Source organism: Silene latifolia, chromosome Y (assembly GCF_048544455.1).
Source record: "Silene latifolia isolate original U9 population chromosome Y, ASM4854445v1, whole genome shotgun sequence".
NCBI classification, from domain to species: Eukaryota; Viridiplantae; Streptophyta; class Magnoliopsida; order Caryophyllales; family Caryophyllaceae; genus Silene; species Silene latifolia.
In genome coordinates this window covers 305,179,860-305,251,948 of record NC_133538.1, presented here as the reverse complement: position 1 = coordinate 305,251,948, position 72,089 = coordinate 305,179,860, and the positions used below count along the sequence as shown (strand labels likewise).

General features: G+C 39.3%; 3 protein-coding genes across 4 annotated transcripts; 2 read left to right on the top strand and 1 right to left on the bottom strand.

Annotated features, from left to right (window-relative positions):
- Positions 1-41,503: 41,503 nt before the first annotated feature.
- On the top strand, positions 41,504-54,605 carry LOC141630132 (uncharacterized). The gene is made up of 10 exons (XM_074443003.1): positions 41,504-42,223; positions 42,619-42,879; positions 42,982-43,069; positions 43,158-43,288; positions 43,375-43,459; positions 43,601-43,724; positions 43,803-43,978; positions 44,049-44,172; positions 44,296-44,488; positions 54,428-54,605. The coding sequence occupies exons 2-10, from the start codon at positions 42,810-42,812 to the stop codon at positions 54,466-54,468; spliced, it is 1,032 nt and encodes a 343-aa protein (XP_074299104.1). The 5' UTR covers positions 41,504-42,223; positions 42,619-42,809; the 3' UTR covers positions 54,469-54,605.
- On the bottom strand, positions 41,632-55,689 carry LOC141630133 (uncharacterized). Of its 2 annotated transcripts, none has more exons than XM_074443004.1 (6): positions 55,372-55,689; positions 55,097-55,248; positions 54,901-55,022; positions 45,710-54,792; positions 43,578-45,530; positions 41,632-41,985 (listed from the first exon to the last, which is right to left on the bottom strand). In XM_074443004.1, the coding sequence occupies exons 2-4, from the start codon at positions 55,201-55,203 to the stop codon at positions 54,692-54,694; spliced, it is 330 nt and encodes a 109-aa protein (XP_074299105.1). In that variant the 5' UTR covers positions 55,204-55,248; positions 55,372-55,689; the 3' UTR covers positions 41,632-41,985; positions 43,578-45,530; positions 45,710-54,691. The 2 variants fall into 2 exon arrangements, with proteins under 2 accessions (XP_074299105.1, XP_074299106.1); XM_074443005.1 differs by having other exon boundaries at positions 43,578-43,647; positions 46,533-54,792.
- Positions 47,955-53,819, top strand: LOC141634282 (uncharacterized). Its single transcript, XM_074446508.1, has 11 exons — positions 47,955-48,174; positions 48,314-48,469; positions 48,609-48,782; positions 48,907-49,348; positions 49,429-49,934; positions 50,070-50,306; positions 50,759-51,124; positions 51,219-51,500; positions 51,726-51,926; positions 52,037-52,797; positions 52,917-53,819. Exons 1-11 carry the CDS (start codon positions 47,955-47,957, stop codon positions 53,817-53,819), a joined length of 4,248 nt encoding a protein of 1,415 aa, XP_074302609.1.
- Positions 55,690-72,089: the final 16,400 nt, after the last annotated feature.

Here is a 72,089-nt window from a genome sequence, read left to right as displayed (position 1 = left end):
GAGACGGCGGCAGAATGCTTAAAACATCGCAAAACGGCATGCAAACGAAATGGTTACGAAACCTTACTGAAGACATGTCGTGGGCTGATTGAGGAGGATTGGAGGAAGAAGCGGTGAAAAACCAGGAAGCGTGTCCGGGAATTTTCTCTCGGACTCGTAAATACTAAATAGCTTGCGCAAAGCGTGGATCTTGGCGCCGATACGGGTGAGGTCGCAGGGGCCTGCACGAAGATGATGAAGTAAGCTAGTAAGCGGCGAGATAAAACAAATCGGGTAGCGGGAAAGCTACTTACTCGAAGTCGAACCCATTTCTCGAAAATATAATCGGCGGAGGGTCGGATGGAGTCCTTCCTCACATAGAAGAAGTCCTCGAACCATTTCTCATCGCGAGATTTTGACACATGTTTGAAGGAGCCTCTCCACGGCCCGGAAGGAGAATTGACCCCCGCCCGGGGACCCGATGTTGTACATATAGGCCGGATCGCCCAGTGACAACTTTGCCGAGTATTCGACCCGGCGGCCAGAGAGTAGAGAAGAACTCTCCAAATGGCGGCAGATATTTGTGCCATGGCGAAATTGTTGGTAAAAATGAAATCTTGGACGAGTTTAGGGAAAGGAAAACGAAGGCCATATCTAAACGGGTACAAATAGAAGCAAACCCACCCTGGACGGAGGGCGTCAGCTTTCTGTCCCGGTTCAGGGACGATGATCTCAACCCCATCGCCAAGACCAAGCAAGTTCTTTATCGTCGGAATGTCGGCCAGAGTTAGGGCGGAATCACAATCGTATGGGTGTTTGAAAAGTCCCCGATAAGGGAAAGTAGGGTCGAGATTACGGTCGGAGGGCGTCGAGGTTGACGAAGACTGTCGAGTTTTGCCCATAATGGAGAGAGAAAATGAAGATTAAAAGGAAGGAAGGAGATAGATTACCTGGTGATGAAGACGGGAAAGGGAACAGTGAAGCCGATGAAGATTAAAGGGAAGAAGATTGAGGGTTTGAGAGAAGAGAGTTTTTTGAAATGATTTGGAGTGATTAATGAGAGTGGAAGAGAGACGTTGGGGTTATAAAGAGGAGAGAGGGAGTTGGGTGCGGAGAAAGAGGAGAAAGGCGGCTTGCATGGGAAGGAGTAAAAAGGCGGCGTAGGGTTTTAAACATTTAGCTACGTAAATTCCTTGTTCGATACTAGAAAGCGTACTTCACAAGAAATTTGGGGCAAACTGTTTGGGCTAAAAATAGCGTAATAAAGAAAGCCCACTTAGTAAAATAAAGATTATAAAGAAGAGGGGAGGAGGAAGGGATCCCGCGGTCAGGAAAAGGGGAGATGGGCTTGAGAAGGATGAAGAGCCCACCGTGGGAGGTGCCCGCGTTAAAGAAAAGGGTGTCAGGGAGAAGTCAGGGAGAAGTTAGGGAGAAGCCAGGGAGAAGTTAGGGAGATAGGGGAAAATTGGTAAGGGAATTCGGATTTGGAAAGAAGTCCTTATGGAAGTAATATTCCCTTTCCATATTCAAGGTAGGACATATCTAGGGTTCTCACCCTATAAATAGCAAAGGAAGGAAATCAAGAAGGGCATTCATTCACTCATCCATATATTCATTCAAGATTATATTCAAGACAACCACATCACGGCATACCATTCACAAATATACTCCATACGAGATCTTGTAGGCCTGATACCTAACGCCAGCAAGATTAGCGTAAACGTTATCATTGTAATCATCCCCTATTCATATAGTGCAATACTTCACAGGGTACCGTCCCTCCCGCGGTTGTTCCCACATTGGGTTTTCCGCGTCACCAAAATCTTACGTGTCAATTTACATTGCGCACTTTGTTTCCCGTTTACTTATTGACATATAAATCATCATACATTCAACCAACGAATATAGACTACATTGACCCTAAATCGACTTAGGTAAAAAAGACCTAAACAGATCGTCGGATTGTCTTATTCGTCATATCGTTGTGATCGTCGCGTCAAGGGTAAGTTCCTTGTATAATTTTTATAGGGTTTTGTTGAGTTTGATTAAAACCCTAATTGGGTAATGTTGGGGATTTTGGGTGTTTTGTGTTGTGTTGGTAGTAATGGTATGAATGCATCTTATAGGAGGAGGATTCTTAGAGGAGAAGTTTTGATTAGCTGCTTGACGGTCTCATGTGATTGCTATTCCAGGTAGGCTTTCCCGACTCAGTATTGATTACATGGTTTTGTTTTTGTTGTTGATTGGGTTTGTTGTATATCATATTGGAATTGATTTTGGAATTGGTGATGGTTGGTAGTATAATGTGATTATTGTATATCGTCTGTGGTTTGCGAGGTGCGTCCTTGGCTGAGTGGAGTCACTTGCGTGAGTGGCTTCACGCCCTTGATTCGCCTTCTGTGGAACCCGCCACAGAAGGGATGTGCACATTTAGGAACTTGGGTTTATCGCTCGGATGAGATGAGCGGGGCTTAGGTGGGAACGCCTGCGGTCCCCTACTGGCGGTGTGGAATACTTTTTGCGATGAGTATTCTGGCAGGACTACAGACTTTAGTGTGTAGTCAGGTGTGTGGTGATGTGATGGAGTGTGGTTGAATGGATTGGATTGTAATGTTGTTTTATCGCAGCTGTTTGTTTTGTTTAATCAGTACTGACCCCGTTTAAATGATTCAAAAACTGTGGTGATCCATTCGGGGATGGTGAGCTGTTATTGAGTAGGTATAAGTTGAAGCACATGGGATAGCTGGGTTGAGTCATCATGAGCTGTTTTAGAAGTCTTCCGCTGTGTCGAACATTCTTTTAATTTGATTAGTTGGTTTGACAGTTTTGAGAACATTTGTATTGTACTTTATCAGTTTTGGTATTGGTTTGTATCACTTTATTAAGTATGTTTCTTTATGGTCTATTTGATATACATTGCCTCGGGTAACCGAGATGGTAGCATTCTCATGCTTTAAGTGGTCCTGGTAAGGCACTTTGAGTATGGGGGAGTTACAAAGTGGTATCAGGGTGACGATTTTGGAACCTGTAACTAATTAACCCAATGAACTTAGGGAGTCAAAATAAAATGAACCCGGGTAGGAGTTGTTAGGAGCTAATGCAAAGACTTGGGAGACGTCCTAAAGTCGCGATCTCGCCCTAAAACTTTGAACTGGTCACTATAGGGTATATGTCGGGATCGTTATGTGTTTATCTTGTATGTTGTACATCTATATATTAATGTGTTGTGTGAATTGGTGGATGAATGTATGTGGAGGATAGGAGATGCGTGGTGTAAGGTGATGATGATATGAGTATATATGTCGTTGATTGAATAACGTAATTGCATGATAGTTGATCTATAACGTGGCTTGTTAGAAACATGTGAAGTAAGTTGTTGTTTATCGTATATATACATAGTATGCATGATTGTCATTTTGTATGTAAGTAAGTTGGTTGGAGGTGTTGAGTTGAGCATGCGGGTAGTATACAAGTAAGTATGATTCGATCGAGTGAGAGGCACTCGATCGAGTAGGTGAGTGGCTCGATCGAGTGGGTGTAACTCGATCGAGTGGGTTGTTTTATGTTTCTGGGCAGTAATCTATTTTTGGGCACTCGATCGAGTAGGTGGTGGTACTCGATCGAGTAGGGTCAGCTCGATCGAGTAAGTTAGTGGCTCAATCGAGTACGTTTTTTGATGCTTTCTGGTCAGGTTCTGAAGTCGAGGCACTCGATCAAGTAAGTGGGTAACTCGATCAAGTGGTCTCAACTCGATCGAGTGGGTAGTGAGGGTCGATCGAGTTGGTTCAGTGCAGGTCGCTTTTGTGTTTTGAGATATGGGATGTGTGTTTATGATTACTTTTTTTATATAGAGTTTCAAGATGTCGCCAAAGAGAAACGCGTTGTATGCCAGGGCTGAGAACATGAGCATAGATGAGATAGTTAAGATGTTAGAGCACCAAGATGCTCTTACGGATGCTCTAAAGAAGTTTGAAAAAGATAAAGAGGCGGGGTTTGATTTCGCCAAGATGAGTATTACCATAGCAAGGTTTAATCCGAAAGAGTACATGGGCACGGGGGCGCCAATTCTGCTAGATAATTGGCATAGGGCGATGGAAAACATACTTAATGTGGTTCATTGCCCAGAGGACATCCGAGTGGAACAAGCTGCGTTCTACTTGAGGGAGGCGGCAGGAGAGTGGTGGGATAAGGTTAGGGTGAGTGCTCTCGATATATATGTGAGACAGGGGTTATCTGCTATACCTTGGGTTGAGTTTAAGAAAGCTATGAGGCGAGAGTTCGTGCCGGAGCATGTGCCTAGTAAACTGAGAGAGGAGTTTGATGACTTCAAGGTGACTGTTGATATGACGGTGGCTGAGTATTATCACAAGTTCAACGAGAAGTCTAGGTATGCAGAGGATATTGGACTAAACCAGGAGAATTTGGCGTTGAGATTTGAGAAAGGTTTGACACCTAATATTATGGAGAAGTTGTCGGTAGGAGTCCTTACTGATGTTAAGGAGGTGAATGAGCGTGCCGGGAGAGCTGAGAGGTTAGTTGAGATGGCTAAGGAGAGCCGGGAGAGAGCTTCTGAGAAGAGGAAGGCTGAGAGTGAGGGTGGTGGTCAGTCTAGTTACAAGAGGGGAGGCCATAACCAGGTGAGAGCCTACTCTTCAGGGTCGGGGTTTAGTGGTGTAGCTTCTTACGGGCGTGGCCGTGGTGGTGGTAGTAGCAGCTGGGGTTTATCTTGCTTTAACTGTGGCGGTGTGGGCCACAAGAGACATGAGTGTACCAGTGCAGCGGGCCGGGGTTTTCAGAGGCAGTCACAGGGGAGTTTCTCTCAGGGTCCGTCTCAGAGTTATGCTAGTAACAGGCCGGCTCGGTCGTGGAATAATCAGGGTGGTCAGAGTAACAATAATGGTGGGGCTAACCGCAATGGCGGTAATTCATATCAGAGACCAGCGATGAACAACAACCAGGGGTCGGCTGCTAAACCGTCTACTTCTGCTAGTACTGTCCAGGGAGGTGGATAGAAGACCAGTGGTAAGCTGTTCATGATGGAGAAGAAAGCAGTTGAGGATGATGCTCACGTTATCACGGGTACTTTTCTTGTTAATGGAGTATTTACCTTTATTTTGTTTGATTCGGGGGCGTCACAGTCGTTTGTATCATCGAGTCATGCTAAGCTTTTGGGTTTGAGAGAGGATGAGTCTGTAAAAGAGGAAGTTTTTATACCGTCAGGTAAGTATGTATCTTGTGGGAGGCTGTATAAAGGTGTGTCTATGATAGTTGGACAGGTTAACCTACCAGTGGACTTGTTAGAGTTTCCCTTAGATGGTTTTGAGATGATAATTGGCATGGACTGTGTTATGCATGGAAATCCGCAGACCTTCCTGATCAGTATCTCATCTAAACCTGACTATCAGGCTGTCAGGATGTCAGGCTATCAGGGCACACGAAAATAGGCGCCAGGCCATAGAGAGGACAACGGTCAAAATATCAGGACGATATTAGACCATAAACGCGTATTATAAAAGGATTATATACGCAGCATTGAATGAGAAGATCTCGCAGTAAATGCAGTAATTAAAGGAGGAATATTTAGCCATTATTAAAGGCAATAATGGAGAATAATCCGCAGCCAATACCATATCAAGCAGCCGTTCAAGATTGGAGCTTATATAAGGAACACTTTGAAGACATTGGACTCATCTCGTTCTTAGACAAGAAGAAGCATACACTTACATACGTAACACATAGAGAAATATAAGCATTGTTATTATCATACAATTATTCTCCCAAATTACATAGTGAAATCCTCTCATGGCTTGGTGCCCGTGGTTTTTTCCCATTCAAGGGTTTTCCACGTACAAAATTCTTTGTCTCATTATTGTTATTGTTATTATATTTACAGCTTTACATTTGACCCTGACGACCTGACTAATAGACCATTTAGAGCTAGTTAACCTTGCATAACTCTACTCTGACCTGATTTTGCCTTGTGCAAAATCCACACAAAACAATTGGCGCCCACCGTGGGGCATCTAGCTCTTTAAATCCTTTTTTCTTATCCTACAAAAATTCAAAAATCCTACAAAAATGGCCCAACCCACCGTTGAAGAACAATTGAATGCAGCTCTCCAACAAATCGCTGAGTTGGAAAGCCTGAAAGAAAAAGTTGCCCAAACTGAGGCAGAAATCCTGCAATTAAAAGAATCTGAGTCAGCTCTAAAGCAAAAATTAGAAAAAACTCAAGGGGGAGGCTCTAGATTCCAACCAGGAACCCCATTTGCATCAATCATTAAAAATATTGATTTTTTCCAGTTTTGGGAGCCCAAGTATTCCTAAATCCATTAATGTTGATGGTGATGATGAACCAAAATATGGTAAAGACAAACCTGATGAATCTGCAGCAGCCATCATGATGGCAGCGGTTCAGGAGATCAAGAAACTCAACGAAAAATTCGATAAGATACCTGGAGTACCTGCCAGCATGGAAGAAGCTGCCCCTGACAGCTATGCTGATTCGCCTTTCATAGACGACATAGCAAAAGTAGACCTACCAAAAAATTTCACAATTCAATCCATGAGGGTCTATGATGGGACCATGGATCCACAAAATCATGTGGCTCTTTACAAGCAAAAATTGCTGGCTGCATCTATTCCCAGCGAGTTTAGACAAGTTTGCATGTGCAAGGGATTTGAAACGACCTTGACTGGCCCTGCTCTACAATGGTACATCAACCTGCCAACTGGGAGCATCCATTTCTTTGCCAACCTTATCAACAGTTTCAACCAGCAGTTCACAAGTAGCAGGGAGTTGGAGAAACGATCCAGTGACCTTTACCGAGTTACACAGAAGCCTGATGAAACTCTCAGGACATTTCTTGTAAGATTAAACAAAGAGAAAGTATCCATACCCAGGTGTGACGTTGGAAAAGCAGTGGAGGCATTCAGACAGGGGTTACTACAATATAGTGACTTATACAGCGAGCTCACTAAGTATCCCTGCCACACCTTCGAAGATGTTCAGGCCAAGACTCTTGCTTTCATCAGTCTAGAAGAAGATAAAAGCTATAAACTTGGATCACCCAGTAGACCAAAGAATCATGAAAGGAGCAGTAGGAAGAGCAACTAAGGAAACAACTATAGATCTACTCCATATTCTAGGCCAGATCAGTCAAAGTTAACCTGGCTCATGAGTATCAAGGTAAGATTAAAGTTTATCCACCTATTTCCGAACATAACTTCAGTGTTGATATTGCAGGATTAATCCAGAGACTTGACAACATGGGATCAGCTGTCAGATGGCCCAAGAAGTCAGAAAATCCAAATCCTAGAAGAGACAATTCTAAATGGTGCGAATTTCACATGGATATTGGACACACCACGAATGATTGTTTTACCCTGAGGAAGGAAGTGGCCTACCTGATAAAATCTGGATACTTGAAGGACCTGATCAAGACAAAAGGCAGGAACGCAAACCAGGATAAAGAGAATCAGGAGCATAAGCAGGATCGTAGTCTCCCTCCACCACCACCAATCTATGAAGTAAAATTCATATCCGACGGATCAGAAATTTGTGGCCTGACAAGTTCAGCGGCAAAGAAGATAGCCAGGACACCAAGGACCATATCACCCTGTAAGACGGATCATATCTCAACAATCACTTTCAATGATTGTGACCTGGTGGGCATCCCTGATGTTCATCATGATGGCCTGGTAATTTCTATGTAGATTGGAACATCAACAGTAAGAAGGATCCTGGTAGACGGAGGCAGCTCAGTGAACCTGATCATGCTTGACGTACTGAAAACCATGAAGATCAACGAGGACCAAATCATCAAGAAATCCAGCGTCCTAGTGGGATTCAGTGGCGAAACCAGGAGCATCCTAAGAAAAATCCACCTCCCAACCTACGTGGAAGGAGTCTCATCTTATGAGAAATTTGGAGTCCTTGACTACCTGTCATCCTACAACGCTATCTTGGGCAGGCCCTGGATTCATAATGTTAAGGCCGTACCGTCAACCTTTCACCAGTGTATCAAGATACCAACAGACTGGGGCATAGCCACAAACAAAGGGGATCACAAGATAGCCCAGGAATGCTACACAGCAGCCTTGAAGCCTTCCAAGGCAGGTAAGTCCCTGGCATAACAATTACAGTACCCTGTCAGGAATACCTATGTGGCATCGCCCAAAATGGAAACAGATCAGGTAATCCTAGACCCTGAGCACCCTAACAGGTATGTTTTAATAGGATCTGACGCACCAAATAGTGTCAGGTCTAAACTGGTCAAGTTCCTTAAAAATAAATCATCTTGGTTGCTTGGTCACATTTTGATATGACTGGAATTAGCGCTGATATAATTACACATAAACTCAATGTTGACCCATCTTTTAAGCATGTACAGCAGAAAAGGCGGAAATTTGCAGCTGAAAGAAATACCATTATTAACGAAGAAGTAGAAAAACTCTTGGATATGGGGATGATCAGGGAAGTAATGTACCCTGAGTGGTTGGCTAACGTTGTTGTTGTGCGTAAAAATAATGGAAAGTGGAGAGTCCGTGTAGACTACACCGACCCGAACAAAGCCTGTCCTAAAGGTCCATTCCCCATGCCTCATATTGATTCCATGGTAGACGCCACAGCAGGCCACGAGATGCTGACATTCATGGATGCTTCCAGTGGATTCAATCAAATAAAGATGCACCCTGCTGAACAGGAGAGGATTGCATTCATTACAGACCGAGACATATACTATTACACTGCCATGCCTTTCGGCCTGAAGAATGCAGGAGCAATGTACCAGCGCCTGGTCAACATGATGTTTAAAGACCAAATAGGTGACATCATGGAAGTATACATAGACGACATGGTGGTGAAATCCAAAAATGCAGAAGATCATGTGAAACATCTAGAAATAGCATTTGAGATATTGGAAAAATACAACATGAAGCTAAACCCTGCAAAATGCCACTTTGGAGTCTCTGCAGGCAAATTCCTTGGATATATGGTCACAAAAAGAGGCATCGAAGCCACCGAACAGATAAAGGCTATCCTGGAACTACAACACCCAAGTCCACAAGGATATCCAGAAAATGACAGGTCGGGTAGCTGCCCTGAACCATTTCATATCGAGATCCTCTGAGAGATGCAAAACATTCTATAACCTCCTCAGGAAGAACAAACAGTTTCAATGGACGGATGAACATGAGACAGCTTTTCAGGATCTAAAATCCTACTTATCATCTCCACCCTTACTGGCTAAGCCAGAGAAGGGAGAGCCTTTGTAAGTATACCTATCTGTCACTGACACAGCAGTCAGCGCACTCCAAGTGAAAGAACAGGACGATCAGCAACATCCAGTCTACTATGTAAGTAAAAGCCTGCTAGATGCTGAGTTGAGGTATGGACTACTTGAAAAATATGTCTTAGCTTTAATTATGTCATGTACTAAATTGCGACCTTAATTTGAAAGTCACCCCATTATAGTCAGGACCAATTTACCCATAAAATATGTCCTACGTAAGCCTGGACTTTCAGGCAGGATGGCCAAATGGTCAGTACAGATTAGCACATACGACATCTCCTTTGAACCCGAGGGCGCCGATCAAATCGCAGGCCCTAGCGGTTTGTGGGGTGACTTTAGCCCTAACCTGGAACCAGACCTGATAAAAGAGGTCAACCAACTAGAAAATAAAACCCCAGACCAAGAATGGACCCTATTCATAGATGGGGCATCCAACGCCAGGGGGACAGGGTTAGGACTAGTACTTAAATCGCCCCAGGGAGATACGATAGAACAGGTTGTAAGCTGTGAGTTCAAAGCTACGAACAACGAAGCAGAATATGAAGCCCTGATAGCAGGCTTAAAGGTATGTCTAGACCTCGGTGTTCAAAACCTAAAGGTAAAAACTGATTCACTCCTAATTGTTAATCAAATAAAGGGAATATATACGGCTAAGGATGCAAAAATGATTTCGTATTTAGAATATGCAAAAAACCTTACCGCTAAATTTGCTTTATTTGACATAGATCAAATATCAAGAGACCTGAACACCCAGGTTGATGCTCTGGCCAGCCTAGGTTCGAATTTTACCCCCACTGTTTTCGATAAAATACCAATTGTGCACTTATTAGAGCCAGTCATCAGCTGACCTAAACAAGTCAGTCCTGTCAATTAGGACAATAACTCTTGGACTAAACCCTATTATGATTGGTTTCTCCGAGGAATACTGCCTCAGGGCAGACATGAGGCAAGGGCTTTTAAAATTAGAGCTTCAACTTATGCTATCATCAATAACACTTTGTTCAAGAGATCGCAGGCTGGACCCTACCTGAGATGCTTGGAGCCTAACAAAGCAAAACTAGTACTTCAAGAAATACATGATGGACACTGTGGCAACCGCAAAGGAGAAAAGAGCCTGGCAAGCAAATTTCTCAGGACAGGCTACTACTGGCCTACAGTGAGGGCTGACTGCCTGGAATACTCTTCAAAATGCGAAGCCTGCCAAATTCATCCACCAATCGTACATCAGCCATCTGAACTCCTCCATTCAATCTCCGCACCCTAGCCACTCATAAAGTGGGGCATGGATATTGTGGGAAAACTGCCCGTAGGTCCAGGACAAAAAGTTTTCATGTTGGCTGACACGTCTGTCGCGTACCTGTCAAAAATAAAACCTAACGGTCTCAACTAAAATGTAGTAGAGGCAGTCGAGTATCGAATCCTCAGGGAGGTAATGCAACTACAGCTATCTATTTCTAATCCTATGGTAACAATTGGGTTTGATTGAATTTTTGATTCTAAACTACGGAGTTGAAAGGAAAGAGAAATAAAGCAGAGAGCAGTAAAGCGAATTAAAACTATCAATAAGAGGGGTACATGTCGGGAATTCGGTTCACTACGGCAGTTCAATAACTTAGCAGTGAATGACTCAGACGAACTAATGCGAGACGGATATCAGAAGGTCCTTTCGGTCCACTCCCCACCCTAAAATACCACTAACTTAACTTTCGTCCTCATTAGGGTAGTCTACTGTTTATAGCAGGCCTATTTAGTCCAATCTTTCGATCCAGGATTAATTGTAGCCAGATTAATGGGTGACATAGAAGCGTGCACTCAACTAGGTTGAGAATTACAGTTATATTGCTATAGTGACAGGGTCTCTTAGTCAATTCGTCTAATTCATTCACTACGTCGTCATTATTCTACCGCAGATTCCCTAATCCCAACATGAAGGGGTTTAGCTACTCATACTCTTAATAAGACTAACAGCAAACAATTTCCCAGCAGATGACATAGCAAAATAATAATAAAATACAATAACAGAAACTAGGGCAAGAAGGAACGATAACATAAACAAGAATTAAAAGCAACAAGAAGGTTAATTATTATTAAGAGAAGGAAGGAGATTACAATCTAAGCGATTCCGGCGTAAAGAACAACCGAGTCGAGTAAAATAATCCCAAAATGCAAGCAACAAGAAGGAGAAGAAGTAAACGTAGGAAAAAGTAGCAAGAGTTCTAATGTGAATGATAGTAAAAGAGATAGTAAAAAGGAATGACTAATAACCTAGTAAAACATAGGTTAAATAGCCAAAACCCCTAAGTGTTTATGCGGAAATAAAACATGGACTGATTAAGCCCACAATGTCGAAAACCTCTCGATCAAGTAGGCAAAACCACTCGATCGACCAATGTCTCAAAGAAGTCCCTCGATCGACCATCGTGGTACTCGATCGAGGGCTTGGTCGAATCGCGGCTTACTCGATCGAGGAAGGAACCTCTCGATCGAGCCTCAGGGAGCCTAGGAACCACTCGATCGACCACCAAACAGCTCGATCAAGTACTTGTATCTTCAATTCAGCTCACGTCCTCACCCAAGTGTCTCGTAATGCGTGCCACGACGCTTCCAAGTGCAGTACTCTACTCTGGGACAATCCCGTCTCCTCTAAATGCATGCAAAAAGGGCAAAAAGGAACATGGTTCCACTACTTTCGCGATCATTCCTACAAAAAGGACAAAATACACCAAAGTAGCCAATTCGGGGCAAAATACTATAAAAACAGTATAGAAATGCATAGAAATACGTGCTGAAATAGGCTAAAAAGACTATGCATTAGGCACGTATCATTGGCTATGACTGATTACTTCTCCAAATGGATTGAGGCTGACTCTTTTTAGGCAAGTAGAAAAAAAGGAAGTAATATCCTTCATCAGGACAAACATCATTTGCAGATACGAAATCCCATCAGAAATAGTATGTGATAATGGAACTCAATTTGTGGGGAAAAGGACCAAAGCATTTTGCCAAGAATGGAATATCAACCTGGTAACATCGACCCCTGGATATCCAAAAGCTAATGGTCAGGCTGAATCAAGCAATAAGGTAGTCATAAGCTGCCTAAAAAAGAAGCTGAAAAGAAGACTAGGCAGATGGGCTGAAGAACTTCCATTAGTACTATGGGCAGACAGGACAACTCCAAAAACTGCAACAGGCCAAACACCTTACTCCCTGGTGTATGGGTCGTGAAGTCATGTCATTCCCGCAGAAATACAAAGCAACATCAAGGTACAGCCTGAACAATGTTGAAGCAAACAAATACCTAATGCAAGATAACCTGGCCCTAACAGAAGAATTAAGAGATGCTGCCAAAACTAGGATGGCATCATATCAACAAGCAGTCGCCAGGACTTACAATAAAAATGTCAGGATCAGAGTCTTTAAAGAAGGAGACCTTGTCCTACGCAAGGTATTTCCAAATAAAAAAAGAAACATCAGCAGGCAAACTGGCTCCCACATGGGAAGGCACTTACTTAATCAATTCAATTGTTGGACAAGGAGCATACAGGCTCCAAACGCTAGAAGGGGAAATGATCATGAGATCCTGGAATGTAACTCATTTAAAATTATTCCATATGTAAAGATCATATCAGGGTACAATTAGGTATAAATTCAATCACTACTCAACCTGACGTGCTACGTGATGAACTACATGTTTTACATGCCTTGTCTGTAATTTATATCTGTTCAACTAACCTATTCATTTACTTCTTGAATCCTGAACAATTATACATGATAAAAGATTATATGCATAAATATTCAGGATTGAGGGCTACTCTACTATATATTTCTCAAACAAAAATTCTCGCACTTGATCGTGCCCTCGGCGAGTTGGTAACCGCCACCAGATACTGATAAAATGTCGGACCAATCGAGCATGAAATAATTGCCGACCGACTAGGTTTATCGCCACGGATTACAACCTACCGGACGCAAGAAGACAGTGTAAGGGTGTTCTCTCCCAAACACTTAGTCTAAAATGCCCTCTTGACAGGCCGAATACCAAGCCCTCCAGCTAGGCAAGGGACATAAGCCCTCCTGACAGGCCGGTTTTCCCACCCCTTCAACCATTATAGCAAAAACTATACTTGGTTGAATTACTCATGAATAACAAAATAAAACGAAAATGATGTGCAGGTTATTCAAAATAAAATGTTTGACAGGCCCAACAGGATGAAACTCACAAACCAAGCAAAGTCAAAAGCAAAATCAGCCAAAAGAAGGCCACCATGCCTATATTAATAAAAACCCATACCCCCGGGGCAAAGGCGCCAAAATATTCATAAAGGCCAGGGATAGTCTCCCTGACCCAAGACAGGAAAAGAAAATAAAATATTGTTTGTCCAGGGACATCCCCCCTGGATGGGCCAAAATACCAACTGAAAAAATAAATTACTGCTTCTCCTTAGAAACAAGACCGATCAACATCCTGCTCCCTACTCTTAGCCGGATCAAAGATCAACATCCTGCTCCCCTGGAGAGTCGACCTCCTGTTCATTTTCCATATTATGCAGGTCAGGATACTTTGAAGCAACAAAAGCCATCTCAGCTTCAGGGTTCCACTTCGCCCTGGCCTCAACAGGCTCTGACATAGCAGCAACCCTTCCCTTGATATAGAAGTAGAAGGAAGCATCATCTATCTTGAACTCCAAGTCATCCCTCTCTTGGGTGAGCTCCTCATTTCTGTCCAAGGCCTCCTGCAACAGCCACTTGCTCGAAACTGCCTCAGTCTTAGCAGCATCTCTCTCAGCCTGCACCCTCACTAAGTCAGCAGCTTTAGCAGCCAGGCCACCTCGTGCAAAATCCAGCTCAGACTTCAGCCTATCATAATCTGATCTCATCAGATCAATCCTGGCTACCAAAGAAGTAGCCTGATAGGCATTATGGAGACAGGCCGCAGCACCCTGACCAAAAACAGAGAGAAAAGTATAAGTAATATACACCCAATAATAAAAATTGCTCAAACAAAACACACATAAAAATTGTTCCAGCCTACCTCCCTTACAGCAACCAAAGCACCTGCCAGGAGGCTGACTAAATGATCCACCGAAACAACTGCCTGAGTAGCAGTCTCAACAGGATCAAGGGTGAGCTTGACATCTGATTTAGAAGCAGCGTAATCCCTGATCTTCACCCTAGCAGCCTTCATATTGTTCACCCTGCCTCTCACTTCCCTGACCGGGGCAGAAATGTCAACATCTTCAATTTTCCTTTTTTGGGCTGCTGAACTTGTTTCAGCAGGGGCAGCAGGTAAAATAGTGACCTTAGCAGCATCAACTGTTCAGTCAAATCAATAACAGGCTCAGCATCCCCACTTTCCTGGGAACCTTCCTCCTTGATCTTAGCCAGCCTGGCTGAGAGGTCAGCCATACCAAACCTGGCAAGGCGAGTAGGTGACCTGGTGGCTACAACATGAAATACTATATTAGCAATATAAACCGAACATTATCAGGAAGCCAAAGCAAAAAGAAGAGAAAGACTAAGATAGACTTACTGCCTGAGGTAGTGGCACTAACAGCCCCAGAAGGTTTAGTCGGCCTGGCAGAACCGTCAGCCTTCAAGCAGCGAGGAAGGTGACCAACCCCACAACAGAGAGTCCAAGACCTCTCCAAAGGAGGAATAGCAAGGAAAGCAGAAATATTGGGAGTGGGATACTCAGTTTCAGCAACCCAATCATCAACTGCACACATAAGAGGTATGACTTATTATAAATTTCATTTTATTTTTCACTAACAAGTAAAACATGCAGGGCAAAGAGAGAAACCAAAAGACTCACCAGCAACGCAAGCCTCATGATTTAAATACGCCAAGTCAGGACCCACAAAATTGGTCCTGACAAACATGTACCCAGCAGTCCAGCCTTTATCATGGCCGCTGTCCAGGTTGCTCAAAAGAGGAGTAGTAGAAGCCCTGACCTTAAAACTTATACGGCCAGGACTATTTTTTTTTAACGGCATAACAAGCCTTCAAATCGTCAAGAGAAAAAGAAATATTGTGTTTTTGTACAGAGATTCTTAATGGAACACGCAACCTTCCACACCATAGGCATCAACTGATAAGATGGAACACCGAATCTCCTTAATAACCTCAACCATAAGAGGAGAAAAATGAAGCTTACAACCTGCCCTAAAAGCCCAATCATAGATATAGAACCAACCAGGACAAGCCCAGTCGGCCCTGATAGGAGAATTCTCGTGGGATCCGGACTTGAAGATCGCAGGATGATCCCCTTATCCTTCAAAATCTTCTGAAACTCAGGCTTCAAATGATTTGCAACAGACTGATCCTCATTTAAAGCCTTCGTAGGCTTGAATTGAAAATCACCATGGAATATTGAGATCATCTCCAATGGAGAATCACTCGGATTACTGATCGTGGAAGGTGGAGCAGCAGAAGAAGTAGGCAGATTTTCAGAAGAAGTTTCCTCAGGATTCTGAGTAGGAGGGGTTGCAGGAACCGCTGCCCTGGTAGATTTCTTTTTTGCAGCCATTATTTGAAAGATTATGAAGAATTGATCAAAGATTGAAGAAGTTGGGAATTAAGAGAACTGAAGAGAAAGATTATTAAGAGAGAAATAAGAAAAATTGCTTTGGTGAGTTCAACTTAATGAAGCATGCAGGTATTTTTAGTGGAGAGGATTAGGGTTTCAACCGCAAAGGAAGTGGATAATCATTAAGGAAGTTGCAGTAAATATTACACACGTCATAAACTGCAGTAAAATAGCCGTTACAGGAAACTGACTAAGCATAACTTAACCGTTGGGTAATCTTCCTAAAAATAAAGTTATCTCCTCATTTTTTCGTCCTGGCACACTGAAAATAAGGAGATAAGGGGCAATTGTTAGGCTTGGAAATCCGCAGACCTTCCTAATCAGTATCTCATCTAAACCTGACTGCCAGGCTGTCAGGATGTCAGGCTATCAGGGCACACGAAGATAGGCGCCAGGCCATGAAGAGGACAACGGTCAAAATATCAGGACGATATTAGACCATAAACGCATATTATAAAAGGATTATATACGCATCATTGAATGAGAAGATCTCGAAGTAAATGCAGTCAATACCATATCAAGCAGCCGTTCAAGATTGGAGCTTATATAAGGAACACTTTGAAGACATTGGACTCATCTCGTTCTTACACAAGAAGAAGCATACACTTACATACGCAATACATAGAGAAATATAAGCATTGTTATTGTCATTTAATTATTCTCCCAAATTACGTAGTGAAATCCTCTCTTGGCTTGGTGCCCGTGGTTTTTTCCCATTCAAGGGTTTTCCACGTACAAAATTCTTTGTCTCATTATTGTTATTGTTATTATTTTTACAGCTTTACATTTGACCCTGACGACTTGACTAATAGACCATTTAGAGCTAGTTAACCTTGCATAACTCTACCCTGACCTGATTTCGCCTTGCGCAAAATCCACACAAAACAGACTGGTAGGGTAAGTACAAGGCTAAAATAGACTGTCATCAAAAGAGAGACTATTTTAGTGGTCCTAAGGGAGTTAGTATGTCTTATCGTGGGTTTGTTGTCAAACCCAAAGTTAAGTTGATTGCAGCAATGACCTTGAAGTCTTATCTGAGGAAGGGGTGTTTGTTGATCTTATGCCATGTGAGAGACCATAGCATGGTGAGTCCAACAGTTGAGCAGATACCAGTGGTGGGAGAGTTTCCAGATGTCTTTCCAGATGAGATACCGGGTTTACCACCAAAGAGGGAGATAGATTTCAGTGTTGAGTTGAAACCAGGGACGGTACCAATCTCTAAGGCCCCGTACCGCATGGGTCCTAAGGAGTTGGAGGAGCTGAAGAAACAGCTGGATGATTTGATTGAGAGGGGATACATTACACCTAGTGTATAACCGTGGGGAGCACCAGTCTTGTTTGTGAAAAAGAAAGATGGGAGTTTGGGGTTGTATATCGACTAAAGAGAGCTGAACAGGGTTACCGTGAAGAACAGGTATCCTTTACCAAGGATAGATGATTTGTTTGTTCAGTTGACCGGGGCAATAGTCTTTTCTAAGATTGATTTGAGGTCGGGTTACCATCAGGTGAAGATTCAGGATGAGGACATACCGAAGACAGCTTTTTCATCGAGGTATGGTCACTATGAGTATGTTGTGATGTCGTTTGGGTAGTCAAATGCACCTGCAATGTTTATGGATTTGATGAACCGGGTCTTCAGTCAGTTTTTGGATCAGTTTGTTGTGGTCTTTATCGATGATATCTTAGTCTATTCTAAGACTAAGGAGGAGCATGAGGAGTATTTGAGGTAAATGTTGCAGACTTTGTGAGACAATCAGTTGTATGCAAAGTTGTCTAAGTGTGAGTTTTGGTTAGAGGAAATTGCTTTTCTGGGGCAAGTGATTTCAAAGAAGGGGGTAGCTGTGGATCCGGCCAAGATAGAGGCAGTTAATCGGTGGTAAGAACCGATGAATGTGGCAGAGATCAGGAATTTCTTGGGTATGGCAGGGTACTACCATCGGTTTGTGAAAGACATTTACAAGATAGCCAGACCTATAACAGTGTTGATGAGGAAAGAGAACAGGTTTTGTTGGGATGAAAGTTGTGGGACAGCGTTCCAAACATTAAAGGAGCGTTTGACCATAGCTCCAATCTTAGCATTACCTAAAGGGTGTGATAACTTTGAGGTATATACAAATGCCTTAAAGAATGGTTTGGGATATGTGTTGATGTATAACGGGAAAGTGATTGCCTATGCTTCTAGGCAATTGAAACCTTATGTGGAGAACTATCCGACACATGATCTGGAGTTGGGTTCAGTTGTGTTTGCTCTCAAGATTTGGAGGAACTATCTTTATGGGGCGACCTTTAAGGTGTTTTCAGATCACAAGAGTCTCAAGTACATCTTCACTCAAAAGGAGTTGAACATGAGACAGAGGTGGTGGATGGAGTTGAATGGGGATTATGACATGGATATTATATACCATGAAGGGAAGGCTAATGTGGTTGCAGATGCATTGAGCAGGAAGAGTGTGCATTCTCTTTACACAGCTATTTCTTTGTTGAGGTTGAGAGATGAGATGGGGAAGATGGGGATTCATATGATCCAAAAAGGGGATGCTAGAGGAGACTTGATAGTGGAGCCAGATCTTTACGATGATATTCGCAGGAAGCAGGTTTTGGATCCTAAGATTGAGGAGTGGAGAGCAGAAGCAGAGAGAGGGACAGTGTCTCGATTCTAAATTCATACAGATAGTAGTGTGAGATTTGATGGGAGGTGGTGTGTTCCTAGTGATGAGGAGCTGAAAAGGTGATCATGACAGAGGCTCATTGCACACCATATTCGGTACATCCAGGTGGTGACAAATTATATGAAGATTTAAAGAAGACTTTCTCGTGGCCTGGGATGATGAAGGAAACAGCTGAGTTTGTGGCTCGATGTTTGAGATGTCAGAGGGTTAAGGGAGAGCACCGACAACCACAAGGTAAGATTCAGTCTCTTTAGGTACCTGAGTGGAAATGAGAGTCTATCTCTATGTATTTCACAGTGGGTTTGCCGAGGAGTCAGCAGGGTAACAACATGATATGGGTGTTAGTTTGACCGTCTGACCAAGTCAGCTCACTTTGTTCCGATGAAAGATACTTGGACCAAGATACAGTTAGCTTTGGCTTATAGGAAGAATGTGGTTCGTTTGCATGGGGTGCCTAAGGATATAGTGTCCGATAGAGATGCGAGGTTCATATCACGGTTTTGGAAAGAGTTGCAGGAGATGATGGGAACTACTTTGAAGATGAGTAGTGCATTTCATCCAGCGACAGATGGCCAGACAGAAAGGACCATCAAGACTTTAAAGGATATGTTGCGAGCTTATGTTATGGATTTTGGTGGTAGCTGGGAGGAGAGGTTAGATCTGACTGAGTTTTCTTATAATAACAGCTATCACACGAGTATTGGTATGGCACCATTTGAGGCTTTGTATAGGAGGAGTAGGAGTCCGATTTGCTAGGATGATAGAGTTGAGGTAGTGGTTTTAGGACCACTGATGGTACAGGAGATGGTAGAACAGGTTAAGCTCATCAGACAAAAGATGAAAGCAGCCCAGGATCAACAAAAGAGTTATGTAGAGTTACATCATCGCGACATAGAGTTTCAGGTTGGGGACAAGGTTCTTTTGAAAATGTCTCCTATGCGTGGGGTCATAATATTTGGTAAGAAAGGGAAGCTGAGCCAGAAGTTTATCGGACCATATTAGATTTTGGATCATGTGGGTGAGGTTGCTTACAGGTTAGCGTTGCCAGTTGCTTTGGATAGGGTACATAATGTATTTCATGTATCTCAGTTACAGAGGTATGTGAGTGATCCTTCACATGTGTTAGAGGTCCATAACATAGAGCTGGATGAGTCCTTGTCCTACCTTGAGGTGCCAAAACAGATTCTTAATCGCAAGGTTAGGAAAACTATACATGGGGAGACAGTGTTGCTTAAGGTTCTTTGGTCTAACCATGAGGTTGAGGAGGCTACTTGGGAGGCAGAGAAGGCTATGAGAGAGCGGTATCCGTCTCTTTTTGATCAGGTATGTGTGGTTACGGAGACGTAACCATGTTTCTTTTAGGGGGTAGGAGATGATAGCATAAGGTTTTTGTATGTTTTATGTTCGTTTTAGTACAGTTAGTAGTTGTCTTGAATCGGTTTGAGTGCTGTTTTGGATTTGTGTTTTGAGTTTTGTTTTGAGTTGTGGCTATGTTGTTGTGTCGGAGTAGAGATAGTGTGTCTTGTTTTTGTCTATGAGTTGAACTTCGGGGACGAAGTTGTTTTTAAGGAGGGAAGACTGTAATACTACGGTTTTCTATGTCTGTGGGTACTCTATCAAGTGGGACTTACTCTGTCGAGTAAGTAGCTTTTTACGCAAAACAGTAGCTGACCTGATGGGTACTCGATCGAGTAAGTGTGACACTCGATCGGGTAAGGGGCACTCAATCGAGTAAGTCACTTACTCGATCGAGTAAGTGTGTCTTACAGGATTGTTTAGCCGGATTTTGTTAATAACGTGAGATTAATATAAAAGGCTTCCGTCATTATTTCTTAAACACTTTTACCATTCTAAAAATCTTCAAGAGAAGAACAAGAGTTACGTTGATCGTATCTCTCGCGTTGTTAGCAAATCACAAGGCTATGATCATCAGATTGTCTTATTCGTCATATCGTTGTGATCGTCGCATCAAGGGTAAGTTCCTTTTATAATTTTTATAGCATTTTATTGAGTTTGATTAAAAACCTAATTCGGTAATGTTAGGGAGTTTGGGTGTTTTGTGTGGTGTTGGTAGTTTGTTATGAATGCTTGTTATAGGAGGAGGATTCGTAGAGGAGAAGTTTTGATTAGCTGCTTGACGGTCTCGTGTGATTGCTATTCCAGGTAGGGTTTCCCTACTCAGTATTGATTATATGGTTTTGTTGTTGTTGTTGATTGTGTTGTTGTATATCATATTGGAATTGGTTTTAGAATTGGTGATGGTTGGTAGTATAATGTGATTATTGTATATCGTCTGTGGTTTGCGAGGTGCGTCCTCGGCTGAGTGGAGTCACTTGAGGGAGTGGCTTCACGCCCTTGATTCGCCTTCTATGGAACCCGCCACAGAAGGGATGTGCACATTTAGGAACTTAGGTTTATCGCTAGGATAAGATGAGCGGGGCTTAGGTGGGAACGGCTGCGGTCCCCCACTGGCGGTGTGGAATACTTGTTGGGATGAGTATTCTGGCAGGACTACACACTTTAATGTGTAGTCAGATGTGTGGTGATGTGACGGAGTGTGGTTGATTGGATTGGATTGTAATGTTGTTTTATTGCAGCTGTTTGTTTTGTTTAAATGTTTTAAAAATTTTGGTGATCCATTCGGGGATGGTGAGCAATTATTGAGCTACTATGAGTTGAAGCTCATGGGGTAGGTGGGTTGAGTCATCACGATCTGTTTTAGAAGTCTTCCGCTGTGTCGAACATTATTTTATTTTGATTAGTTGGTTTGACAGTTTTGAGAACATTTGTATTGTACTTTATCAGTTTTGGTATTGGTTTATATCACAAAAACTTAATTATTAAAGTACATTTCTTTATGGTCTATTTGATATACATTGCCTCGGGTAACCGAGATGGTAGCATTCTCATGCTTTAAGTGGTCCTGGTAAGGCACTTGGAGTATGGGGGTGTTACACATTTAGTAAAATAGTCGATAGATACTAAAATGTAACAATGACCTCCTGTCCCAGCTGGAGTGATTTTCCTGATGATGTCTATTCCCCAAGCAGAAAATGGCCAAGGAGATGTCATGGTATATAGCATTGAGGGAGGAACATGTTGCACATTCCCGACGTTCTGGAAATTATGGCAATGCCTGACGTATTTGATGCAATCTGACTCCATTGTCATCCAGTAATCCCCTAGACGCGTAATTTTATTTGCCATCATAGGTCCACTTATATGAGGACCGCATTCTCCATCGTGAACTTCTTCCATTACTTTCTGTGCCTGTGAATGATCAAGGCAACGCAAGATGACACCAAGTTGGGTTCTTTTTTATAACTCTCCTTGCATGAGGAGGTATTAAGAGATAAGTAGGCGTATGGCGCGTTGTCCCCTCTTATCCATGTCTGGTGGATATGTACCATTAAGCTTGAAATTTAGAATGGCCTGGAACCAAGGTTCCCCTGGGTTTTCCTCTTCATTTGTAAGAAAGTGTACATAGGCTGGCTCTGACCGTCGTTCGATTCACATAGGCATTTTAACCATGTTGTCGGGCATGTTAATCAAGGATGCGAGTTTTGCAAGAGCGTCCGCAAACTGATTTTATTCGCGAGGCAGGTATAAATAAGTAACCTGATCGAAGAATTGAGCAATCTAATCTATCCTATCCTGATAGGGTGCTAGACTTTTACTTCCTATTTTCCAGGATCCAGTGATGATGAGTCCCCGTGGACTCGAAGGTTCTTGATGCCTAAACTTAATGCCACTTATAGACCAATGAGGCAAGCTTCATACTCTGCTGCATTGTTTGTCACCTCGAAGTTGAGTTTGATAGAAAGTGGTGTATGCTCGCCTTCAGGAGAAATGAGCAACACTCCTATTCCAAATCCTTGCAAATTGGATGCCCCATCAAAGTAAAGATCCCAAGAATCCGTATTGGTTTATAAAATATCCTCATCTGGAAATGACCACATGTATATTGCTTGCGTATCGTTGATAGGATTATCTGCGAAGAATTCAGCCACGGCACGTCCCTTTATGACTTTCAAAGGTACGTATTTGAGATCGAACTCTGAGAGCATTAAGGTCCATCTTGCCAAGCGTCCATTGAGGATGGGTTTCTCGAAGAGGTATTTGACGGGATCCATTTTAGAATACACTTTGACCGAGTGGCTAAGCATGTAATGTCATAGCTTCTTTGTTGCCCACACAAGAGCGAGGTATGTCTTCTTGAGGGGCGTATACTTACTTTCGTACTCCAAGAATTTCTTACTAAGGTAGTAGATATCTCTTTTTTCTTTTCCAACAGTCTGTGCGAGCATAGCTCCCATGGCTGTTTCGGTAACTGTGAGATATAAACCAAGAGGTTGGTCTTGTTGTGGAGGCATTAGCACTGGTGGCTTGGCCAATATCTCCTTTATCCTGTCAAATGTCTTTTGACAGTCATCGTCCCACACAGTATGGTCCATTTTCTTGAGCTTTTTGAAGATAGGTTCGCAGATCATAATGAGTTTCGATATGGATCGACTTATGTACTGCACTTTGCCCAAGAATCCTCTAACCTCTTTTTCTGTTTGGGGTTGTGGCATCTCGATTAAGGCCTTGATCTTGGATGGATCAATTTCTATCCCCCTCTGGCTGACAACGTATCCCAGAAGCTTGTCTGACGTTACTCCGAATGCACATTTCTGAGGATTGAGCCTCATGTTGTATTTGCGCAATCTGAGGAAGAATTTGCGAAGGTTAGCGATGTGCCCTTTTCTATCCTTAGATTTGACGATCATATCGTTCACGTGCACCTCCACCTCTTTATGCAGCAAAGTAGTCGTAATGCATTGGTACGTAGCCCCAGCATTGATTAGCCCGAATGGCATAACAGTATAGCAGTATGTTCCCCACTGAGTGACGAAGGCTTTCTTGTGCATATCTTCTTTGGCTATTTTGATTTGGTTATACCCTGCATACCCGTCCATGAAGGATAACAACGCGTGATCTGCTGTATTATCTACCAATATATCGATGTGTGGTAGAGGGAAGTCGTCTTTAGGACTCGCTTTGTTCAATTCTCTGAAATCAACACAAACCCGGATTCACCCATCCTTTTTGGGTACGGGGACTATATTAGCCACCCAGTCTGAATACTCGGAAATTTTGATGAATCCGGCTTTGAATTGCTTATCGACTTCTTCTTTAATCTTAAGAGCCCACTCTGTCCTCATCCGACGAAGCTTCTGTTTTACAGGTTTGAAACCCGGCTTAATTGGAATGCGATTTTCTGTAATATCCCTGTCGATCCCTGGCATGTCCTTGCAAGACCAAGCAAAGACGTCTTTGAACTCGTATAGGATGTCGATGAAACTGGCCCTTTCAGTTGTGTCTAGGGTCGTCCCTATCCTAAGTTCTTGGGGTTCTAATTCCGTTCCTACGTTGATAGGTTCGGTGTTTTCTATAACTGGTGCCCCTTCCCCCTCTTCTAGTATTTCTTTAATTATATAAGGAGGTAATTCGATCGCGTCTGGGTCAGGATTATTTGGGCTAAAATATGTATAATAAGTGAAGCCCACTTAATAAGTTGTTAGGGAAATGGGTCATGAAAGGAAGCATAGTGAAAGAAGAGTCCGCAGATGGAAGAAGGTCAGATGGGCTAGGACGCGTATAAAGAGAGGCGAGGCCCACTAGGAGAGGCGTCCGTGTTTAGGAAAAGGCTCAGGGAGAAGCCATGGAGAAGTTAGGGAGATCAGGGAGAATGGAGGGAGACAACGTGTTATGGAAAGAGTTATTATGGAAGTTATATTCCTTTCCATAATCATGGTAGGATACTAGGATATATCTAGGACTCTTACCCTATAAATAGCGAAGGAAACAATCGAAGAAGGACATTCAAGATCTCACACACAATACATCACGCTAGCAAGATTTATATTACGTATCAATTGTATTCATCCTCCCATTCAAAGCTAGTGCAATATTTGGCAGGGTACCGTCCCTCCCGCAGTTGTTCCCACATTGGGTTTTCCGCGTCACCAAATCTTACGTGTCAATTTACATTCCGTACTTTATTTCCTTATTTAAACATCAAATACAAACGATCAATCAAGCAACCAACGAGTAAGACCGCATTGACCTAATACAGTTAACTTGGTAAAAATCACCAAAACAGTTTGGCGCCCACCGTGGGGCCTTGTGGTCGTCAATCGTTGATAATCTAAGTACACCATGGATAAGCGAGTATAATAAGCCGTGTCCGGGAGTAGTCAACCGTCGTTGCCACCAAACTCTACTCAAAACTCGACATCAACAGTATCAACTCAGGCTCCTGGGCACACCTCAAGAATCATACCCACGGCAAAAACTTCTTTGCCTCCCAAAACCCCTGCTGCCGCAACCCAGGCCAGATCATATAAAGGAACGACAAGCTCAGGCCTCACCCCACCTCCCATTCCAACGCAAATCATGCTCGCCGGCGTAGAGAACCTTTAGAAGGCCATGGAAAACATGAGAGAAGACCAGAGGAAAGCTGAAGCTGAAACAAGGAAAAGAGACAGAGAGCTCTGGGCACAGATAGACATTCTGAAGCAGCAATCTGTCACATCAGCAAGCAAGGTAGGTGAAGGAAGAGCTCCAGTAGTGGATCTAACACAGGGGGTATCAGGTAGCAGGAATCCGCTTCGACAAATACCAGCTGAACTAGTAACAAGGTTGGATCTAGCTACAGTATCATCAGATGAAAGGATAACCCCGCGAGGGTTGGGATACCTCACACCAGATAGCTGGCAGCCAGTCAGCCATGTGGAAGCACGGTCAGGTGGCCTTCCTATGGGTAATCACATAGCAGCCAATCAGATACCTGGCATAGGGTCCACGGGCGGCCCGCAGGAGAACTGGCAGCAAGGAACACTCACGACTACAACCCCACTAGCGGCCACGACACATCTGAGCCCTCAAGAGTTCGGACCAGGAAGCAGTACACTGAATCAGCAGGTAGCCGATAGGCGAGCTCCACACTCAGGAAGCATAACTAACCAGCAATACTTGGAGTTGAGGGAGATGTTAAGCAGGGTCCCGGGATTGCCACCTCCACTTGAGAAGGCGGCACCTGACAGTTATGCCGACTCACCATTTGTGGACGCCATATCCATTACAGCCATGCCAACGGATTCACGAATCCAAACATGCCTCTCTTTGATGGCACGGCAGATCCCTTTGACTATATGAGCCAGTACAAGCAGAAGATGATGACAGTGACAGTTATAGGGCAAGCCAAGGAGGCTTGCATGTGCAAGGGGTTTGGATCCACATTGATGGGGCCAGCACTTCGATGGTTCGTAAGCCTGCCCAATAGGCCGATCTCCACATTTGCTGAATGGGTAAACGCATTTACCCAACAATTTGCAAGCAGCCGAAAGCCACAAAAGCATGCAGGAGACCTATACAGAATCGTCCAGGGAGCAGGAGAAACCATTGGAGAATACAACACCTGATTCTACAATGAAAAAGTGGCAGTTCGGGAGTGTGATGTTTCAACAGCAGTAGAAGCTTTCAGGAGAGGCCTCCACCATGACTCCGACCTGTACAAGCAGCTAATTTTGCACCCTTGTCATAGCTTTGAAGCGGTACAAGAAAAGGCAGCTGCCGCAATCAGATTGGAGGAAGACATTCTAGCCAGAGCCAACCTGCCTAATACACCAAGCGTGTCCAGCACCTCAGCTGTAGAGAAGTCAGCCAGAAAGCACTCTACTAGTAAAAGGGATGAAAGATACAGGCCATATGGAAAGGGAGTTAACAGGATCGAAGAAAATCAGCAACTCCCTACTCTGGCAGAGTACGGATTCACCACGAGCATCGGAGGAATCCTGAAAGCACTCAGGGAGATGGGAGATGGGGTAAGGTGGCCCAAGCCACCAGTAGAAGGACAGACATGGCGAAAAGATAACAAGAAGATGTGTGAATTCCATCGTGATATTGGGCATAACACTGAAGATTGCTACACACTACGAAGGGAGATCAAGCGTCTGTACGAACAAGGTCCTGGTAGATACAGGCAGCTCAGTTAACCTGATCATGCTGAAAACCATAGAAAATATGGGGTCTAGTGAGAAGGATTTGCAGAAGAAGATCATACCGCTGGTAGGATTTAGTGGGGAGACAGCTAACTCACTGGGCGAGATAATCATCCCAACCTATGTGGGAGGGGTCAACAAGCAAATCAGGTACCTGGTCATAGACGGACCCTCCACCTATAATGTTATCATGGGAAGACCGTGGCTGCACCAAATGAAAGCAGTCAACTCAACATATCATCAATGCATCAAATTCCCCACTCCATGGGGGGTAAAAACAATACGAGGAGACCAGGAGGAAGCTAGAGGCTGCTACAATAAAGCGCTAAAGTGCACCGCCAGTCCTCCAGCATAGCAATTATAGAAGCAGCCTGTCCAGGACGAATACATCGACCCCCCCAGCTGAAGAGCTAAATCAGATCAACCTGGACAAGCTGCACCCAGAGAGGACCGTGCTAATTGGAGCTGAGACAGCAACTAATCGAATTTCTACAGGCTAACATGGATTGCTTTGCGTGGTCACATGATGACATGATAGGAATAGACCATGCATCATAACACATAAACTCAGTGTGGACCCAAAATATAAACCCATCCAGCAGAGGCGAAGAAAGTTTGCAGCTGAGAGGAATAAGGTGATTAATCAAGAGGTAGACAGCCTTATGGCAGCAAAGAAGATAAGAGAAGTAAAATATCCAGAGTGGCTATCCAACGTGGTGGTGGTGCCTAAGAAGAATGGAAAATGGAGAGTATGCGTGGACTTCACTGATCTCAATAAGGCACGCCCTAAAGATCCCTTCTCGCTACCTCATATTGATGCAATGGTGGATGCGACAGCTGGACATGAAATGCTGACATTCCTGGCCGCATGGAGTGGCTACAATCAAATCAAAATGGATCCTGCAGATCAAGAAAAGACAGCGTTCATGTCTGAAAGAGGGATATATTGTTACAACGTCATGCCATTCGGTCTAAAGAATGCAGGTTCCACATATCAAAGACTGGTCAATCGCATGTTTAAAGAGCAGATAGGGAGAACTATGGAAGTATATATTGATGATATGGTGGTAAAGTCAGAAAAAGCCACAGATCAAATGCGACACCTGGCAGAGACATTCAACACACTGAGGGAGTACAAAATGAAGCTAAATCCATCCAAATGTACCTTTGGGGTATCCTCTGGTAAATTCTTAGGCTACATTGTAACTTAGAGGGAGATAGAAGCCAGCATCGAGTAGATCAAGGCTGTGTTGCAATTGGACTCACCTGAAAAACCAAAGGACGTTCAGAGACTAGCTGGCAAGGTAGCAGCTTTAAGTAGATTCATCTCAAGGTCCTCGGACAAGTGCAGGCTATTCTACGACGTACTAAGAAAAAGCCAAAAGTTCGAGTGGACTGCAGACCACGAGCAAGCATTCAGGGAGCTGAAACACTACCTCAGCAACCCGCCACTACTGTCAAAGCTAAACCAGGAGAACCGTTGTTCCTCTACCTAGCCGTCACAGAGGTAGGAGTGAGTGCCGTCTTAGTCAGAGAAAAGGAGAAGGAACAGAGGCCAGTCTATTATGTGAGCAAGTCTCTACTGCCAACAGAGACCAGGTACACATCTCTTGAAAAATTAGTACTAGCTCTAGTAGTAACATCTTATAAGTTGCGCCCCTATTTTGAGTCCCACACCATACATGTTGTGACCAACTGCCAGCTGAAGTCCGTCATGAGGAAACCTGAGCTATCAGGCAGAATGTCTAAATGGTCTGTACACCTTAGTGGGTATGATATCCAATATGACCCCAGAACAGCAATCAAATTGCAAGCACTGGTATACTTTGTCTTGGACTTTAGCCCAGCTATTCCAAATCTGGCAGACGAGGAAGTCTTGACCTTAGAAGGGGGCAGGGGGACAGAGGTCTGGCAGATGCACATCGACGGAGCCTCCAACCACAGGGGGGCAGGTGTAGGGTTAATACTACGATCACCAACGGGAGATCTGATAGCACAGGCAGTAAGGTAAGAATTCAAGGCAACTAATAACGAAACAGAATACGAGACTTTGATACTAGGAATGCAGCTAGCTCTGGACTTGGGAGTCAGCAACCTGCGCATATCCAGCGATTCCTTGCTGATAGTCAACCATGTGAACGGTGAGTTCATAGCCAGAGACTCAAAAATGATCGCATATTTATAGGTAGCAAAGGAGTTAAAATAAAAATTCAAAACTTGCAAGCTCAAACAGATTCCCAGAGATCACAATGTAGAAGCAGATGTCTTGGCAACTCTGGGGGCAACATTCAAACCGACAGAACTATCCAGCATTCCCATTGCCTACATGCTGGAGCCTTCTATCCAGAACGCAGACGAAATAGACAGAGGAGAATTGGAGGATCAGCAAAAAAAATTGGGAATTCAAACAGCTATAGAGGCCAGGTGAGATTCCCAGCCAACTGACCAACCGTCTGATCAGCTAGCTACACAGGCAGGTGACTGGGACTGGCGGATACCCTACCTGGACTAGTTACGTCATGACAAGCTGCCAGACGACAAGAAGGAATTAAGAGGCTTCAAAATGAAAGCCTCCAGCTTTATACTAATTGATGATATACTATTCAGGAAATCAGTGGCAGGTCCCTACTTACGATGCTTGGACAAGCAGGAAGCACATACCGTGTTACATGCTCTCCACAGTGGTGAATGTGGAAACCATGTAGGGGGCAGGAGTCTGTCAAACAAAGCTCTTAGACAAAGTTACTACTGGCCCACAATGAGGGCAGATATAGCAAAATATGCCCGCAAGTGTGACGCCTGCCAGCGATCAGCACCAATGATCCACCAGCCAGAAGAGCCTTTGCACCCTATCATTTATCCCTGGCCATTCATGACATGGGGAATGGACATAGTGGGCCCTCTACCTAGAGCCACAGGGAACAGAATATGGATGCTTGCGATGACAGATTACTTCTCCAAATGGATAGAATCATAAGCATTCACAGAAGTAAAAGACAAACAGGTCATCTAACGAAATATCATTTGCATGTTTGTTATCCCATCAGAAATCATATGTGACAATGGCTCACAATTCATCTACAACGATGCTGAGGGATATTATGCCAGATGGAACATCACCCTGAAAAAATCAGCACCCAAGACTCCAAAGTCTAACGAGCAAGCTGAGTCCAGCAACAAAATTATCATGGATAATCTAAGAAGGAGGTTACAGGAGTTAGGAGGAAAGTGGGCAGATGAATTGTCACTAGTGTTATGGTTAGACAGAATGACGCCAAAGATAGCAACAGGCCAAACACCCTTCAGCCTGGTGTTTGGTGCGGAAGGAGTCATTCCGTCAGAGGTTCTAGTTCCCACTAACAGGTATGGATGTATGACAAGGGAACTAAACAACGCTGAGATGGTTAGAAGCCTGGACACGGTAGATGAGCTGCGAGCAAGTGTAAAGATACGTCTAGCTGCATACAAGCAGTTAGTTGCCAGGAGTTACAACAAGAATGTGAAAGTCAGGCTCCTGGAGGTAGGAGACCTGGTTCTCCGTGAAGTGTTTCAGAACATTAAAAATCGAAAGGCATGCAAATTCGCCTACAAATGGGAAGGACCATACCAGGTAGAAGGAGTTGTTAGCCATGGTGCATACAGACTGATAACTATGGACAGTCAAATCATACAACGCCTATGGAACATACTTCACCTGAAGAGATATTGCTTTTAATAATAATTAGATTTTAGCCTACAAAGTAATGTACTATGAAAAGCCAAATTATTTTAAAATAAAAAGAAAAAAATATGGTAGTAGGCATACTACCAATTTCATGTCCTTTTCTGATACCTCAGTTTCTTTCAATTTTCAATTTACTGTTGGAGTGGTGTGGTCTGACAGCTTCCTAGGACCACAATTGCTCTGGTACCCCGTGAGATGGCATCAGGTACTTCGCATCACTCTGATAGACTTTTCTGTTTTCAGGCTTCTCTAAGTGCGTCACTCTGAATCCTAATATCTATGGTACGTTGAAAGTATATCTACCAGGACTGTCAACTGCCAACGCGGGGTGATAAGGCACATGGCACTTCAACATGCCTAACTTACTTTCTCCATCAGGAGCACCCTCACCAGGCGGACTGTGGAACATACGAAAAGGAGCCTGGTTGACAGCTAAAAAACGTTTACCCAGCTACCCCTGATACCATCCCTTGGACATAGCTCGCACTAATCGCAATTAATCAGGGCCCCAGCATGCATGCACACATATATGGAACATAGGGATCTCTGCGCTACAAGAATCCTGCAGCGTCCCATTGGTCCTAGAATGACGATAAACTTGCCTAAATTACACCCCTGTTGGCTCTAAAAAATGATGAATACACCTTGCGTCATGAACAAGGTTAAGTAGTCAAAATTGCGGTATACGCCTAAATCAGTCATCAGACTTACACGGCAGCTAGCTGAGTCTAAATCAGCCTTTTCAGGCTGATACGACTGGTCTAAATCAGCCTTTAAGGTTGACACGGCCACCCCTCCTTACAATGCGGCACATGCCTAAATCAGTCAGCAGACTGACACGGCAGCTAGCTGAGTCTGAGTCGGCCTCCTCAGGATGACATGAGTCGCCTAGATCAGCCAGTAGGCTGACACGGCAATTACCTAAACTAAGAAAATTAAAACCTAACACACAAGATGTAATTCAAACTTGCCAAACTAGGGCAAGGTGCATTCCAAGAAGTTTGGCCAAAAGTATAGCCCCAAAGTTTAAACCGCCACCATGGCGAACCAACCAAAAGGTGTTTAAAAAAAACTTACAAGTCCGCCACCAAAAGGCCATACTACCAAAAAGTTCGCTGATAAAAAGAAAAAACTTCTTAATTTTCGGTCACATTAATGACCTCCACATCTGGCATCTTTTCTGCCTCCTCCTGCTGACCATCTGTTTCAGGTACAGGACCAGCTTGCACACCCTTAGCTGCCATAGCTTCCTGAGCTCCATCAGCAGCATCCTAGGGCAACCCAACATCCTCAGCAGCAGCCTGCTCAGCCAGTGCAGGAGAATTCACTTCTCTGACTTCAGGCATCAGGATGCTCAAGTCAGGTTGCACCGGGTACAGAGTCTCCAACTGCCTCTCTTCTTCTTCAATAGCTTGCAGAGTTGGAGGCTCCCCAAGGGCAGCACGCATTCCGCTGATCTTTCCCCGCCGGGTAGCATAGGCAATAATGTTTGAGGCCAGGGTGATCAGCTCACTGATCCTCTAATTAGAACGCTTCAAGGAGTCAGAGAATATGGTGCAAACCTCCTGGGTGCGAGCCAGCTGATCAGCTCCTTCCTTCAGCTTCTTCTTTGTACCAGCTAGATCCGCCTTTAGCTCAGCCACCCGTCCCCTCAAATCAGCACGCTGCTTCTCTAGATCAGCAATCGACCCAGTCAGCTCCTTGTTTCTGGCGCTAGTAGCACGGCTGGGGGTTTGCACTATGTTGATCATCTTCCTGTTGTAGAGAGCAGATTTGAAGGCCTGGGGGCAAAGAAAGTCGAAATTAGCAGGAATTAAAGATAAGTGACTTAGAACAAGTGGAAGGCGGAGGATACTTACCGTGAAAGCATTATGCACATCGTTCTCAGCCATCTCCTCGGGACCAAACTCCAAGAAAGCATCCACCAGAGAAGGGAAGAGCAATTGGTCAATTTCAGGCCAGTATGGCACCTTATCAACATTTCCAAAGCCCTATGGAAAGTGGGCGATGATGCCAGCACTAGCAGAAGCACGAGGGCTGGTAGGAGGAGTAGGAGGATGACGAGACAGCGGGCTGACCTTTAGAGGTTCAGTCCAAGCAGAACTGGAATGAGTAGGAGGTGACTGGAAAGAGGCGGCAGGGGCGCTCCTCTTGGAAGCAGACGCCACGTCAGGACTCGCAGTGGACCTTTTTATTTTAGCACTCTGGAGGATAGCCTCCAAAGGGTCAACTTTTGAACCTGCGAGCAGTCATCGTTTCAGGTGTCAGGAAGAATTAGACAGCCAACAAGGTTGCACGCAAGTAAAGAAGACTTTAGGCAGCTTACCGGAAGACATGTTGTGGGCTGATTGCAGAGGGTGGAGAAAGAAGCAGGTGAATATCCAGGCAGCAGATCAGGGAACCTCCTCTCACTCAGAGGAATGTAGAACAGTTTGTTGCGAGCAGGGATCGGGGCACCAATGCGAGTTAGGTAGCAGGGACTTGCACGAAAACGGCAAAGTAAGCCAGTAAGCATTGAGATGAACAAGCCAGGCGTCAGGAAAGCTACTTACTTGAAGTAATAATCCATTTCTCGAAGATATAGTCAGCAGGCGGCTGGATAGAAGCCTTCCTCACGTAGAAGAAGTCCTCAAACCATTTCTCGTCCCTGGACTTCGACATATGCTTAAAGGGGGTCTCACCAGAACCCCGGAGCGAGAACTGGCCCCTCCCCAGGGACCTGATATCATACATATGGGCCAAATCGCCCAGAGACATGGAGTTGCCAGAGTTCTGACATGCAGCTAAAGAGTAGAGGAGAACCCTCCAAACGGTGCGTCAGAAATTTGTGCCATAGCAAAGTTGTTGGTAAAGATGAAGTGCTGGATAAGTTTCAGAAAGGGGAAACGGAGTCCGTATCTAAATGGGTATAAATAGAAACAAACCCACCCTGGACGGATAGCATCAGCCTTTTGACCCGGTTCAGGGATGGCTATCTCAACCCCATCACCAAGGCCGAGCATACCCTTGATTAGGGGAATATCGGCGGGAATCAGGGCGGAGTCACAATCGTGGGGGTGAGTAAAAAGATTTCGCGAAGGAAAGACGGGGTCTGGATTCCGGTCAGTTAGGGTAGAGGATGAAGAGGCTTGTCGGGTCTATCCCATAATTGAAAAGAGAAAAGAAAGGAGGAGAGGAAGGAGTACCTGGTGAAGTGACGGTGGTGAGAGTACAAGAGAACCGGCGTGGAAGGCAAAAGGGAGAGATGGGAATAAGAGGAAGAGTTTTTGAGGGAAATAATGAAAGTAAGTAAATGAAGTAAGAAGGGAGTTGAGATTATAAAGGAAGAGAGAGAGAGAGAGAGAGAGAGAGAGAGAGAGAGAGAGAGAGAGAGAGAGAGAGAGAGAGAGAGAGAGAGAGAGAGAGAGAGAGAGAGAGAGAGAGAGAGAGAGGGCGAGAAATGAGGAGGTGGGCGGCGAGTAATGATGAGTGTGCATGGGAGGAAGTGTAAATGACGGCTTAGGGTTTTTAATAATCAACTACGTAAATTCCTTATTCGACACCTCGAAGCGTACCTCGCAAGGAATTGGGGGCAAACTGTTTGGGCTAAAATCTGTATAATAGGTGAAGCCCACTTAATAAGTTGTTAGGGAAATGGGCCATGAAAGGAAGCATAGTGGAAGAAGAGTCCACGGATGGAAGAAGGTCAGATGGTCTAGGACGCGTATAAGGAGAGGCGAGGCCCACTAGGAGAGGCGTCCGTGTTTGGGAAAAGGCTCAGGGAGAAGCCAGGGAGAAGTCAGGGAAAATGGAGGGAGACAACGTGTTATAGAAAGCGTTATTATGGAAGTTATATTCCTTTCCATAACCATGGTAGGATATATCTAGGTCTCTTACCCTATAAATAGCGAAGGAAGCAATCGAAGAAGGACATTCAAGATCTAACACACAATACATCACGCTAGCAAGATTTACATTACGTATCAATTGTATTCATCCTTCCATTCATAGCTAGTGCAATATTTGGCAGGGTACCGTCCCTCTTGCGGTTGTTCCCACATTGGGTTTTCCGCATCACCAAATCTTACGTGTCAATTTACATTCCGTACTTTATTTCCTTATTTAAACATCAAATACAAACGATCAATCAAGCAACCAACGAGTAAGACCGCATTGACCTAATACAGTTAACTTGGTAAAAATCACCTAAACAAGGATCATCCACATTATCATTGTAAACAGAATTGCATTCAGAATAACACAAAGAGTAAGCAGAATCAGATTTATTCATATTAAAGTTTAAAAATAGCTAAAACAAAGAAGCCATCTGCGCAGTGGTCAGTGGTGGTAAAGGGACAGTTGCTGGGACATTCCCCAAGCTACTGTTACTAAGCGATACTATGCTAGGAGAAACAAAAAGGTGGGGAGTGACGATAGGAGGAGACTCTCTAGCGACTTCTCTAGACTTAGATTCCGACTCCGACTCTGATCCTGACTATGACTCGAATTCATCGTCTTCAGGTTCTCCATTGAATATCTCTCCTTCTCCAGTAGTGACCTTAAAGAGTTTTCCTTGATTGTTGGTCCACTTGATCGACTTTCTCCATCCTTTCTGCTGATTTTAGCTGGTGTCAGTGATCAGTGTTATAGGGTTAAAATGGTCATCTTGAAGTATCATGGTAATGATCTCATCCTGTGCTGCCTTGACGAATGGATCCTCTCCAAATAGAAGGGTAACAGCTTGTTCGTCGAGACAAGGTGTTTGACGAGTTTTGACGGTAGTAACCATTTCTGGAGGAAGGAAGTAGCAATTGTGGAAGACTTCGGTTCCAGCTAGTGGATTACCTCTATACCACCAAGGTTCGGGAAATCCATGAAAATATTCACAATCCCCTTCTTGACGAAGTACCCATTTAGTATAGGGAGATAGGGCTGCATTTGGACTCCCTTACTTTTGCGATTCTAAACTTGAATAAGCCTTTCGAGGGTTTTGGACTTTGTGGGCTTGTACCCCAAGCCTAGTGGTATCTTTTGGGAGTTACCTTCCTTAAAAAGTGTAAAGGTACTCTTTCTGATAGGGTTTAGTGGCATTCCTGGGAAATATCCATGGGATTTGAGTATGTGGTTGACCAATAAGTTGGAGCATGGGTTGAAGTACAAGGGAGCCAGCTCGCTCTCTATAAGGTTTATGATTTGAAATCCTCCAAGCTCGTATACTGGATCGGTAACTACTTGGTTGCTTGACATTTTCTCTATTACGGCCTTGATAGGTGACGAAGTGATCGTCACGACCTTGCCATCTAGAGGGATCTTGATCTTTTTGTGTAAGGTGGATGTTACTGCTTTGGAAGCGTGAATCCAGGGCCTACCTAGAAGTAAATTGAAAGGTTAATACCTTTCGCTCGATTGGCCCAGTGGCCACGGTAAGGTTAATTAGCCCCACTACTTTACGTCGCGTTCCGTCGTATGCCCGAACGCCTTGGTTAGTAGAAGCCCAGTCTGATTCTTTCATGCCTAACTTGTATGCTGTCTTTAGTGGTATGAAATTGACTGCGGAGCCATCATCCACCAAAGTCATTGGTACATTTTTCTTCAAGCATGTGACTGTGATGTATAAAGCGAGGTTATGGGTGACGCCAAAGGGAGGCAAGTCCTCATCTGAGAAAGTAACTGGGTTACTTAGCTTGACTGAGTCTTGGAAGACTAGGTTGACGATGTCATTGGGTTTAAAGTCGTGTGCTACGTTCAATTTAGACTTGCAGTTAGGGGTGTTCAGAATAAACTGAACCGCAATAACTGAACTGCAAAACCCAAAAACCGTCCATTTTTTAGGTTCGATTAACCGAACCGTTTCGATAAAGCGGTTCGTTGAACCGAACCGTTAACTTTATTATAGAAAAGGTTCGGTTAAGGTTCGCAATTTTAGATAAACGATTAACCGCGAACCGAACCGTTTCGCAAAAAACTAAGCAAAAAATTAAAATATTATATAAAAAACTGTTCTTTCGTTTAATTTTCTTAGTGTATCCAAATTTAAAATTTTGTAAATTGATTAATCCTAAAGTTTAGCTTATTAACTTTATTGTTGGGTATAATATATAATGAAAATTTAATTAAACTATTAGAAAAAATTAACGAAAACTGAAAAGAAAAAAAGTAATATAGAACGATTATCGGTTAACCGGTAACCGAACCGCTAATAACCGTTTAAAGTGGTTAACCGAACCGTTTATATCCATTTCTAACAGTGCGGTTTAGGTTCAGAGTTTTGCCGAACCGAATTAAATTAGAGGTTCGGTGAACCGAACCGCGAATGAACACCCCTACTTGCAGTAATGTCCGGCGATGAGGAAATAAACTTGCAACTAGTTGCCAGACTGAAAGATCAGCCTTTATCTTTTGAAGTTGCTTCAATAAATGGTCAGCAGATGTATCTTCGCCATCATTTGGTGTGATGACATTGGTGTTAGTAGTTGGACTATTAGCAACTGGACCACTCGTTTGTCCTTGAGTGACATTTTGATATGGACGTCTCGAGCGAGTAAAGTGTTCTACATCTTGATCTTCACTAGCCTGGACTAGAGGATGTTCTTTGAGGTAAACATCTTCATCGTCATCCGCACATATTACATTGATGATACTGAGCTCTCTCAAGCTTATGATTTTGGCCTCTAAGCTGACTATTTGCTCGACTAGATTGTCGGTTACTCCGATCACTTCTTGCATTGTGGATCCTTGAGATAAGATTGGAACCACTGGCATGTCTCCCCTAGGTATAGTGCTTGGATTGCGTAGGGAAGCCACTATAGCTTCTAGCTCTGAAACTTGTCTACTTACACCCTTTGCCCATGCAACAAAATCAGGGATAGTAGGGGAGATGGTGGAATAATTCTCCTCATTTTCTAGTGCATTGACCTCATTTTCAGCTGGAGAAATGAGGTGCGAACAATCCAAGGTGGATTCCTCATCTGTGATCATCAGAATTTTAAGAGGATTCTGAGTATTGCTAGGCTTGCTTGCAGAAGGTATAGGCAAGCGCCTATCTTCAATCATATCCTGGATGGCATGGTTCAATTTGAAACAATTCTCTGTATCATGCCCTTTGCCTTTATGGTACTCGCAGTAGGCATTTTCATCCAAGAACCTAGACTTATTCTCTGGGTCAGGTGTAGGTCTTATGGGTTGGAGTTTGCCTTGTTTCATCAATCTTTTTAGAGCATTGGAGTACGAGTCACCAACGTTCGTGAACTTCCTCTGCGGGTTATTCTTCTTAGTCGACGATTCGACAAGGTTGACCTCGTCGGTCTTGTTAGTGGAGCCATAAGAATGACTCGTTGTGCCTTGATATCCGCGACCTGCCATTTTAGACAAGAGTCCTTTACGGATGTCATCTTCAATTATGGTTCCTAACACAGTTAAATCTTTGAAAGACTTTATGTTTTGGTATCTTAGATGGTTCGCAAAGATTGGCCGTAATTGTCCACGAACTTTCCAACAAGAGTAGCTTCGTTTGGGCGTTCGACGAGTTGCGTGCTAGTCTTTCTCCACCTACTTAGGAAGTCGGTGAAACCTTCCTTCTCATTTTGGGTAAGAACCTCTAGAGTGCGCATATTGACTTGAATTTCAGCATTATCTGCGTACTGTTTGGTGAACTCAATTACAGCATCGTCCCAAGTAGCAAATTTCTTGTGATCCAAGGAGCAGAACCATTGCTTAGGAATAGTATCAAGAGATGAAGGAAAGATCCTTAAGAACATCTCTGGCTTAATGCCTTTGATAAACATATAATCTTTGAATACACGAATATGGTTCAAAGGGTTTTCATTCCCCTTAAACTTCGAGATGTCAGTCATGTTGAAGTTAGTTAGCAGTTGAGCATTTACTGCCTGATATTTGTGACTGTTTTCCCTATAGATGTCAACTCCCTTGAGATACATTACTTGCTCTTCCAAATACTGGAGTCGCTTTTCAACTTCAGTAGGACCTGGTGGAAAATTGACTTCTGGTGGTTCAAAGGGTAGAGGATTATTGTGTATGAGCGCGTTGGGAATAGGACCCTCTGCAGGAGGAAGTCTAGCTTCTACAGTGACAATACGGCCTTCGATAGCGTTTAGGCAAGCATAAGCTTGGTCTTGGCTTGTCTAGAGACGAAGGAGTGCAGCTAGGATTTGATCATTACCATTTGCGGGCTGTTCGGGTTGACCATTAACGCTTCCTTGACTAGTTCCCACCATTTTTTTTACTGAGGATAAGAAATCGACAACGAATAAAAACACGATCGACCATTTTTGCACACTTACTCAACAAAGACTTGACTCATGAAGTGGGTGTGTGCCACTGTGTCAAGTGGGATTTAAAAATGACAAATTTTGAAATGTTTATCCTAGACAACTGTAGTGTAGTTGTCGGAGTGCTGACTCGAAGTGAGTTTTGAAAAGAGTTTCGGCTTATTTTGCGTTATTTTAAGCCATTTTTGAAAATGATTATATTTTGAAATTGATTTTATTTTACAAAATTTCGTCATGGTTTTGTTTACAAATAGTGATCACGTATATGATACAAACATACATATGGGCATTATAACGGTATGCTGAGTGCATTTAAAGGGTTTTGGCTTAGAAAGGTGGGTTGCCATACCAAGCAATCAAACCCTGGTCTGTGGAGAGGTCCGTGCAACCATGAGTATGGTCGGTTCCTTGTCCATTTCCTCGAGTAGTGAAAGCTCTCGATACAAACATGAGTATGTACTGCAGTATGGTTAACGTCAATCGATATCCATTTTTAGGCCCAGATAGGAATTTGGACCGTCCGGACGGGACGATTGGTCGAATGGGTTGGTTTAGGGCCTAGGAAGACCAAATGAAACAACCTAAGAAGGTCAAGTAATGAATATCGACAACTGTCTCGTATAAACTATTCTCTAACCTTGTTCAAGTTTCACCCTTGGTAACACGTAAGTGTATCATCCCCAATGGAGTCGCCAAACTGTGGACATGGGCCACCCACGCCGCACGCACCCGCGCGTTATTTGGTTTTGAGGCGGCGGCACTTCTCCCACGGAACCTTGGTTTGCCAAAGCACGTCATGGACCGTTACCGATTTGTGAGACATTGAAACCGGTGAAAAGGTTGAATAAGCCTGCATTTGTGGAGTCGCCACCAATTTATTGTGGAAAAATTGGAAACCGTTCGAATACCTCGTGCCATGTCAAGACACAAATTAATGACATGAACACTAAGAACTCATTACCCTTAGCATTCTATGTCTAGAATGACTCTCGAGATGCCAAAGGACACGGATGTCCAGAGATAACTGGAGTAAGGGGTGAGGGTACGTATTAGGAAGTTTTTTAATTCGAACACCTAATCCCTCCCACCTCGATAGCGGCCTCTACTAATGATTAGGGAAATTGTTCGTATTTGATATGTCGTCGATGTAATGCATGCAATGCAACAAACATGGATTAATCCTAGCATGTGAAATTAGACTATTTCGGTTAACACGTGTTTTAGCAAATAATTTGGTCGAAGTAAATGTTAGATTCAATACATGTGAATGCCATACAATTAAATCATACATAATAATTATAATAAATGAATTACAATAATTAAAATTACAAAAAATAACAAGATTTATTTTATCTACGTCAAAAGCACGCTCAAAGACGGGATTTCGAAGAAGAAAATAAAAGGAAAATAAAATTAGAAAAATATGAAAATATGTCAGGTTTAGGGGTGATAATACGAATAATAGTTGATTCAAAACCGTAATTAGGAGCTACGTCAAAGCGAGAAAGAGTTTAGAGGCAGAAACCAACCCAGAACAGGCGCAGCATCTGCTGCGTCCTCTGGAATAGGCGCTGCACTTCATGCTTCTGTTCTCGAGCTGGGTTCTGGCTGTGAAGCCAGAATCGCAACACCGTTATCGTTCCTTGGTAGATTTAAGATGAATTATCAATATTAGACTCGATTTGAAGTGTTTTAACCGATTATATGTATCTGGACAAGTCATAAAACGAATTAGAACGAGAAACTACAACGATTTACATGATTAGGATTATACGATGAACTCGTGTCGGAAATACAAAAAGGCGAAACTTGAGGTTAAATTAAGACGAAACTGTACAAATAAGATTCGGAAGAAAACTTATGTATCAAATTAGGATTCCTAAACCTCGACATGAACAAGTCGAAACCCCGAAGAATCGGTTTGAATTAAAACGGCAAAAACCCGCAAGTATTAAATTACTCGGGATTAAGGACGAATTAAAAATTGTAATTAAAAGGGAATTGTTAAAATATGATTTATATACTGAAATAACAAAGAAAATGAAAGAATAAGAAAAGAAAGAAATTTGCAAGAAGTCGAGGAAGAAGAAGAAGAAGAAGAAGAGCAGGAGCAGTAAGCAGCCTCTGGAAGAGGCGCAGCAATGCTGCGATCCTTCCTGAAGGCGGAGTTGCTGCTACGTTTCTTCTCGACGTCTAACCTCTGTTGTTTCGTAAAAAAAACGGTTTTAAAAGGTGGATTTTGAATCGATTTTCGAATGTGCTCTTGATATAGATTTACATTCATTGATATAAAATAAAATGTATAATAATAAAATGGGATTTACACTCTCAGACTTATATGTTTGATGAAACGAGATTGACTAATATTATCGTTTTAGTGATTGCTCGACTCGAATATGCGTGGAAAGTGCCCTCATTAGAGGATTTAGTAGATTGATTAGGTTGATTAAATGTGGAGTTGGTCAAGTTGGTCGGTCTATGCAACGTCACTGGGACTCAGAATGATCTGAGTTTACGTGGTCGATTGATCAAGCATGTGGGCGGCGAACGGCAATAGCTTAGTCTAGAATGCAAAGAGAGAGAAAGAAGGGGCGGAACACTCGTGTGCCAAATATGGAGGCCCGAGGCCTCTATTTATACTAAACATATGAAAGAGTTTTGGAATGACACGGATATGGAAACAAATCTCGAAAATATTCGGGAAAATGCGAAAAGGGGGCTGGAGAAGAGGCGCAGCAATGACTGCAATCCTTGGAAGAGGCGAAGCCTTTGCTGCGTCGTTTCCCAGAAGTTTCCTCCTTTGCAAGAAAGATTTCCGCGTTTTATTATGGAATTTCGGTAGATTTACCCTTTCTTATTCCATGAAACACAATATTACGGTAGATATTTACTTAAAATCATTATATATATAAAAGTGGAATGTAAAACTGCTGAGGTGGCACCACCTCCTTTAAGAATTTAGGCAATGAAGCCCTCATATTCAACCTCACAAAATCAATTCTTTTTGAGCCAATCACGTTTTGCAATATGGCCACATCAGCACAACAACAACAAAAAAAAAAAAAAAAGGGCAATTAAAATCTGGCGTTTAATTACCAAAAAAAAAAAAAATCAAAAGGCCCAATTACATTCAATTCTGACGTTGAATTACCAAAAAAAAAAGTCCAATTAAATCTCACGTTCAATTACCCCAACCCTTTGTCATTCTCTATGCTATCTCACGTTCAATTACCCTAACCCTTTGTCATTCTCTATGCTACTTGAGAATGACAATGAACAATTATAATTACAAATTCCCAAGAGACTCAATAAATTTTCCGGAACACAAGCCTATATTACTTTATAATTGCAAATGAAAATAGCCCATTGTCTTCATACTGTCTTCATCTCGCTAAACGTATACATCGCCATCACTTTCCAACCTGTAAACAAAGTATAGATCAGTTTTCACCACTTTTCAATAATTTCAAGCAAATTTCTTCTATTTCTCAAATGGCAATTGCACCCCTTACTATTAGTCAACTCAAATATGGAGTAAGGCTTACGGAAATGAATGTTAGAGTGGTGCACAAGTGGTCAAGGCCGGAATTCATCAACAAAAACAAGAGTGAAGATAAGAAGAAAATCGAAGCCATTGAACTTTTGTTTGTTGATTCAAAGGTATGTCTAATTTTTTTTTTTCTAAGCAAATATTTCACATCAGATAAATACCCTTTATTATTAACTCCATTTGCAGCCAAATAATTCCCACAAACCCTAATTTATGATCCAATTTACTAATATTTGGCACTTGCAACACACTTGAAATTAGATGAATATATTTATGCAAAAAAAAAAAAAAAAGTTGGCAGAACGATATTTAGTTCAAGTTTAGAAAAGAACGTAACTTTATATGTTAATTCAAAAATAAACAAATACCCAGATTAGAAAGTGGGGAGATCTAATCAAATTAGATGAATATATTTATGCAAAAAAAAAAGTTGGAAAATCAGTTGGCAGAACGATATTTAAAGTTAATTAAACAATTTTATGTGTGATAAATATTTTTTTGGCAGAACGAAGTCATCCAAGCTACTGTTAGGAAACAACTAATTTCCTATTTTAGCTCTAAGCTCTCTGTGGGTGAAGTTTACACCATCCGTAACTTAACCGTAGACAACAACACCGGACTGCTACCCCTCATAGTTATCGTTTGAAGTTTGAGTTTTCAAGTAAAGTTCAAGCCACAACTGATTCATCTATTCCGATGCATGGGTTTCGTTTTGCTGATTTTAAGGATGTCATTGATGGTAAAGTTCCCGGTACCCATTACATAGGTATGACTCTTTCACATATCTAATGTTTCGTCACTGGTTAAATTTTTCTTGCAATTTCTTTTACTTACAATTTTTTTAAATGTTCCACTTTTATGGCTATAGATGTTATTGGAAAAGTTTATGAGATTGGTCCAATCATTGAAACTACACACAAGCATAAGTGTCGTACCATTAAGCTAGAAGACCTTGAGTAAGTGCAAAGCCATTATCAGTTTATCACTTCTTTCGCCTTTTTAATTGGCAAAACAAAATAAGGTACAATTTTGGGTTTGATGCAGGGGAAATCAACTATGTTGCACCTTATGGGAACCACACACGGTTGAACTCCCTGCTGCTCTATCTAAGCTACCTAATCCGGACCAGTCTAAAGTTATTGTCATACAATGTGTGCAGGCTAAAAGATTTGAGGGTACTATTACTTTGTCACCTTATGATGAATTGTTGTTTAATATAAAAAATTAGTTTAAATATAAACTTATAAAATTATATTTTTAGGTGTTTGGCGTGTCCAGACAACTTTTAACGCAACTGTTTTTCATGTCAACCCCGATATACCTCAAGTGAAAGATTTTGAGCCAAGGTATCAATTTGTTTATACTGTTTTTCTTAGTATCATTTTGCACGCCCTATTTAATTATCAATTTTGAACATTCACAATTAAGCGAGAATAAACATAAAAACAAAATTGCACCACTTACCCCTACTTCTTCAATATATGTAGTCTTTCTACTCCGGCACCAAGTAACTCCTTGCAAATTATTGAAATTCCTGACGACGACGTTGACGATGATTACATGTCAAGAGAAAATATAAGGAGTATTAGTGACCTAAAAGAGAATGAAAAGGTGATTATTCTTTGCTAAAAAGCCTTTTGTTTGGCTACGTCAAAACAATTACAAATACTAAAGCAACTAATAATGCAGGCGGGTTATTTCTATACATATGGAAAAATTGTTAACCTTGATTGCACGGCCGGATGGTACTATGATAGTTGTAAGCTATGCTGGTCTAAGTGTATCAAAAGTGACAAAGGAAAATGGGTTTGTACACGTGAACAGTGTGATGGTTACATAAACCGTGTTACGACAAGAATTCCTAGGTAAAATTATTACACTTTATGCATTTTTTCCAATTGTGCCATATAATTTCATTAACCTACTTTCCTACAGGTACCAAGTAAAGTTCGAGGTTACTGACCCGTCGGATGATTGCGTCCACTTTGTGGTTTTTGATACTCAGATCAATCAATTCATCACTCCAACCGCTGCGGAGATGCTTGCAAAAATTGAAGAGGTTTTATAATATCTAAATTTTACCTTTTACAATCAATTTGAAGGAAAATTCCCCTAATACAATCATGGTTAAAAATTACCGCCTTTAATATTCTATTTTATGTGTCATTTTTTTTTGTCATAGCTTGCTGGTGATAAAGAAGATATACCTCGCGAATTGGATGCGTTCATTGACAAGTCATTTCTTTTCAAGGTCTATGTACATGAAAAGTTTAACGTGAGTCAAGGCTCAACTTCATACACGGTCTCCACTTTGTCTGACGACGCAGACCTTGCTAACAAATGGCTTTCAAAGTACACTGAAATGTTCAAGGTCGGTTACAATTTTCTTTGTTTTCATACTTCCCTCTTAATGTGAGAATTAAACATATCTTCTTCTTGAGAATATTGTAACCGACCTTTCCTTTTCCAATTACAGGAGGAGTTTCGTTGTTTTAAATCGAGGACTAAGCCTTTGCTTATAAAGGAAAGTTCGAAGGCCTTAATTGACATCATTGACGCTGAGGTAAATAATCTGGGACAATAACTTTACCCAAATCGTGCCCCAAAAATAGTTTCTTATAGTTTCTTATACTAACAACTTTTAAAACTTTAAAATTTAGGAAGAAGAAAAGTCTCAGACGGACAGCAGCAGAATCACTCCTCTCAAAAGGTCCCGCCCAACCGACGACTATCAGTCTGCCGATGGTGATGCTAGCTCCGCAACAAAGAATAACGTCATTGTTAAGAAAGAAAAGTGATCCATCTCCATTTTAGAATTGAGATTGGCATGAAGTATTTTGGAATGTTTGTCTTTGGAGTAGAAGTTTCTATTTTAATTCCTTAATGCATCGTACATCTTTTAGAATGTAACCTAAACAAGATATTTTTGTTGTTTTTATCTTTGACGATATGTTTTTTTTTATTTCTCAATCTTCAGCTTTTAATTATTTTCTATAAAATGCAACCTACTACAACCTAAATCTGATTTTTCATGTCGGTTTAAACATGTTAGGCGACATAAAAAAACATACGAGCAAAAAATAAAATAAAAATAAAAATAAAAAAAAGGAAAAAAAGGATTTTAGGTTTAATTTAGAATTTAATGGGGAAAATTGTGTTGGGTTGAGTTAACTGAAAATGAAATATGAAAAAGATTAGTTGATTGATGACTTGAAAGCGAGCAGTGTAGATAAAAAAATTATGGCAGCAGGAAAAAAAAAAGGTCAAAAAAAAGGCGAAAAAATTCAATGCAACGTGACATTTGGGAAATTAAAAAAGGATAAGAAAAAATTCCATTCAAGTCATTCAAAAAACGTGTGCTTAATAATTTCATAACCAACCTAATTAATTTAACCCTTTGTCATTCTCAAGGTTACTCTAGAATGAGCCTCTTAGAACCTTCTAAAGCAGCCTCTTAGAATTCTAAAAAATCAACTACCTATACACATAATCTTCAAAAAAAAAAATGGGTTCCATTCAACCGTGTCAAAAAACGTGTGCTTAATAATTTCATAACCAACCTAATTAATTTAACCCTTTGTCATTCTCAAGGTTACTCGAGAATGAGCCTCTTAGAACCTTCTAAAGCAGTCTCTTAGAATTCTAAAAAATCAACTGCCTATACACATAATCTTCAAAAAAAAAAAATGGCTACAGCAGCAGCAAAAAAAAAATTAAAAAAATAAATAAATAAATAAATTCAAAGTGCACTGCAATTATAGCAAAACCTAATTAATCTAACCCTTTGTCATTCTCAATGTTACTCGAGAATGACAATTCACAGGAATGATATATATTTCTTAGCTGTTCCTTAATTCTCTTCCTCAACTTCAACTACCTATACATAAATACTCACACCATTCACTGTGACAGTCTCTGAATAAGAAAAGATAAACAATTCTACTTCTACTTTTCACCGATGTCTGGATCAAGTTCTGAACAACCACCAAGAAAGAGGAGTAGAAGAAAAAACAAAGAGGATGGAAAAGGTTAGTTTTTGTTTTAACTGCAGATTTTTTTTTACAACCACCCTTTACAATGATTTTCCTCTTTCACGCTTCTTTGTAGAAAACTCGGAATTTTCAAGAGCAACTCCTCAAACAATCGTTATACGTTCTTTAAACACCCCAAAATTAGGTATGTTATTTCATCTCAGATAAGAAGAAGGATGCCATTGAACTTCTATTTATTGATTCAAATGTATGTCTATTTTTTTCCTTTTTATCTTTTACTATATATTGCAAATCAGAATTTGATTGTTAAAGGTAATGCAAGACTCAGTAGCAAATAACAAAAATGGAAAACCCAAAAACATAGCAATAGAAATTTTCCAGCAGAAATGAAAAATAGCAAAGAGGAAAAAGAATGGTTGAAACTCACAATCTCGCATTTGATTAAGGCCGCCGTTAGTATGAACAAGTAGATACCCCCTGGAGTCTGCTGGTGCTGCATATATACTTCCCATAACAGAATAACATTAGTATTTCAAAGTTTCAGATAACTAAAATTAAGCAAAGAAAAGATTGATCTCTTAAGAGTATATGAATCATTAGGACTCATACAAGGCACGAAATCAGTCCTAATGATTTGGAGGCATCTTCCATAATGATTTACTGGCACCAACCGTCAATTCTTACCAACCATTCTAATAAAAAATTCAAATAATAGATCGAGCTGTGAGCCACAAATCGCTTACTAAAAGGACATGATTTATGTATGGAAACCCCATGCTCAATTTAACTCATGCAAATTAGATTAATATTAAGCTAAATGCAGTAACAATTTTTGTAATTGTTTTCTACACAAGTTTATTACCATGTTATTAGGTACTCCTACTTTACCTCTACAAGACTTGACAAACCAACAAATGCCAAGACATGCTTCAAGTCAAACAAATAAGGGTAAACAACCACTCTACCAGTCTCAATCTCAATCTCAATTTGGTACGTCTCTCAGTGTACGGTTTTACAAATATAAAACATGCATAAATTAATATTTCTAATACTTCCCATAGCTTTAATTATGTTACTACATATTTTATATTAGTTTTGTTCTATATACGGTTTTTTAGTACTCTTAAATTCTTAAGTTGCTTTTACACTCTCAAATTGTTAAGTCAATAATATCTGAAAGTACCTTTAATTGACAATCTTTTAGGTAATCCATTTTTCCCGCTTAGTGGAATAACAACAAACTGTCATATTCAAAGTTACTCAACTACACAATCAAGGAAGGGTAAAGCAGCTCTTTACCAATCTAATTCAGGTATTTGTATCAATCTTCAGTTAACAGTTTTAACTTTTTTCTACATAAGTTCATTACTATCTTAGTTTGTAACTTATGTATAATTAGCAACATTATTAGGTACTCCAACTCTACCTCTACATGACTTAACAAACACACAATTGCCAAGGCATGCCTCAATTAAACCTGATAAGCGTAAAGCACCACTTTACCAATCTCAACCAAAAAGTGGTAAGTCTCTCAATTTACGGATAATTCAGTTCATATCATGTATCAACCAATATTTTAAATTCTTTCGTAACCTTTAATTATGTTACTCCCAATCTTATTACGCAATTAAAGTGAATGATTTTACGCAATCATATCAATCACATGCAGATAATACTCCACAACTACAGTTGGCTAATTCTATAAACAATTTCTGGAGAGGTAAAGATCTTTGAAAACTCTTTTTATAAAAATTAAGAATTACATATTGTATTTTTCTTTTAGCCTCTATTGTTTACACTTATTCGTCTAATAGATTATCAGTGTCGGAAAAGTGTAAATGACTACTATATGGCACAAAACGCAAGGAAGCAACAAAAGATAAGACTTTCCCAAAAGAGAACTAATGAAAATCCTGTAGTTGGTATGTCACATAACAATGTTTTATCCCAACGTCAACTGTATGCGAAATTAGCGAGACAAAAGAGGAAGCTTATCTTAAGTCAAGAAAGGATGGCTAGGAATTCTTCCATGTTGATGTCTACAACTCCATTGAGCACCATCACATTTGGTAATTATCATCGTTAATTTTTTAATAGGTAGTAAGAAACAAAAAATATTTTACTTATTATGTACTATTTCTGTTTGTTAAGTATGTCAACAATGTTAGTGTCCTCTCATAATCTAACCCTTATTTGGTAATTGTTCAGCTAATTGTGGAGTTCAACTCTCCGGAAATCAGTTTCTACCCAGTAGCAGCACTTCCGTGCAAACTACGAATCATAGGCAAAACATAATCGAAGAAAGGATGGCTAGGAATTCTTCCATGTTGATGTCTACAACTCCATTGAGCACCATCACATTTGGTAATTATCATCGTTAATGTTTTAATAGGTAGTAAGAAACAAAAAATATTTTACTTATTATGTACTATTTGTGTTTGTTAAGTATGTCAACAATGTTAGTGTCCTCTCATAATCTAACCTTTATTTGGTAATTGTTCAGCTAATTGTGGAGTTCAACTCTCCGGAAATCAGTTTCTACCCACTAGCAGCACTTCCGTGCAAACTACGAATCATAGGCAAAACACAATCGAAGAATTGGCAAGGGATCTTTCAACATCCTATGATGTGTTTGAAGCTACCAACCGTAGGTCAAATTCGGATGTTAACATTCCAGGTTAAATTCGTCTTAAATTTCAGTAAGCTGCAATTTTTTTTTACGTGCACTTAGGTTTTTAAATTTGTCATTATATATTTTCTTCATATCTTTTCTTCCGATTGACCTTCTTAATTAATAACAGAAGGGTACCATGATATCGGAGACCCTACTTACACCTGCACAAAATGTGGAGCTCAGATGTGGTATGATGAAAGAGATCGTATGGATACCAAGCCCATAGTCCCCTCCTTTACCATGTGTTGCAAAAATGGAATAGTTGAACTGCCCTTTATTAAAAAACCTCCTAAGTTGTTACATGATCTTCTAATGCGAAAACATCCCAAAAGTAAACATTTCATGGAAAACATACGTTCATACAATAATATGTTTTCCTTTACATCTACGGGTGGTAAAATTGATCATTCAGTCAACCGAGGTAGGGGTCCTTACACATTCAGAATAGGTGGGCAAAATACACATTTAATTGGAAGTTTATTACCTAATCATGACGGACCACCTAAATTCTGTCAACTTTATATCTATGACATGGAAGAGGAGTTGAGGCATAGGAAGAATGCAGGAAGGTGAGCCTTAATTTTTTTTTTTTTTTTAATCCTAATATTGTTTGTTATTTTTTAATTTATTTTTTCAATTGTAATCGCAGTTCTACAAATCCAGGTCAATTTGATGATGGACTAATCGATGATTTAAAAAAAATGGTCGATCGTTACAATGTTTTGGCAAAATCATTTAGAATGGCAAGAGATAGGCTTAACGAAGGTGCCAGTGGTGAGGTAAGGTTGAGGCTCATTAGCGGACGACAAACAGAAGGGAGAACATATAATCTACCCACTGTGTCGGAGGTGGCTGCCCTCATTGTTGGAGATCTTGAGAACACGATTGATAGTCGGGACATTATTCTTGAGGAACGCAGCGGTAGACTACAACGTATATCAGAGCTACATGCTTCTTATTTAGCATTGCAGTACCCTCTTCTTTTCCCACGTGGAGAAGATGGTCATAGGCTTGGTATCCCTCATAATCCACGTTCTTTAAGTAAATCAAGAAATAATCAGAGCTCTCGGGATAAGCTTACATTGAAGGAGTGGTTTGCTTTTCGCATCCAAGACCGATCAGCAGATAGGGAAGCTCCGACAATTTTGATGGGAGGTATAAGATTTGATGCCTAATTTATTATCTTGATAATTACCTTTCTTATGTTTTTTTTTCATAGTCCAAAGTTAATACAAAGCTAACTAAAATAGTTTTTTTTTTTTTGGTTTGAACGTTTTTTTTTAATGGCAGGTAAACTATTTCAACAAATCCTTGCTGACGGTTTGACAATGATAGAATCTCAACGGTTAAAGTATTTCCGTCTTAACCAACCAAAATTACGATCGGAAAATTTCAAGAATCTCGCCAATGCTGCCGCTACAGGTCAAACTAACCCGTCTTCAGCTGGTGTTCGTTACATTGTACCGTCATCTTTTGTAGGTGGTAAAGGTTACATGAGGGAAACATATCAAGATACAATGACCATATGTAGGTGGTGTGGATATCCTGATTTGTTTATTACGTTCACATGCAATCCAAAATGGCCTGAAATAACTAGGTTTGTTCAAAAAAGAAATCTGCTGGCCTGAGGACATACCTGATATACTTACACGACTATTTAAGTTAAAACTCGAAGAGCTAATGAGGGACTTAAAAGAGCGACATCTTTTTGGACGGACAAGGGCAGGTGATGAACTATACATTTTCATTTTATTATTATTTTCCATTTCCAATTTTTTCTCCCAAGTTTTATTATTAACATCGACTATATAATATTACTTTGCTTGAAATTATCAGTTGTCTATACTATTGAGTTCCAAAAACGCGGTCTCCCTCATGCTCATATTTTGCTTTTTTTACACCGAGAGGACAAGTTTCCCGAAGCCGCTGACGTGGACCGCATTATAAGTCTTTGAAATCCCGATCTGCGGAAAGCCCAGCATTATATGAAGCAGTGAAAAATAGTATGATTCACGGTCCATGTGGAGATCTTAACCCAGATTGTCCATGCATGATTGACGGAAAATGTTCGAAAAATTTTCCAAAGAAGTTTAATGAAAGAACAACCATCGACGGTGATGGTTATCCTGTGTATAAGAGACGAGAAAACGGACCGACAATTGAGATAGATGGAAAAACAATTCATAACGGATATGTTGTTCCTTACAATGCAGATTTGTTGTTAAAATATCGGGCTCACATTAATGTTGAATGGTGCAATCAGGCAAGATCAATCAAATACTTATTCAAGTACATTAATAAAGGATATGACCGTGTTACCGTTAGTGCAACTCGCAGCAACAATGGTTTAGTCAAATCCCTTCTTTTCTTATTTAACTCCTATTGTTCCATTCGTTTTTGTTTGAATGTTTTAATAACTTATGTTTTTTTGGAACGTAGGTAGTCAGGACCCAAATCAGATTGATCAAATACAACAGTTTTATGACTGTCGTTACATTTCACCATGTGAAGCTGTGTGGAGGATTTTTGCCTTTGACATTCACTACAGGACACCGCCTGTTTTACGGCTGGATTACCATCTCCCCAATGAGCAAAATGTTATTTTCCATGATGATGACCCAATTGATGAAGTTGTCGAAAGATCTGCCGGATCCAGGACAAAATTCACTGCATGGTTGGAATATAACAAAAACCATTCCGATGGTAGAGATTTGACGTATTGTGAGTTCCCAAATAAATATGTCTGGAATAAAGACACAAAGGCCTGGACTAAAAGAAAAAAGGGATTTACTCTCGGCCGAATGTATCATATGTCTCCAAATGGTGGTGAGAGATTTTATTTGAGAACCCTACTAAACTTTGTTAAAGGACCAAAATCATATGAAGAGATTCGAACTGTAAATGAAATACCTCTCCCAACTTTCAAAGAAGCTTGATATGCTTTAGGCTTACTTGGTGATGATAAAGAGTATATCGATGCCATTAAAGAAGCGAGTGAATGGGGATCTGGATATTACCTTAGGAATCGGTTTGCTACCCTTCTGTTGGCAAACAGCTTAGTCAAGCCAGAATTAGTGTGGGAGGAGACTTGGCCACTATTATCAGATGATATCCTATACCGCAGGAGAAGAGAACTACGTAATTTAGGTACTTTCTTAATTGTTTAAAACTCTTAAACTAATACCTTCGTTATCGTTTTATTTTTTGCCTTTCCTTTTTTACTGAACTTTAAATTTTCCATGTTTGCGTTTCCATAGATCTTCAGCTGTCTGACGAGCAATTGAAAAATTACGCGTTATCTGAGATTGAAGCTTTGTTGCAAAGAAATGGTAGTTCATTGCGTAAATTTGACAACATGCCATTCCCAGATTCTGACATTCATGCGATGAATTCGAATAGGCTATTGGAAGATGAATTATCCTATGACAAGGAAGCTTTGAAGAAGGAACATGAAGTACTCACTTCTTCCATGACTGATGAACAAAAAAGTGTTTATAGAAAAATAATGTGCTCTGTTCAAAGTGGTCAAGGTGGTGTATTTTTTGTTTATGGTTACGGTGGTACCGGTAAAACTTTTCTCTGGAGAACTTTGTGCGCTGCAATAAGGTGTAAAGGTGATATCGTTATCGCTGTTGCTTCAAGTGGCATTGCCGCTATCCTTCTTCCAGGTGGACGAACAGCCCACGCAAGACTTAGCATACCGATAAACGTAGACGAAAACTCCACCTGCCATGGTATAAGACCAGGAACTGATTTGGCAGAGCTATTAATGAGGGCAAAGCTCATCATATGGGACGAGGCACCTATGGTTAATCGTTATTGTATTGAAGCTCTTGATAGAAGTTTGAGAGATATCATGCGATTTTCATCAGAAGGAGATCCTGAGAAACCTTTTGGAGGGAAAGTAGTTGTGTTTGGCGGTGATTTTCGACAGATTTTGCCAGTTGTACCTAAAGGAAGCAGGCAAGATATCGTTGGCGCCGCTATCAGTTCCTCTCCTTTGTGGAGATATTGCAAGGTTAGAAAGTTTTTTTTTTGTATTTTGTGTGTTCTTTTGTATGTTTTAGAAGTCCTTATTTTAAATTTAGTAATGAAATTTAGAACCTTTAATTTTTTCTTCTTTGTTTGTTTTTTTAGGTTCTAAAGCTCACGAAAAATATGAGACTTCAAGTTGGAAGTTCTGAGTCAGACATCAATGAAATCAGACAATTTTCGGAGTGGATTCTCGAGGTTGGAGATGGACTAGCAGGTGGCCCAAATGATGGTGTAGCTAGCTTTCAATTGCCCGAAGATATTCTTCTTCATCCTGGTCCAAATCCAATAGCTACCATTGTGGAGAGCACTTATCCATCTTTAAAAGAACACTTAGGTGACCCTCAATACTTCACGGAAAGGGCTGTCCTTGCTCCTACTCACGATATCGTGGAGTTGGTAAACGAGTTTGTATTGGATCAAATTGATAGGGAAGAGAAAGAATACCTAAGCTCGGATGAAATAAGTAAAGAAGAGACAAACGGTGGTGTTCGGGAACTCTATTCCACTGAGTTTCTAAACACTATTAGATGCTCTGATCTCCCAAATCACAACCTAAAGCTTAAAGTTGGAGCTATAGTCATGCTTCTTAGAAACATTGACCAAGCTAATGGTTTGTGCAATGGCACACGACTAGAGGTAACTCATTTAGGAAAACGAGTTATAGGTGCAACTGTTATTTCTGGAAGTCATATTGGCAGGAAAGTGTATATTCCCCGCATCACCTTGACCCCTTCAGACGCCACTCGATTCCCAATTAAGTTTGAAAGGAGACAATTTCTTTTGGCAGTTTGCTTTGCAATGACTATTAACAAGAGCCAAGGGCAATCTCTATCCCGTGTTGGTCTTTATCTTCCTAGACCAGTCTTTACCCATGGACAGTTGTACGTTGCTCTCTCGCGGGTTACAAGTAAGAAAGGTCTGAAAGTCCTTATTTTAGATGAAGACAAAGGCATGACTTCTACAACAACTAATGTTGTTTACAAGGAGATTTTCGAGAAATTATGAGATTGTGCAGGACTATCCTAATATCATATTTTACTCTATTGTAGATTGTATTTGAATTTCTTCTAATTTCTTAATGTTTGACATTTGTTATCTCTTACTCTTTTCAAAATGGCTATCCTTTTTGAAAATTAAGTTGGTGATGCATGTGAACTCTCTACAAAACTTTTACATTTCATGAGAATAAAGAAAATAAACATTTTTAAATGAATGCAAGAACCTATGTATTTTTAACATTTATAAATTAATGCACTATTTAATTGTCAATTTATAGCATTCACAATTAAGGAATTCTAAACATAAACTTTAAATTTTACGAGGCTAATTTTTAAGAAACTAAACATTTTTAAGTTGATGCAAGATTAAGAATTAAGAAAATTTTGTCCTAGACTTTTAAGTTGATGCAAGATTAAGATTTAAGAAAATTCTAAACATTTGTAATTAACGTATAATTAATACGATGAAAAAAAAACTATCGATTTTTTGACAGATAACAATATAAATTTCAAACAACAAAAGTTTGTGAATTTAGCGAAATAGATGTAAAGGAAACTTATCTTTTATCACATAAGGATGGCTACAAAATTTTCTATGACCACTTCACAATTAAGAACACTCGAAAATTAAGAATACCCTTAATTTTATCAATTAATCTCAAAAATTTAAGACAATTAGATAGTCACGGTCAGTGAATATTAATGTTGGCAATGATACATGTTAAGTATCAAAAATTTAAGACAATCAGATAGACACTCCCTCCATTTTTATTTGAACTGTTTCCGTTTGACGTTCACGGTCAGCGAATATTAATGTTGACAATGATACATGTGAAAGTATCAAATCAAAATTGACATTGCCAGACTCACAAAGTCCTGTTAGAGGCAAGAGTTGTACTTACCACCAACACAGTTAATGTGCTTGAGGAGTTTAGCAGCTCCATCAGGGTGCAAAATTATCATGCGCAAAATGTCAATGACTGCAAATAGAAAATGCATACGATGAACAAAAATATCATCCTCATAACCAGATATTACACAAATGAGAAGAATTTATGCATTTTGATTCAAAAAAGTTCAGCAAAAACCTGGAAAAATCATAGATAATGGCCATGAATTGAGCAATTTGAATAATAAGACAACATCAACATCCGCGAAGCTGCTACTATGATAATGTGAAGTGTCTTTCAGAATCTTCACAACAGACAGCCTTGAAACAACTATAATTTGATCAGCTAAACAGAACAATTGAATATATAACTAATGGCAAAGAGAGGCACATACCATAAGTTCCAGTATAATCTGGCAGTAATAATGAGTAACTGCAACTGATTCTTAGCCCGCCTGTCTATATCAGGATTCAGGTAGGACTCTCTCAAGTTGATTAGCATTACCTATACAATCAGTTTTCACAGATCTGGACTAACCACCATTTTCTTCCCTCATTAAGTGCATCAAATGTTAACATGCAATCATAAAAAACGTATAAATCACAAATTGCCATTATAACAGTAATTAGAAAAAGGAAAAAAAATCGAAAAAATTGACTTAATGATTACCTTTTCATTGCATGTACCCAATCTTCAGTTTTTCGAACCAATCTCCGGAAAAATCTCCTTCATCTTCATTTTTTTGCTACGAATCTACCAATTTTCGCAATTTTGATCTGAAAATTGCTTTTCTGTTAATTGAAATTTGTACTGAAATGTAAATCTGAAAAGAAGGAGGACGAAATGAAGATGGAGATGAAATGGAGATGAAATTTGTACTGAAATGTAAAGTGAAATGACGGTGATGGAGATGAAATGGCTGAAATGGAGATGAAGCTTTGTTGAATGAAATGTGGATGAAATGGCGTTATTTGGTGAGGGAGATATGAGGAGAGAGGTAGAATAAGATAAGGTTTGTTCGTTTTTTTTTTTTTTTTTTTTTAAAGTAAATTTAAATTAACTATACCTACTTTACGCAATAATTTGGTCTACTCGATTTTCAGTCTTTTCATTTTGTGAAAATTTCAGTTTTATTAATTTTACTTACGTCAATAATTTTTCATATCCTAAATATTTCAGTTCTAATTTATATAATTTTCTTACTTAAATCTTCGTTAAACGTTTCATTTTTACTATAGAATTATGGGTATTCCCCCCCTATTCACATTTTCATTTTTTTATATTATTCTTTATTGTCAACAATATTTTAAAATGTCCTTATATATATTTATCGATTTTTATTTATAAAAATTTGTACATTTTCATAAAATTACATGATCGATTATCTAACAATTATAATACAACGTCTCCTTTAAAAAAAAAAGTATACAACCCCGTGAATTTTCACGGGTGTTACACTAGTATTAATTTAAATTAGGAATAAATATCTATAGAATTCTAGAACATTCCGGAATATTCCGACTCGGCATTTAAACGGTTTTTTAGAAAATGAAGCGGTTTTTGACTCGGATTCCAAATGAACTCTAATTACTGTCAAAACGACCGTATCGGTGCGTAGATGATGACCCAGGGGTTGACTCGAGCATTTAAGCTATCACTTGACGATGAAATTATGGACTGTCATAAATCGTTCCGCGTATCAGACATTCGGCCCAATCATCACTGGGTGGTTGGCGGGAGGTGTAGAAATGAGGTATCTACAATAGTACGAATACAAGTATAAACTCCCACCTACCACTATATATACCCCCCACCATATCCATCATGTCCTTATCTACTCAAAATCTCAACAGAATCTCCACCCATCATTTTTAAAGAGAGAAAGAAGGAGAAAGAGAGAAAGAAAAGGAAGAGAATAGAGATCGTCTTTTGTCCCTCTGCCTTGAGATCGTAAGGTAATATCGTCTTAAAATAGTCTATATATTATTTAAACTATACCATTGACCAGCCTTGACCTTGACCCACCTTGGACCATCTTTGACCTCCCTTTTGACCAACGTTGACCGACGGATTGGGGGTTTGACCGTGGTTATACATTGTTGTGTTGTTGTTGTATATGTCGGTTTTGGGTAGGGGTCTTGGTCCCTCACCCACGTCTGACCTGGGGTGATTTGGGTCGTGCGTGGCTGGTGGTTGAGTGGGGTTTATGGTGGTGGTTGTGGGAGGTGGTGTAGGTGGCGGTAAGAGGAGAAAACGAGAGCTAAAAGAAGGGATGTGGATCGGTTGTGCTTTGTTGTTGTTGTCATGAGTCGATGGTGACGGAGGTTAGGCAGGCCGTGAATAGGGTGGTTGTGGTGGCTAGGGTGAGGTGGTACACGGTGGGGTAGGGAGGTCGGTTTTGGGTGAGTAGGATCCCTCATTTCAAAATTTGATCCTATTATTTTGATTGATCACTACGTGGGTGGTTATGAGTCGGGAAACGTGAAGTGCAATGTTGTGTGCTTTCATGTGTGCAATGTTAAGTTGGCAAGTCTTCACATGACGTGGTTTTGTATGTGTTGATACGAGTTTATAGATTTCTTTTCTTGCTTGATATAACCTTTCATTGGCATATGATAATATGTGATAGTTGAAATGATGGAATAGAAATGTTTACTTGAATGAGGTATATATGATATGAGTAAAGGATCATTTCATGTGAAATGAATTTACTTGTATGAGCATTGCGTGTTTAAATATGATGAGTTTTGAAGTTATGATTTGCATAGTTGATAGGATTCTTACATGATGTAATTATTCATTTGGTACATGTTAATATGTGAAAATTGGATGATAAGGAAAATGTGTATAACATGTTTTGAAAGTGGTTACTAAGAGTTGGTGTGTAAGGAGCACTAGCCCCGTCCTTTGGCATATTAATACCGCATATATGTTTGAATTTCACTAGTGCCATAGTAAGGTGTGATCGGTAATAGTTGTTAGTAGAATAGTCGCTAGTATAAGAAAAGTATTTCTTCGTCGAAAATTACAAACCATAGAGAGGCACCAAACCGAGTGCGAGCTAATACTCGACCGAGTACCAGTCACTCGACTGAGTGAACCCTACCACTCGACCGAGTGGACTAATTTCCAGAAACTTGAAAATTTCTGGAAGTGAGTCACTCGAGCGTGTGGAGAGAGCACTCGACCGAGTGGACTCAGCACTCGACCGAGTGCCATTTTCTGGGTTGTGAATTTCGCGAGATTTGCATTATTACCTTATTTATTTCATGTCTTTGTCATTTCACATAACAAAATACCAAAATATCTTTAAATTTTTTTCTTGAAAACTCCATTGTTGATGTTAGTTGCTTGGACTTAAACTTTTTACTCCATTTTATTCTCTTAATTCTTGTTAATTAAACAATGTGAGTGGTTTTCTCATTGCTCTTAATTTGTCCCAATTTGATTTCATTTAAATCCACACGGTTCCATTCAAAGTTTGTCATTTAATTCTATGTTTTGTTTAATTCATGGCAATAATCACCTTTTTCGTCATTTATGATGTCGAATATGAAATTTTCATGTTGAATTTTTCCCAAATTTTTTTTTATGAACTCGAAAATATATGTTCTTAAGTCAATAATTTGATTTTGTATTTATTGCATGGTTAATGGTTTAACAAAGACCAAAGTTTGGTTATTATTGCCAACTTTGTCGTACATTTGGAAATTATTCTTGAAAATTTGGTTCCAAATTTTCGAAACTTTAATGTTTATTCCTAAATTTTGATTTTTCGTGTTTGAAACTTAGTTTAATTAACTAATGAGGTTACTATCCTTGTTAGCAACGACATGTATCATCTTGAATCAAGATTTCATTTGCAAAATGTTACCCAAAATCTTTTGAAATTTCATCTCAAAATGAATAATTTTTATTTTGCTCTCAAATGTGACTTAATTATTTCTTAGTACTTAGTCCTTGTTGATGAATTATTGTGTTGATCCAAATGTTGTTTAATGATGCTAGGCATGGTCTCAAAATTTGAAAATTTTGTTTTAAAGTTTCTAGAATTAATTGAGTAATAATACTTCAACTTCCATTAGTAATGTTATGTATTGTCGTAAGTTTGTAATTCCGCCTTAAAATATTGACCAAATTTTGATTTCTTCCTTTATCTTAAACATGGCTTAATTGTCTCCTAGTGCCCAACCTTTATTAATGGTGATATGTGTGGAAAATTATAGCGTTGATGCTCAAATTTTGGATTTTGTGTACTTAATACTTGGTTTTTATTGTGCCGCAAGCTTACAATTTTGTTAATAATGTGATGTATTGTCCTAAATTGGAGAATTTTATTTAAAAAATTTCTTCAAAGATTTTTATATATGCCCAACATTTGTTACAAAGTTTGATTTCATGCTTCGTCATTGGTTTAACCATGTCAATTGCCTTGGTGTTCAATAACTTGTTGTGTATTGCCTCGAATTAGGATCATCATTTGTATGATTTAGTTCATCTTTTCATGTGTGTCTTGACGGTCATGAACACGAGACATGTATTTTTTAGGGTTAATATGTGCTTAGTCTTTTGATGTGGATTTGAACCGTGTAAGTAGGTAGGTATATGAATCATATTTGTAAATTAGGAATACAAGGGAGTGAGCTTAGCTCACGTAAGGTGTCTTGAATTGAGTAAGATAGGTGTATAAAGTAATTTGTGGATAGTGATGTGTGATCTAGGTTGAATATCTGTTGAGTGTTTGAATTTATGGGTAGTGAATGAGGTTTGAGTTGCATATTAAGGAATATTATTATTGAGCATGACTTGGAAACTTTGGGTTGATAAACAATTGAGGTATATGATGGTGGATTTAGTATTACTAAGTTTGGGTTTTCGCGGTCGCGAGGGTATGAGTATGGCATGCAATGCTTGAGGATTCAATCATATTGTTGAGATAGTTGATCATTCGTGTTATAGAGTGTAACCGTTTAATTTGAGTAGGTGTGTATAAGTGTGAAAGTGGTTGTGTGAGAATCCGACCCTATGAGTGGTAGTATAGATGTTGTTATAAAGGTGCCTCCTATTGGTCAGGTAAAGCGTCCGTACTATACATCGTGATCTTGTTGTAGTGTCCATTAGGGTGATAATGTTGTTATTATTCCTTGAGAATAATGAGTGGTTAAGCTGTGTCAATGAAATAATATGTTATGTCAGTAGTACGTCTCGGATATTTCATCTTAATGGTGTAATAGTGATGGCTATAAGGCCAAGAGTTTGTGTTTAAATTTGGTTATTTGATGGTGTATTAGTCACCATCGGAGTCTATTAGCATTTATGTGATGAAATATGAAAGTTTAGGACCAAGTTGAGAATGAAAACATTCTGCTCAGGTGACACTCGACCGAGTGCACCATGCACTCGACCGAGTGGTCGCCTACTCGGCCGAGTGGCCTCCTACATTCGACCGAGTGGCCTGCTTTGACCCTTGTTTTGTTGGTATCTGACCGAATATTGAGCGCGTACCCAAATTTCGCGGTTTATATTAGTTGACTTGTGCTTAGATGAGCATGTTGACCTTACATGGGTGTTCTTTTGTGAATTGTTTACGTTTGATTATGTGGTGTGGCATTTTGCAAGTAAATGGAAATTGTTGATTCAACATGAGTGGATTGATGACATAAATAATATGATAATCTTGCTTGATGCGTGAATCAACGTGAATTTATTTTGTTGTGTAAAAGTAAGATAAAAAATGCAAATTATGTATTGCATAGTGATCGTTTGCATGATTGTGATTATGGTCTTCCGTATGAGCGGAAGTGTTGATGATGGATGGGAACGAATATGGAAACACATGTGTGATCATGTGGTGGATTTGACACGGTCTATGCGTGGCATGATGTCCAGAATTAGGAATGTTCAACATGGTTGAGTCACATTACGAGTAGTTTTGCATTAATTGATTGTTTCATGGAGTCCACATATTCGTGAATGATGTGCATACATGTTAACGTATGAGATTTGACATGATATAGATACATATTAATAATCGCGTTATAGCCCAAGACACGTATACATATAACCAACATGATTTGGGAGTTGTTTATGAGATTATAGATTGGAACCGTGGGTTTGACCTAGCACTTAACCTTTGGGAGGCTTGTAGTTGGGGGATTAGATCAATGGAACTATAACTACATGAGGTTTGATTACGGATTTGCTATGAGTAAGAGAGAGTGTTGAACCTGGAACATAGTCATTTGTGGAATTTAGTAATGAACGCATGAGAGCACATTATGAGGATTGATAGTTGAACTTCAGGACGAAGTTCTCTTTTAGGGGGAGTGAATGTAAAATTCGAAAATTAAGGAAAGCGAAAGTACAGAATGTGAGAAAGCAATGAGAGTGGAACAAAGAACTTTGATGTGAGAGTGATAATTAGAAAGAGCGTATACGGTTGATAAGCATGTGAGGTGAGAGAGAGTGCATGGGAAGCAGTGATGAGACTTGAGGAAAGGAGAGAGTGGGGCGAACTTCGGGGACGAAGTGCATTCTAGAGGGGAAGACTGTAATAGCCCATATTTTATAATTATATATTTTATATTGTTTATAAGAATTATGTATGAGACGGAATAATAAAATAATAATATTAATATTAATTATAAGATGTTAATTATAATAATGATAATAATACATCATACGAATACAAGTATACACTCCCACCTACCACTATATATACCGCCAGCTTATCCATCCCCACCTTATCCACTCAAAATCTCAACACAATCTCCACCCATCATTTTTAAAGAGAGAAAGAGAGAAAGAAAAGGAAGAGAATAGAGAACGTCTTTTGTCCCTCCGCCTTGAGATCGTAAGGTAATACCGTCTTAAACTAGTCTATATATTATTTAAATTATACCGTTGACCTACCTTGACCTTGACCCACCTTGGACCGTCTTTGACCTCCCATTTGACCACCGTTGACCGACGGATTGGGGGTTTGACCGTGGTTATACATTGTTGTGTTGTTGTATGTGTCGGTTTTGGGTAGGGGTTTTGGCCCCTCACCCGTGGCTTACCTGGGGTGGTTGGGGTCATGGGTGGCTGGTGGTTGAGTGGGGTTTATGGTGGTGGTCGTGGGAGGTGGTGTAGGTGGCGGTAAGAGGAGAAAACGAGAGCTAAAACAGGGGATGTGGGTCGGTTGTGCTGTAGTGTTATTGTTGTTGTTGTTGTTGTTGTTGTCGTGAGTCGGTGGTGACGGAGGTTGGGCAGGCTGTGAATAGGGTGGTTGTGGTGGCTAGGGTGAGGTAGGGTAGGGTGGTAGTATGGACCGAGTCTTGTGACGGGTTTTGGGTAGTTTTAAGACGGGATTTGTTTATTTAGTTTCGTATTTAATTTAATTAGAATTAGTTAGTGATTATCGTATTTTAATTATCTTGTTTAGGAGATGGTTTTGTGAGAAGGTTTTTATGAGACGGATCTTACTTGCGTTGAGTAGCTTTGGAGATTTGCTAAAAAGTAGGTTTATCCTACTCAGTTTCACTATTGTATTTATTTATTAAATGAGTCTTTTGTCATTCATTTGCATTGAGTGAGTCGTATTGCATGTTATTGGTTATGACGACTCGAGGAGTCGGAATATTTGAGGAATTGATATTAGTGACGTGTTTGGCATGTCTGTGGTATATTGTATATTGTGTATTATGATGACTGTATATGTTGGAGGTGGTTGTTGTTGTTATGGAGACGTAAGACGGTTAGGAGACCGTCTTACGCTTGGATCGTCTCTTGGAGCTTCCCACGCCAAGAGGGATGTGCACATTAATGGCTTGAGTTACGGAAGGACTCGTGTGGTTAAGACACGACGTCTTGCAGAGGATCCGGTTGGCTTCCGGACCCGGTACGTCTAGGCGAGTCCCGGTACCTGTTTGTGGTTGTTGGTATGTCTAGGCGTATCCCGGTACCAGTGTGGTTGTCGTATGTCTGGGCGTGTCCCAATACCGTGGTGGTGGATGTTTGATATCGTGTCATTCATATCATAGTCATGTTGCATATTCACACACTTTTGTCGTGTCACACTTTATTTATTGAAACTAATGTTTGTGTGTCTGTGTAATTGTCACCTATTTCCCTGTGTCGATCCATATGATATTTCCGATCATATGGGGAGCAGGTTAAGTACAGGTTTTGCTTGTTGACGTGATCGGGATTTGGGCCGCGCCTTGGACTCGGAGTCGAGTAGTGTAGCATGGATGACATAGTCATAGACGAGTTGTATTTCATTTATTCATTTGTTTATGTTTGTAATAACTAAACTTGTTATTTATTTAATGGAGTTTCTTAATTGTATTTCTGATTTCACTGACTCGGGAAACCGAGACGGTAATATTTCCTAATTACCTTGACCGGGTAAGAAGAGGGTGTTACAGAATCTGGAATATGAACGTTTGCTAAAAGTGGAGAATTAATGAATTTGGGATAGTAAAAATAAAGGGAATGAGATGAGGAAGTAGAAAAGTGGTTTGAGTCTCTTGTACAGTACCATCTATAGAAGATAACAAAAAATAGAAAGAATATAGCAGTTCTTGTTTTGTTGGCCCATTATCATACCTATTTATAGTCAGCACAGTCTAGTTAGAAGTCGAGTGCTTTACTCAAATGGAATAGTTTTGCTTGTATATGCTAGCTAAAGGCATTAGTTGGCTAAGAAAAACACTTGTTTATGACTTGCTGGCACATGTTTATCCTGCATTGCACTTATGTCCCTTTATTTTATTGATGTTTATTTTAAGTTTCTTGTTAGGAAAACACTTGCAGACCCTTACAAGAACAATGCGATATAGTATTGGGATGATATATGGCCCTCATAGAGCTTTAGGTGATGGTGTGGAGATGCATGATGAAGCGGCCATGGCTATGGATGAAGAAATTGAAAGTGAATGAGGTAGCTCAAACAAATCGATGTCTTCCTCGGGGTCTAAGAAGCAAAAACGAGATCGGTTGGCAGATGCAGTTACTAAGTTTACTGAGTGCTTTAGTGACTATGTTCAAAGCAAGCCGAAAGAGATTCTGAAACCTTCACCCGAAGAAGTTCATGAAGTTGTGAAGAATGTTTATGGTATTGGGAGGCACCAAGTCATGAGGGCAGTAAAGAGGTTTCTTAATGGTCTGATCGAGGAGTTTGCGATGCTTAAAAAACTCCCGGATGATGAAAAATTAGATTGACTCCTACTTTGTTTAAATGATCAGTAGCTATGTAGACGAACAATAGTTATGAAGATGCCAAAAATTGTGATTGTTGGTATTTTAACAGTGGTGATCAAAACATTGGTATGTCGGAATGGTATGTCGGAGTCTAATTACAGTGGAAAAAATACTATTTTTAAGCATTGTATTTGAATCTCTCATATTAGTTGTCAACTAGTTTTCTTGCCCGTGCGTTGCACGGATATTAAAATAATGTGTGATAAATTTCACAATAAAATGGAATATAGACATATAGTACATCGTTCATCTCTAAGATTTTATGTATGCCGCATGACCAACAAATAATTCTCGTTAACATAATATTGACATAAGAAAAAAAGAGTGTTTGATTAATAAAATACTTTTTTTAGGAAAATAAAACCAATATGAAGTTTATATATATGATACTTGGATTGATAGTTTTTAGAATTTGTTCATTAATACCTATTTATTTTTCAATTGGTCAAGGAAAACAATAATATCTACCCTGCATAATCAACTCAATTATGCAAAAAATCTCCTTCTTTTGACTAACAACCATAATTTAATCATTGCTGGATCAAATTGTAATTATGTAAAAACATTTAGAGGTAGTTAGAATGTTATATCTCGTGGTAAAACTATCGAAGTACGTTTGAATGTGAAGTTGTGAACCAAATTCCGACGCAATACTACATGGCTAGGGCTGCTTATGAACACCACCCCCCCCCCCCCTCCTCTTCTTTATAGCAATAGTCTTGGCCCCCATCTTCTCATTTGAAACAAAATCATTCACGCAAACCCCTATTTTTCTTCCCTATTCACACATATGATCTAAAACAATCTCATCCCTTGAAAGATCGATCCTTGTCTCCGAAACTTATCTCAAATTTATCCAACTAAGTGAAAAACTAAACCCCTACTTCTAGAAAAATTCACCATCCAATGTAAACTAACCCTTACTCTCGACAATGTTGTTTTTTTAAGAAAATAAAACCAATATGGAGTTTATATATATGATACTTGGGACTGAGAGTTTTTAAAATTTGTTCAATAATACCTGTTTGTTTTTCAATTGGTCAAGGAAAACAATAATCAGTGTTGGGTCAAATGGTAGTTACGTAAAAACATTTACAGGTAGTTAAATGTTAAATCACCCGGTCAAACTATAGACGTACCTTTGAATGTGAACCAAATCTACATGGTTGGGGCTACTTATGACACCTCCCTATAACAATAGTCTTACCCCCCATCTTCTCATTTGAAATAAAATCCTTCACGCAGGCCCCTATTTTTATTCCCTATTCACACACATGATCTAAAACAATCTCATCCCTTGAAAGATCGATCTTTGTCTTCGAAACTTCTCTCAAATTTATCCAACCAAGTGAAAAACTAAACCCCTACTTCTAGAAAAATCCACAATCCAATGGAAACTAACCCTTACTCTCGACAATGTTGTTAGAATTAAGATTTTAATTTAATTTGGATTGATGGGGTCAAGATTAAGTTTATCAATATGATCTTTTGAGGTTTCTTATTATTATTCATGTTACCTTTATGTTTTAATGAAAACGATATTTTGCTGATAAATAACCTTATTTATTATCACTATCCTCGTTAAACTCATTACCCTTCCACGAATGCACTCTCCCTCCACCCCACTAATTTATACGCAAAATAAAACATCAGCCACTGCGATTAGTTTTTACTACTTGAAACAACAAACAATCCACTACCACCATCACTACCTTTCTGCTACGTTTTATATTTAAGAAGTCATAAATCACATTCACCTCCATGAAACACCAATTTAATCCAGATAATATATATGGATCCTCGTCTCCCTTATCGAAGACAATTTATTTCTCCTTCAACAAAGATCAAAAGTTTAAGAAGCAATCTTCCCTCTTATCTCTCTCCCTTTCTCTTCCTAGTCTTTTTCTCATCCCCTCCTATCCCCTACCTCCATTCCAAATAATCAAACAAAGTGTTTGGGTACTATGTTTGTAAACATAATAAGTTTGAATATTAAATACATATACACGAACTTTGCTATTTATTTCATTTTGCATATATAAATCTTAGTACCTCCATCTCATTTTTATTGTCACTTTTTTCTTCAAATTTTATTATCTCATAATTATTATCCCTTTTCTAGATCTAGTAAGGAAAAGTTTAGTCAACCAACTCGTCACAATCAACCTCATTCCCACTCGAAATAACCTTTAGCCCACTGCTTAATCCGTTGGGTTCACACATAAAACGGTCTAAAATGCAAAGCTTTCATCTCTCTCTTGAAAAGTCCATCTAACTAATAGAAAACTATTTGCTACTTTCTGAACTTCATCATTTTTACATCTCGTAAAGATTAAGTTGAAGATGACAAAAAAATGCAGAAACTTAGGTTTTGTTTGATAACGACAGATTGAACATTTTTTTAGCATTTTGAGAGTTTTTACACTATTTAAATAACAAATGTGCTATTTTGAGTGTTGATCATCGACATATTGAAGTAGTAGATTGTGGTGTAATTTCCTATTTTACATTATGACCTTTAATTAGTATATTATAAGAAAATAAAAATTGAGTTTTTTTATCTCTGAGAAAATTAAAGATCAAACTTTATCTTTATTATATTTATAATTAATATTATTCACTTAAAATATATACATTTAAGCAATTTCAAATAAGTTAGCTAAAAGTTATAAATCACAAATTGTACGAAGCAGTATAATCATTTTTTTATTAATATGAAACAAAATGTCATAAACTTCATGAGAATATTAATGCGATAAAGAACTATAGAAAATTTGGCAAGTATGTGACCCCCTTTTAGGTTTTTTTTTTATTTTTTTATTTTTTTTTATTTTTATATTTTTGCCTAAAGGTGGTTAAAGCATCGTATTATGCATGACGAATATGTCTTACCCTTCCCCAATTCATATCTCTCTCTAAACTATAGTGATGATGTGCTCAATTTACACACAAAAGAAATAATATATAGCATTAATAATAATTAGTTTGCTCCATATAATTGAATATTACCGTTTTTACGCATATAAATTTGTCAGAAGAAAAGCTTGAGAGAGACGGTCTTCACTATGTTAGAGAAAGACTGCTCTTACCCTTTTATTTGGTTTTCATGACTTTTTTTTTTTAAAAGTTGATCGTTTCTTGAATTGAATCTTAACCTTATACATATTTCTATAATAAGTGTATCTAATTTACCTTCAAGCCTCATTCGAATCTATTTTATTACTCGTGGTACCATTTTTACTTTAAATTGTAAAACAATCGCACAAGAAAGTTTTTCAAAACATTTACTCATTTGTCATAATATTATATTTCGATTCGCAAATTAGCAGCAACTTTCTTTATCTTTTAATACTCCTTGAAAAATAGATATCAAACTTTGTACTTATCAATAATTTGTGAATATCTTATTTAAATTTTGATTAATATACTTTTATATAATGACAAATGAATGTAAATAATATAATTATAAATTATCAATAAAAGTTGAAGTGTATTGTGAGGGAAGTAACTTTAAAATTAGTAGGAAAAATACATATGACATTTGAAAAATAAACTTCGTGTTATGTATAATTAAATATGACATTAGCAATAACAAAAGACGTAGGGCATATTTCAGCGTTCATTTTACCTTTTTACATGAGTAAATTCCATGTAGTACGTATTATGCATGCACATTTGTCACAATACAGTTCGGCCTAGGGCCTTTTAGCCTTATAATACCTCATCTTTTTTTAATCGGAAGTTGTTATAAAAATTGGATATTATAAATATATCAAAGATTTTTTTTTCCTTCTAATTTAATAAAAAGTGAACAAATACTAATGAATATTTTTTTAATATTAATAAATTGCAGATAATTAATTTATTTCCTATTTCTAATAATAAAACTGTAAAATAATTAATTAATTCTCATTTCTAATAGGAAAATCATATTCCTAATTATAATAGAAAAAATTTAAATGATTATTATCTCCTAATTCTAATAGTATAATTAGAAAAAAAGCCTTAATAAATTATTAATTTATTTCCTATTTCTAATACGAAAATTGTAAAATAATTAATTAATTCTCATTTCTAATAGGAAAATTATATTCCTAATTATAATAGAAAAATTATAAATAATTAATTATCTCCTAATTCTAATGCTAATAGTATAATTAGAAAAAAAAAGCCTCCTTTAATTATATACTAGATTTAATGCCCGTGCAATGCACGGGCCTAGAAATAATATCGCTTATTTAACATTTCTTTAAGGCTAAAATACACTATATTTAAAAAATACATTCTCGGTGCTAACAATACAAAATAAATTTTCAGCTTAGGCAGATTATATCGTTTACTAAAAAAGACTGTTATCGCCAGTAGTTTTCTCAAATGAAAAATTGAATGAAATACATAAACCATAACTTAAACAATAATTTATTAATGATTTGGGATGTTCTTGCTCAAGAATGAGGACTTGTGCACAAAATAATGAAAATCAAATGGGTAATATAACGTACTCATAATTAATAAATAGGATGCTTATATATACATGAAATATATGTTGGTAATGTCGTACCAGATTTTGTAAATCGTTTAAATAAATGAAAAAGAAATGACCAATAATATGGAAGGATGAGAGTTGTGTGTGGAGAAGGAAACCTGTATTCCATGCATAATTTATGTGAAACACTATCAAAATTCTTATGTACTTTTAACTTGTTATATACGTATTATATATAGAAAGTAGTATTTGCGTACAATTAGACCTGTTAAACGGGTCGGGTGGGTCGGATCTCGGGTCGGTTCGGGTTAGGGTTAGAATACGGGTCAATAAATAATTTTTAACGTCTTTTTTAAACGATTTTTTAATTAAAAAGATATTTTTTTAAAAAGTAAAACATATTTAAAATTAATATTTTAATCATATTCAATGCTTACATTAATTATATTGACATAATTATTAAAATAAAGTTTTTTAATAATTATTTTATTATTAAATATTATAAAAGTTATATAAAATTGACTTTTTAGTTGTGTTTGTAATTTTAAGTAATAAAAACAATAATTTTTTAACTATTTTTTCAAATATAATATATAAATATTAATATTTTAATAAAATTTATGATTGACCTTTGACCCAACGGGTCAACCCGTTCGGATCGGGTCTCAAATCTCAATCCTAAAATAATGGGTGCTTTCGGGTTCCGGGTCAAACGGGTCGCGGGTCGAAAAAAGCGGATTTGTAACCCTAAAACGGGTCGGGTGGATCGGGTTTTCGGGTCGGGTCGAGTTTTGACAGATCTACGTACAATATATTGTTATAGAAGCAGGTTTGCACACAAATACACGACATCATGCTCTTAAATTCAATCATATAAATTACGGATTTGAATTAGCATTGCCTCAATAATTCTGACTACACCCAAATTCTATCTCAAATACTCATAATAAGATAGTTAGATATAGTTTTTTTTACAGATAGGATAAACAAATTAAAATGGAGTGATTCGTAAAATTTGATATCGCTCGGAAACTTAATTTTTAACGCGGACACTCGAAAACTAAAGTGAGAGATAAGGTAAGAAAACAACACTTAAAACATGAATGTTCAATTTTGTTGTAATAATCTAAGGTCGTTGATGCCTCTATTATTGCAAGAGTAGTAAAAAACCATCTCTTTTATCTATCATAAAAGTCCAAGTTCATGCGATGCACATTTCTATCACAATGTGCAATGATTTACCGGGTATATGAAGTGGTACTCCCTTTATTCCGGTCATTTGTTTACCCTATTTAATTTTGATGTGTCTCATTCATTTATTTACCTTTTTATATTAGGAAGAATTTTATGTGTAACTTGATCACATTCATATATTAAAGTCCACTTGTAATCCTCTAACAACAATCGCATGTCTTTGTAATGCGAAAATCGAAGATAAGCAAATTAAATAATCGCGACGGAGGGAGTATTTGTAAAATGTCAAAGTTTATAATCTCAAATTCCTTAACAACCATACGTCTCTTATTGTAAAAAGAAATTTGTAGTTCAACTTTTTCAAAGTATATTAACTACTATTATTAAGTAGAGTATTAATTAACAACGTTTGGTTTTAGTACGCAACACAATACTCGGGATTATATTCCGCTCGGTTTTGATTAATATAAATGTACAATATCAATATGATATACGGGTTCCTTATTTCGTTTACATTGAATTTGTACATTGTGTATGATATATATGTACACAAAATCCTTTCTATGCTTCTCCGTTCATAAAGTATATATCACTAAAGCTCCTTTCCAAGTCACCAAAAGATTAAAAAAGCCTCTTCTTTATTTGATTGCGTTGTCTAATTTCAATCCAACACACAAATATCTTGATAAAAAGGTTTTTTTGGGGAGTTACCACATATATCTCGATTTACTATCTCCTTTGGAAGTTTCAGTGATAAAAGCTCATAGATGTGCTTTAGATGGATAAAAAAGATCAATCCGACACACAATTTGCGTACTTATAATTTCAATGTTATGGCGAGATAAAATTAATAAATAGACTTGTTTTGCTCAAACCCACCAATTCTGCTATTTTACGGGACTACAGTCACATGTGTTGCTCCATAAAATCGTTCTTCGTAAGAAAGAAATGCATCCCAAAAATACACGTAAACAATAGAAAAGAATGTAAGGTTGAACTATGGAGCAATATATGCAACTATTTGCTATGCGTAAGGTAATTTTGACGTACTTAGGGGAGAAATATACTTGAGAACGAATGAGAGATTTAAATAAGAATCAAACATAGAGGGATTAAGCTTTGACATATATATACTCCGTACTCTGAATGTTTTTTTTTGTTGGTGGATGGACATATAGCTTTTATCGTTGTCTTACCTGCAAGTAATTTGATTTATTGAATAAAATCGTCAAAAATAAGAGTATCTAGAAAGCTGATTTACCAATAGATAATGCATCCAATAAATGTGCTCAATATAACAATGAAAAAGGGAGCCTACAGGAGTGCTTACCAAATTCACAATTGCATACAATGACAATGGATTGGAGATGCAACGCATAGTGAATATATATACTATTTTTTAGCGTAATTTCACATGGAATTAAGTTCTACTAAAACTGAAACTTTAGTTATCAGATAAAAAATATTTTGAAAATTTATCACTTATGATAAAAACAGATTTTTATTCTCTTTTAAATTCATCTAGGTAGTTTTAAAAAGTTGGAGACTGTAATATTACTCGAAAAAAGCTTCCTTTATTAATATAGATAGATATATATTGATTGATTGATTGATTTGATATTTTAAGCTTTGAAATCCAAGTGTTTCCCAAACATCATTGGAGAATTGAAATTTGTAATTGATTTCCAAGGGTACTCCAAACAGTTTTATGGAATTGGAAATTAAATTGAATTTCAATAATTCAATATCTTGAATTAGATTCTTACAAATTGAAATAATTTCAAATTCCCAAACACTACCTAATTTAACTGATACGGTCATAAAAGTTGATAATTATGATTTAACGAGAAAGTCATGAAAGCCGATATCACGATCTTCATTCAATGCGGATTTGTACGTACCAAAAAAAAAAAAACCTTTTATAATTGTATTTATACCAAGATTACCAACATAAAAAATGAAAAAGACTAGTTAAAGGCACCGATTATGGAACACATTATTACGAATTGAAGAACACGAGTAGGACTAACTCAACTAGAACGTCTTTGTTTATATTAATTCACACTAGTGTAACACCCATAAAAATTCACGGGATTATTTTCAACTTTTTCAAATAATTTATTTAATAAAATTGTGAAATGAATGTTAAGCAATATATATCATCAGCGCGTCTTGCTTCAGCCGACCGTTTCTCACCTGAAATAAGACGGGCAATATGTTGTTATTTTACAATAAAATGTTGTTACTTCCAAATAACATGTTACCATTATTTTTCACATTTTCTGGGTAAAAAGTGACAACCTCTAGTGATAACATTTTGTGGATTAAATGGTTACATTATCTTAAAAAATGGCAACATTTTGTCGGTCTTATTTCAGACGGAAAAACAGTCTTTCTGAAATAAGAATCTGTGATATATCATTTATCCACTTATTATTTCAACCTATATATTTGGCATGTA

Bases quoted from the DNA above. Each gene is read 5' to 3' on its own strand.
- LOC141630132 (XM_074443003.1), top strand. From the start codon at position 42,810: ATGCATGGGTTTCGTTTTGCTGATTTTAAGGATGTCATTGATGGTAAA. The intron at 43,460-43,600 runs GTATCAATTTGT...CAATATATGTAG, and splicing joins GTGAAAGATTTTGAGCCAAG to TCTTTCTACTCCGGCACCAA. The intron at 43,725-43,802 runs GTGATTATTCTT...CTAATAATGCAG, and splicing joins ACCTAAAAGAGAATGAAAAG to GCGGGTTATTTCTATACATA.
- LOC141634282 (XM_074446508.1), top strand. From the start codon at position 47,955: ATGGCACAAAACGCAAGGAAGCAACAAAAGATAAGACTTTCCCAAAAG. The intron at 51,125-51,218 runs GTTTAGTCAAAT...TTTGGAACGTAG, and splicing joins TGCAACTCGCAGCAACAATG to GTAGTCAGGACCCAAATCAG. The intron at 52,798-52,916 runs GTTAGAAAGTTT...TTGTTTTTTTAG, and splicing joins CTTTGTGGAGATATTGCAAG to GTTCTAAAGCTCACGAAAAA.
- LOC141630133 (XM_074443004.1), bottom strand. From the start codon at position 55,203: ATGCTAATCAACTTGAGAGAGTCCTACCTGAATCCTGATATAGACAGG. The intron at 55,023-55,096 runs GTATGTGCCTCT...AGTTGTTTCAAG, and splicing joins AGATTATACTGGAACTTATG to GCTGTCTGTTGTGAAGATTC. The intron at 54,793-54,900 runs GTTTTTGCTGAA...TTCTATTTGCAG, and splicing joins ATTATCTATGATTTTTCCAG to TCATTGACATTTTGCGCATG.